Source organism: Dreissena polymorpha, chromosome 7, assembly GCF_020536995.1.
Source record: "Dreissena polymorpha isolate Duluth1 chromosome 7, UMN_Dpol_1.0, whole genome shotgun sequence".
NCBI lineage: Eukaryota > Metazoa > Mollusca > Bivalvia > Myida > Dreissenidae > Dreissena > Dreissena polymorpha.
This window is the reverse complement of record NC_068361.1, coordinates 71,936,736-72,008,824: the sequence shown is the minus strand read 5'-3', so window position 1 is coordinate 72,008,824 and position 72,089 is coordinate 71,936,736. Positions and strand designations below refer to the sequence as shown.

Here is a 72,089-nt window from a genome sequence, read left to right as displayed (position 1 = left end):
TGACAGTACATGACATGAAAAAATGACTCTTATTGTATTGTATTTGTTTACACATCTTAATCAAACATTTTGTAAAAAACTGACCAACATTTTTTTTAATCTTCACATGGTATTGAGATCTTATTTTTGTACAACTCATCAGATCATTGGGATCACTTTTTGTCCGTCGTGCGTCGTCCGTCGTCGGTCGGCAACATTTTGCCTTATTAACACTCTAGAGACCAATTGTGTGTCCGATCTTCATGAAGCTTGGTCCAAAAATTTGTCCCAATGATATCTTGGTTGAGTTTTCAACTGGGTCACGTAAAATCAAACACTTGATCACTTTTGGTTGGAGAACATGGCCGCCAGGTGGCGTGGCAGTTTTTCTTAAATGGTAATACCTTATTAACACTCTAGAAGTCACATTTATGGTATAATATTAATGGTCAGACCATTTATTCTTATGATAGCTCGACTGAGTTTGAAAATGGTTTCGGTCCGTTTAAAAATATGGCCGCCAGGGGGGCTGGGGGCTTTTATGGCTTAAGTAAAACCTTGTGAACACGTAAGGAGTTACATGTATTGTCCAATCTTCATGAAACTTGGTCAGAATATGTGTTCTAATGATAACTCAGTTCTAAAATGTTTACGGTTCGTTGAAAAACATGGCCACCAGGTGGCCATGTTTATCAACGAACCGTTAACATCATAGTGCATCATCATCATCAGCAGCAGCAATATCCTCATTACAGCTAGAGTATTAACAAGGTTTTACTACAGTCATATAAGGAAAACTTCTCCTTGGTGCACAATGATGCTGCTGCTGATGATGATGATCCTGCTGCTGCTGCTGCTGATGATGATGATTATGATGATGATGATTATGATGATGATGATGATGACGATGATGATGATGATGCTGATGATGATAAAAAACAAAACTGTTACATATGAATCTTATTTGACCTTCATTCACTGTTTCTACTCTCAAATAAACTCATTTATACCTGTGCTTGTATAGTTGCTGCTGCAATAGTGTTGATTGATGCCTTCTCGAGTAGCCATGTGATGATTGTGTAACAGGCTTACAGTTCCCTGGAAATGTGAACCAATTGACTGTGCTCTCACATCAAAGACCTTTGTCATGATGTCATATGGACACCATTAATAAAATCGACTTCTTATACAGCTTGCAGTCATTCAGTAATTTGTGAGTGATTATGTTTTATTGGCGTCGCAATGTATATATTTTTGTTGTCAGAATATCTTGCATAGTGGTGATTTTTTTGTGAAAATTAGTGTAAATAAGTACTGCATTTGTGCCTATTACATTTGCTACAACATGTATTGCCAATAATGCAAAGCTAATTCTGTTAATTAATAACTGATCACAGGGACTGGGCAAATACGCGAATCGGTGAAACATTCTGGATTTGTATAAAAACAAAACTTCTTTTTCCACTTTCATCGCAACCACCTAGTTACTAATAAAGGCGCTATAGAGCGCGAAGCGCGACACGTATTATTAATTGTAATATTGAGTCTTAAAAAAGGAAGCAGCCGCTTATCAATGAGGAGCACCATCACAGCACCCCAGTCTCATTACTATCAAGTCCTCCTACAGGTTTTTTAAGAACCACATATAGAAGGCCGTAGGCCTGACCCGTATCTTGCCAGTGGTATGGGCCCTTTGGTATGGACATTTAATCCCGCTCACTATCCAGCGTTTACATTTAAACCGACTATTAATAGCTTCTTAATATCTTTGTTAGAAGGTGATTTTTCAAGCGGTTCCGTAGTATATTGGTTACACGCTCGCTTCACATGTTAGAGGCCCAAGGTTCGATCCCCAGTAGAATCGAATTATTTTATTTGTGTTCTATGTTAACTTTTTGTTTTGATGTAGACATTTTAGTTTAAATAAATATGCTGTTTTATTGTAACCATTTTTTGTTTTTATTATGCCCATGAACTATATGTGTGAGAGGTTGGCGGGGGGTGGGGGTTTCGTAAACACATTTAAAACGTTTACAGTGTTTTTATACACAACGCCTATCGTAAATGAGCAACGTAAGAATAAGTTCAGAATCATTTCCCCTTGAAGTTGAGAAACATATAAAATTACGCTTACAAGATGAAGCAGATTTTTTAAAACGTACACACATCTGTTTCATTAATTGGGGGTTACAACACAAAATCATAGATAATGGTTATTTGGGGCTTATAACACAACATCATAGATAATGGTTATTTGGGGGCTTATAACACAAAATCATAGATAATGGTTATACCAGTATATTTTTGTATTTTGTTTAAAATAATCGCCTAATATATAAAAGTTACAGTAGAAAAAAATCGTTTCATGTAACTTCATTGAGTGCCTTTTACACTGAAACACCCGACGCCCTTTGATGCGTTGCATTTATACTTATCTTGTTGTTGTTTCAAATGGAATTATCAATGTAATGTGAGTCTGAAAAATGTTCTGGTAGTTTCAAAAAACTGTGTCCAAAATGTGACAAATTGGGTATTAAAAAGCAATTTATAATATTTTTAACATTTTTAAGAAACACAAGAACTGTTTGGTTAAATAGCTAAGTTGTTTTAGAAGTTGTTTTTGCAAAAATAATGTATTAATGCTACACAGTGTGTGTGCATTAAATTCCAAATATTTGACAGTTGTTTAAATATGATAATTTTTCATATTTGTTGTGTGTGTCTATTTTTACTATGAGAAATATTAAGTGTCAGATATTTGGTACCTTAAAAGAGATCATTGTTGTATTTCTAGTAGATATTCTCATACTCATTTACATCCTTACAACTGACTTTGATTTATGATACCAATTCAACATATTGAATTAATAATACAAAAACTATTTCCTTAACACTAAATCTATTGAAAAAAATGCAGCTTTTTGGTATCTAAAGGTGTTCTTGCAAACAAAGTTGTAACTAGGTAGTCAGCCTTTATAACATCTTAAGATGCTGAGATGTCTCATGATTTGAAAGTTTGACTACAATTTGTGAAAAAAATGAACTTCCGTTTTATTTTGAAGAGTATGCTAATGTATGTCCTCATATTACCTTTGTCCAAGATAATCCTTTGTCTAAATGGGAAACAAATGTCTATCTAAAAACAAACATTTGTAAAGATCTTAACTGATAAAAATAAAAATTACTAAATACATCCCTACAGCGGTGATTGCATGTTTTCTTTGCCTGCATGGTTGTTTTTTCTTAATAAACTAAATCTTTCTGAAAATAACACGAAACTATTAATAATCTAAATCAAGATAAGATTTTTGTTTGTACAATGTTTACTCTCAACCTTCCAGATATGCAAAGTGAAGAGAGAATAGTCAATGTTAAAAATTAAAGTAACAATATAAAGTATAACACTCAATCCGCCTTAAGTACGATATTAACACACTATTTTTTGAGAACAAAATTAATAAATATGAAATCTGAAATATTTGTTATGTTCGTTTATTTTATGAATCCATTGTATATGTGTGACTAAAATTCAATTTTTTATAAGTACATCTGTGATAATTAACTTAAAATTAGTGTTTTAATTAAACCAGTAAAAGAAGTAGTATGTAATTTTCCGGACAAGACTCTTGATTTCATAATTTTAATACAAACCAATAAACTCTAATCATATTCAATTTCCGTTTATTTTTTAGCAAGAGTGCAAATATGTGTGCGTATACGTTTATTTTAACATTTTTTTAACAAAGTTTTTTATTGAGTTTACATGTGAAATGTCAATTATATAACAGAAAGTTAAACATGGTGTTATTACAACTTGTTTAACTTTAAGAAAATTAAACAATGAAAAGAAATCATTAAAAAAACAAGATAATACATTCATTTTATCAAAGTAGAGTTAAATAAACCGTACAAAATTTATTGATATAACATATTGTTATTACGACATTATTTTAAATTTTCCTGAGGAATCGTAAATGGTTAAGAAGTATTCCGTAAATTTCTATGCATCATTAAACTCAAAAAATGCATATGAACATTTTAACAAACAATTTGTTCCCACATTATTTATATCTCTGTGAAAAAAAGAGTATTCCATTATGTGTTGATTTTAAAACTGTAGCAACTTATAAAAGTATGTAAAAGCTAATAAAATGTTCACTTTTATAACTATTACAATTGGAATATTGTAAACACAAATTATTTGAAATGATAACTGCATAGACTGATTAAACAGCATATTCTTTTTAACGAAAACATTTGTACAAAAAATCTTAACAGTAACTGTGTGAGCAAGGCTTACAACAATCATAAACCATATGTAAACTGTTGTGTCCCGTAAAATGGCTATTGTGTTCGAACTTTTTTTTCTAACATATACGCAAGTACGTTTTCGTCAACACTAAAGATCCGTTATGTTCTTCCTGTAGGTTTAGGAGATTCAAGTACTTTAAAGATATTGTTTCTATTTAGCCATATCTTATCAGCGTTTCTTGGCCATCTGAAGCCACCCTTAACTTAACCGCATTCTTCCATACAATTAACTTCCATCTCGTTGCCCTTGTCATCTATTTATGTAATTTGACCTATGTAACGTTCCTTATTATACAAAACAACTGCATACTCATTTTCTTTGAGATTCTCATTAATGATCTGGTATATAAAAATTCAGAGTTTTTTTCATTGTCATCAAGTGTTTCCATTTAAACAGTTGTCTCTTGGTCAGCATCTTTATCTTTAATGTTCACTTGCATATCACTGTTTTGAATTTCTCGTATTGGTTTTGTTAGGTTTTGTTCTTACCATAGGCATCGGCTATTTTTAACAAAACATTTTTCCTTAAAACAGTTAGCACACAAAAAAGTTGTTTGTCTTAAATAAATAAATATATATGTATATATATATATATATATATATATATATAGATATATATATATATATATATATATATATATATATATATATATATATATATATTATATATATATATCTATATATATTATATATATTCTATATATCTATATATATATCTCTATATCTATACTATATATATATATCTATATACCATAAATAAATGAATAAATAAATAAATAAATAATAAATAAAAAAATAAAGATAAGATTATTTTTGTACAATATTTACTCTTTACCATCCAGATATGTAAAGTGAAGAGAGCATAGTCATGTTAAAAATTAAAAAAACAATATTAAGTATAATGCTTACTAATTACATGATTATACATGTATGCATTGCTGGCACCATTGTTTTGAAAACAAGAGTGAACTATGCTGGTTACACGTTTATCTCCTCGCTGACATGGCTTATTCCACAACAGCATAAAGTGTTTTCCATCCTGAAAAATAAAACATTATTTCTAAAAGTACACAATTCTGTGTTTTTAATAAAAAATTCTCCAACGTTTGCGTAAGATAGAATTGTGTTGTTAATTTTGTATTTAATTTATATGATCAATAGCATAACAAGAACTAAGAACATATTAGGTAAAAAGCAGAGTGCTTATTTTATCGTACCTGCTAATTATGAGCACACCTTTTGGTGTTGGCACTTTGCCTTATCTGTATTTTATGCTTTGGATCTGATTGGACAAATACCGCTATATCACGGGAGTTTTTAATGCAATCGACAAGGTATTGCCCCTTAAAAAATTTGCAAACTATATTTGTGTGGTTTGTGAAAAAAAAAATACATGACAAAGAAACAATTCCCAGCACAAGTATTGAAGCTTCCTACAATATTTCAATATGCATACAACGTATCAGCAGACAACATTCAATTGTCTTTAACTAGAAACTTTCGGTCATGTCTGACCAACAAATGATTTTAGTTCGCAGCTGACACAATATAACCACAGGATTTTGTAGTTGGCTGTGTATGTGTATAGTGGTTTTAGACAGTTTTCCTTTCTACTTTCTATGTTTTAATAAATCATTGATAATCACTGATAATAAATAATTTCAGTGTGATCAAGAACACAACCGCAATTAGACATTTTAACATTAAAATATATATGCTAATTAACGTCATCAAATAGGTGGAACACATTGATGACACAAAGATTTGCAACACATGGTTTGATTTCATAACCCCATGCAGTTAACAGCCTGTCATCAATTAGCTATTAAAGTTATGCATCTGCAAATACATAGCTTGCAAATAGAATATAATCTACTTTGAGAAAATCTTTGCACTAAACTTTATCAACGAAATGAAAATACAGTTAATGTCATTATGAAAACAACAAATGATCAAATGAGATGCGTTTTCGATTTTGACAACGTTAAGTTGTAACAGAAAGATTCATTATCTGAAATCGTCATTATGAGAGCCAAAACGGCTCATTCACACACCATTATTGTATTAGTCCAGTTGACAAATGACGTCACGCGAACCTGCTATGTTTGGACTCCGCCCTCTGGTTGGCAAAGCGCGGTGTATTCATATAAGCGCAAATAGAATAAGTTGACATAATCATAGATTACAATAATAATAAATCAAACAAATTAATATTAGTTTACATAATGATGTATGCTGAAAACATAAGTGTAAAAGAAAATGCATTTATAAATGATTATACCTTTGTTATTAATTGTTTTTATTTACAATGAAATACGTACAGAACACGATGTTCGTTCTCGGTATAATGTAGTTACCAGAAAATATCCACACATCTTTGTGACCCTCTTTCTATAAAAAAAAACCTTAAACATCAAACAAATTTCAGAATAAATATTAAGTTAATTTACAAAAACAAAAAGGATGAAAAAATAGATGGATTAAATGCACAAAACATATAATAGCTGACTGCAACGGCATTTATCTAGGAAATCTAACGCTGATACACTAAAAATAAACTTTCATTAGTTATTTCATTGTTTTGCTCTGATTGTTTGCATCAATCTTTAACTCGATGAGCATTTGTATTTCGGTTGTTAATTACACCTTTCTTCAGCACAAAGCGATTTTCTTGTTTAGATCAAGGACTTATACTGTCTAGTATAGTATAGCTCCCTGTTTTATCAGATTTTGACCAGACTAACTATCAACATAGTGTCATAAACCACATGTGGTAGTCGAAAGTCTGTTCATTAACTTCAATGTATGATACCAACATGTTCTCTATTGGTAGTAGTATTTAGAAGTCATTTGGTTGCGTAATTAAACGCCATATACTTAACTGTTCTCGAATAAGATATGTAACATATCGTAAAAAATAAGTCATTTGTCCAAAATATATTATCAGAAACTACACACAGAAAAGATACTAGTCCGTCGTATTTATAAAAAAAATGTTTTCTATAATAATAACATTAACTTCAAAACATTTAACGTATTTAGCGAGTTCCGATTCATAAAAACTCCGTCATTAAGTGCAAAGAGTCTATGTCACTGCAATGTACCGACGACATTATACAAACAAGCACTTACTTTTGACCTAAGTTTTAACGAAAAATATAAACAATATAGAATTCTGATATAGAGTCCTATTTATGCATCACTCATATTAACTTGTAAAAAGATTACACTTTTTAATTGGCATCAAGCGCTGATTTGTTTTTCCATTGTATGTTAATATTCATCAATATTGTAATTCAATATAAAGAAGTGAAACTCAAGCTTCTGGAGCAGTATTGCATTCGCATTATAAACAATTAGTTGTTCCTTTATTTAAGGCAAGTGACAAATTCCCAAAACAGTACGTAACAGCACAATACGAAATAACATACACACATAGAAGAATAAATCTGGAGTCACCGCCTTGGAACGGTCAATGCAAAGCATTGGGGGTTTAAACCGGTTTAAGAGCGCTCAACCTCACACTTGACCCAGCAATATTCATGATACATATAAGTGTTAATAAAATTTAATCTCATAGCATTACACTCAAATTAAACAATCATAAAAGGTAATTAAAACGCATTCAATTTAATACCATTTAATTACTCAATGGAAGGAAGGACACCAGAGCAAAAGAATTACAACTCTTTGAGGAATGATGAAATAAAATTACGAACAAGTATCAACTATATCCCTTCTTTATAGAAACATATTTAAGAATATAGCATTTAATAGTTAACATTTCAGATAACCATCGTACAAATGCATGTAACATATGAATAATTCAATATAAACGAAAATGAACAGGGCATGTTAATACTGTCATGTTACTTGCTTTTTGAATCATTCTCACGTTTTATTGGCCTTTGTTGTATTGTTGATTCAATGCACCTTGTACAGTTTCGATCGCTCATGAAGAATAAAGCACACTGGCATGCCTAAACAATTGTTAAATATAATGTCGGCGTTTCGTTATCAGACCGGCTTTACTCTAATGATTATTATTAACTCGTATTTTTATTATGCAATTAAATGTATCAATATACTTTATTGGTACTATTTATTATATGTTATAAATATGATTTAAGTGTTGTAATGTTTAATACTACCTTCTTATCGATTTTTTGACTAAACACATGTCTGTACCGATATGATTTGCGCTACTGTAGCCAGTGCTTTTGCCAACCAGTGAGTGCGCATGAGCGGAAAATCCCGAATTTAAACAATAACATTCATTCATTTTTCAGGAAATTCTTATCCCACAAAAACATTTTGCAGTTTGTTGGAGGAAAACGACTAAAAATCTATGACAAAAAAAACTTGACAAAGGGAAATTCATCCAAAAAAAAGATATTTTAATTTGTGCCCTACTGTTTTGATTTTCATATACTTTTTGGTTAATGTACACCATTAAAATCAAAAGAAAACAAAAGAAAGTAGTCATTTCAAATACTTAATAAACACTGATGATTATACAAGAAAAAAAGCTTATGGGTCTAAATCTCGTTCCCAACCATGCTTTAAATAGAACATCAAAAGTTTAGTATTAATTATGCATTTCTAACACCCCAAAAAATACATTCAAACATCACAAATACGATAATAACTACGATAATAACGGACATCGATCACGGTCTTTGTTTTCATATCGTCTACATTTTCCAACTTTCAAGCGTCTGCGTTGCAGTGAGATCTCGGATATTAAACTTTTTAATTGTAAGAGGTAATCGCTGACAGTTTGTGTGTAAACAAATATTTATCAATGAACAAATACTGATAGATCTGCGGTGTAACTCAGAGTGTATTTACTACTGCCTGCTCGTACATATTTAGTTTTCATAATCTTTTAAATGCCTCGGATAAAATACCACCAGACTCAATCGTGATACATCGACTATCTCAGGAATCCTCCGCAAGATTCATGCGATAAATCGTCTGCTGACCAGAGTGGTTTTTGTGCTCAACATGTTTTAAGCATATGTAAAATTCTATTTATAAGTAACAAATGAAATTTAACATAACGAAAGGCCTCATCAACAGAGTTATGTAAAATGTTTACCTCTCACTGACGTAAATGATGGACTATTTTAATTACGTAAAGGATACTCTTCCGCGGAACTCTTTATCGGCGCGTATTCGAGATGAGTGTTAGCAATTGTATCTCAAAGAAAATACTGAACAGTTACAACAGTTTGCGTTCTATCCTCGATGTTTTGAAGCTATCGTATCTCAAAGAAAATACTTAACAGATAGAAAAGTTTGGATTAAATCCCCGATTTATGAGAGATTTGTTGAACGGTAGTTAACGGGATCACTAACTAAATAAATTAACTGGTTTATACTCATTTCGTGTTATCGGATAAGTTATGTGATACATAAGTTCTCAAGTCAAACTGTTGTGATCAGTTTTTGTCCTATGTCATGTGTCATCATCTTTGATCGTGTTACCACTCAGACTCTAGAGGCCAAAGTAATCGTCCAATCTTTATGAAATTTTCTTAGAATGTTTATAAGGAGAGCATCTAAGGCCAACTATGAATTTTGGGACTGCGCATTCAAAAACTAGTTCACCAGATCAAATCTTAGAAAACCTAGTAACCACTCGAGAAACCACATCTATGGTTCAATCCTAGTGAAAATTTGTAATAATGTCTGTCTTAACAATATCTAGGCCCAACTCGAATTACACGAGTAAGTCATATGTTATAAGATCAAACCTAAAAAATGTGTCACTTATCTAGAGGTTAAATTAATGACGTAATCTTAATTAAACAATTTAGTTTGAGATTTTCTAGACTGAGTACAAAGCCGGGATACATGCGTCCACATCGAATCTTATGTAATCATTGTATTAACTCGTGACACCACATGTTTTACGTTATTTGGATGAAACATGTTCAGTATGTTAATATTGTCAATTTAGGCTATTAATCTGGGTCACGTACGTCAAAAGACTACGTCACTATGTCAAATCCCGTCAATACGTATTCACTTTATAGGCCACATTTATGATAGTCCAGTCGATTTGTGCAGATTTTCACCAGAATTCTTAACAATATCAGATATGGACCCACTCTAAAAAACTCCATATAGGGGTATGACGGCCATTTTAAAACGGCGGCCGTCAAATTTCCAAAAAATATATTTAACAATTCATAAAAAAAATTGGCGTATCAATTGACCTGAAATCTTGTATTTACCATGCAAATGACTTTATCAATGTTATCAAAAACCAAATTAAAAATAAATATGATCACATTAAATGGCGGCCATCTTGAAATATGAAATTCTAGCCACATTTGTCAAAATCAATGAAAAATATTATATTAAACTGTTTGAACAATCACTGCAAACATTATAACAATACCAAGTGATTGGTATTATTTGAATAGTTTTTTTAAACAAATTTGGGTTAATTAGGAGTTCACAATCCGTAAACAACACAGATCACATGTACATGATCAAATAAACATGTATTGTCAAGTCCAAAGTAAAAGTAATTGTATTCATTCCCATCATATTGCCCTCCATATTTACATAGAGCTATGCGGCTCAAAGCTGCTTTAACACACTTTCAACGTCATCGGAAGCCATTTTCACTTTTGCATCCCCATCTGATGAGTTCAGCACAAGACTCGGAAGCTTGCTGTAAGGTTGTCCAGAAAGGTTCCCACATTTCATCTTTGTTGCGCTTCCAACCCCAGGAGCTAGGTGGTTGGGGCTCTTGTTGTTTTTAAAGTAACTGTCCGTAGCAAAATACTGCCTTGTAAGCCGCTCTCTTGATGTGTTGGTGTAACGCGGCAGAGCTTGTTGTGATATTGTCGTTTGCACGCCCTTTTCGAGTAAAAAGATCTTGTTTTGCCTCATCTACGGTTATGCACTCTGTTATCTGGCTTATTACTTAATGTTTCGAAATCTGTAGTCACTTCATCAAAGACGGACCATGTTTCCCATGCAGTCTTCTTTCCACAATTAGAAAAGTATGACACTTGGTCACAGCCGCTGAAAGAGGGTCCCAAATTGGCAGCAATTTCATGAACTGGTATGTATCTTGGATTTTTACAACTTCCATTCGGTTGCGTTAAATGTCGATTAATGTTCTGCTAGATAGGTAAGTAACTCCGTCTTATTGTCATCAATGCGAAGAAAGGATTCTCAGTTTGTTGTTCCTGGAATGGCTGAATCTGCTTGAACACGTCTTCTTATTCCTTTTCCACGCTTGCAACGAGTTGAAGCTTTCAAACTGTCTTGGCGATATTCATCCGATACAACATCAACTTTGCTACACGTCTTCAATTGGTTATTAATAGAAGGTAGAAAAAGTTTTTGGCATAATCTTCGAACGTCTTGCAGAATCCTGGCTTCAGCATATTTACAATTACAGCTCCGTCTAAAATCAAAGCTTCTATCTCAGGACTTTCAGTTTGTGATGAGATGATTTTCTCTAGAGGCACTAACAAATCTGACTTTGAACCGAGTCTCAACTTCAACTGTCCGAATTGTGAAAGAGAAGGTAGATACGCTTGATTCTCATAACGAAAGAATTCGTCAAGATTAACGTCACGAACCTGACAAAAGACAAACAACTGAGAAAATAACGAACACTTTTGTTTCAGTGAAATAATTTGCTGTTTTTGGCACCAGAATTCCGTCCATTCCCATAATACCAGAATAAGTAATTAAGGTGCTTTCTCTGTACCAAAGGTTAAAGGAAATAGAAAGAAGTCCTTCAGTTACTTGGGTTGCACATTGTGGAATAAACTACCATCTTTTATAACCCAGATGACAGTATTGTCCAGATTTAAATCTGTAATAAAACAACATCTTTTAAATTTAGGTTGTAGTAACCTTCAAATTTTTAATCCATCCAAATTCAATCTGTGATATGACGATCATAATTGATACATTTTTATCCCATTTTCACCGCGACATTGACGGTATAACACGTTGTGGGATATACTTGCTTGTATTCAACACTGTGGAATATACCTGTCGCGTGCACGGACTACTTTTCAAATGACGTCATGCGATATGCGCTAAAATTAGGTCGATATTGTTTGGTTCATTGATCGAATTTTAAGGTCACCCATTAGAAGAAAATGTGCATATTTTGCAGAAAAACATATATCTGACATATTCACCAAAAGAAATGTTGAAATAAAATATGAAATTACACGATTTTTGTTTTGTTATTTTTTTATTTATAACAAAGTCGACAAAACTTAAGCTTCAAAATTATACGACCTTCAACCTTTAAAACTAGTGATATGACATAATTTTTCGCCATCCGTATAATGAATCAGCTGATTGATGGCGTCATAAAATGACATACTTATTGCGTCATTTTCCCCATTTTTTTGACGATTTATTATAAACGCGACTTATTTCACATTTTTTCTACATGTACTGTATGTCGACATATCTGAATTGTCAATTGATCACATTTTCCTTATTTCGTGTAATGTGCATTGTTTATAACCAAAGCATATACTTTTGACATTTAACTTAAATATTAAGAATGTACAACAAGCCATACACATATCGCACAGTTCATGAATAATCTGCTGTTTGCTTTCCTATTTAATTCACGTTAGGCATAAAGCTGTGTTAAGTATAAGATGGTAAAAATAGCACCACACTGGAATTGGGAACGTCCCATTTTGTACACGGGTATTTTCTACTTATTTATCTGTTGTGTACTGGAATGTTTTCCATTCTTTGTGTATTTATATATTAAATTATTTTCTCGTACAATAAGGGCATTTACCATAGATAAATAAAACATTGTGCAAGTTTAAACATAATTATGTTTGTATGCAGAAATCTGCAAATGCAACCGAGTTTACCAACGGCTATTATTAGATAAACTGCTCCGGTTCATTTGAACAGCAGTAATGTAGAGTACATGACGTAGCGTGTGACGAAGAAGAAAGTTTATCGCGTTCATAAACTCATTTGAATAAAGTGATAGAATGGCATAAGGGTCTTTATTTAACTATGCTAAAATAATTATTAAAGACCCTAGATGCAAAATCGTCAATTATTGAGTTAAATGGATTATTAGATGGATTTTAAAGGATAATTAAAGGTAAGATACTAGTTCTTACGTGTTTTGATTTTTGTTTGTACTTTTGTCGTTCCCTGTTCTCGGGGAAATGATTTTAACATGGGCGCCATTGATGCATCGGATCACACACGGCATACCCATAACATTATATAAAAAACACGTTCTGCGCGTCCTTAAATTCGTCGTCCGAAGTCGGAAAACGTATTGCCCTGTATATTTTGTCAAATAAAGTGTCAGTCGCTGCAATTGTCTGTTTACTCGTCAAAATTGTCAAGGTCTTCGATAGCTAAAGAAACTTCAGCGTACAGTTTATTTAGTATTGAAAGACCTGTACAAAGTCGCGCCAGTCAAAAATCATAAAAAGCGACATTTAAAGTTATGGTAGCCAGAACTAGGTCGTCGATGGTGTACATGTATGTTGACATCGACAGCATTTTGTCAGGAGCAATCGCCGCCATATTGGATTTGATCATTTTCTTTCGAAAATAAAATGAATTATAGTAAAGTAAAATCTTCTTTTCGCGGTCGTAATGTGTTAAAATTCGCATACTGCGTAAAATTGAATTTAGGCATATGGTGATATTTTTTACTTGTTTTACAGTTTGTGTGTGAATTTTTTAAAGACTATTTTGCGTACCAGAACAAATACATGTATATCACTACGCATGGTTACATGTGTTAGATTTTAAGCGCTTTTATGACTGAATTAAAATTATTGTTAAGGTTATTAGATCTATTTATGTTAAATGTCACGTTGAAAAAATCAAATGGGATAAATAGAATACTAGGATTAGCGTTGAATACAGAGAAGTTTATGTTGCTCGGCTCGAACACCGAAAGCGCTCGCCAAGGCTCGCGCTTCCGGCGTTCTAAGCCTCGCAACATAAACTTCTCTGTATTCAACGCTAACCTAGTATTCTCTATGTATTCATTGATCTGAATCTCAGTATTATATTTCATGTATTTATTATTATTAACATAGTATTTAGTATTCATTTGTTACTAGTGCCTCTCTATGTCGTGCCACCAACAACAAGGACCACAATGGAATTTAGGGATATTGCTCTTTTTTGTGTAATCCTTGGTGTTAGTGTGTATGCCATAGTGCATTCTATGCATGTACTTTTTTATATTTCACAGTGCATGCTATGCATGTACTTTTCAATTATATTTCATATTGTTTTATGTACATGATGTTTCAATGCATTGTGTGTATGTATTCTATCTCCGAAATAAATCTATTAATCTATCTATATTTTGCGACAACCTTGGATTCTTGACGACTGAATAGATGTTTGTTTTGTTTTATGGGGTCAGTGGTTTAGTTCGATTGTCCAATCTGTCCCGTTTATATTTCGGGTATTGATTCTTCGCAATTTGTTCAATATTTCGTTTTGTATTTGCAACCTTTGGATCAGCAATGTCACGCTTACCTAGGACTAAAAGATCCTCACATTCTTCCAAGAATAGATTACCCATTTCCTCAAGAGAAGTTTACATCGCTTTGACTTGTTTAAAAAATTAATTATGTTTACTTTCTACTTGTTTATGGTATTATATGTCCGGCTCTTTAGTTTGTTCTTGCTTGATACGTTCTTGCGAAATTGCAAACTCATTGACCACACGAGCCATTTATGGACCACATACCATCCATCGTAGAAGTTGATATGCATTCTCTGTAACCCCTTTAACTCCACCTTCTCCCTTCACTAATTTGTTGTTTTGCTCATGAGCATGGTCGAAAGCTATTGCAGGAAAGACGTGGTGAGTTTTTTGTACAACAAATTCTGACAATTCTTGAATTATGATGCTATACTTGGTGCTACGCCGTCCAATACTATCATATCTCTCACATGAATAGGGAGGCAACGAACGTAATTTGGTGGTCCAAAGCGAAGAACCAGGTAATTAACATGGTTAAAAAAATTTTTTTACAGCTCAAACTTTCCCTCTCGTAGAGACCTTACAAAGATATGAACTATCAGTTCAAACTTCAATGTAAGTGACCAGAAATTGAACACTGGACTTTCCATTTCTCTTCTTTCTTTTCACTCCTCAAAACGGAGACTATTGACCCCTATATCATCGACACTGTCTAAGAATTGAGTATAGGCTATATGCATTAAAATATGTAATTAGCAAGCAGTTATCTAGTGCGCATGTCGGCTTCTAGTTGTGATGTAATGACTTAAGGAATGAGTCTGCGGTACCGGCAGATGCAACATTAGACTGACTTAACGCATTCACCCAGCCACTATCGTGTAGCCAATCCCCAATCGTTCTCAAAGCAGCAATCTCTATGTAAATACAACCAAACATCACTACAATAAGATTATCTCCGTATCTCTCAGGCCAATTCCATTGAATGTTTTTGGCTAGGGCATAAAGTGGCTGATCACATGCCATAACAGGTATTTGTCCTGGATTAAGAAAATTGACACAGGCTTTGATAATGGTCATTGAGTGCCGAAGTATTGCAGCAGACTTTGCCTCTTCCTGAAACAAGGGTAATACGGAAAGTATGTCCGAAGGAATGGCCTTAACCAAATGACTCTGAGATAAATGTGCATGGCAGGCAGGCCATGTCATTGTATCCTTGTCTCTATCATCACCTAGTTCGATCACCTGGCGTACATGATCGAGTCACATTTAAATTAGCAATTAAGCATACATATCAGCATTAATGTGTTCAGAAAAAAAATCTTAAGTTTGATGGTAGATCCAGAATTGCATTATCAAAGCGATGGTAAGTGCTACATAGATATAAAATGTATGTTTGTATTCTTGTGCGAAGTGGCTATTAAGCAAGTATGTTAAGTTATATGCACTAATGTAATTTTTATACTATATGCTATTATATAAATTATAAGCTCTACTCATAAGATATACATATACTCTAAGTCTTGTGCATCACTGAAATGGTCTGAATGGATCATCAATGGTCCTTCCAAAAGCGGTACAGCAGCCTGCTTCTTCGGGTGGTACTATTGAGTATCTTTCTGGTTATGGTTTTATTTTGTCTCTTTTCAGGTTTTCATTGATAAAGATCCCTTCTCTGTCAGTACCTAGGTTATCAATTTCTGCTTGTTGAAATAGAGAGAATGCTGTTCCATGCAATGATTCTTTAGCTGTAGTGGAGCTTGGATTGCGGTCAATAGTATCAACTGCTCCTGTTGTTAAAATATTGCTACGAAGTTTCGCGGGACACACAACATCATCAGTTTGAAATCTGTCACAAATAGAATTTCCCATAGCTGTCGATATATTCAAAACTCAATCATATGATATGCTAAACTGAAAAGTTTATCAACCAGATCCTTTGTTCTTGTTTCTGCGTAGATAACCATTCCTACGTATATTGGCAATAGAGGCTCTCTATCTGAAGAATGGTAAATTGCATCTGCGTCTTTTCGACGACGTATTGCACATTTAAACTGTAATAGCTAAGAAATGGTTAGTATTGATTGCGATTCGGCAACATTACTAGAATGAGTCTCAATGCTGGGCCCTCTTAGGATCATTATAACTGATGAAAGTAAAGTTTGTGCAACTGATTCTTGTTGGCAGCGTTCATTAAATGTTCAAACTGATCTGTGTATTTCGTAGACAACGTTTTAATGTCATTGACAATTGGAATTGTTGAAAGACTCTATTAACGTGGCTTACATCATTTAGAAAGACCATTTTTGCTTTGTTTAAAGTCTCCCAGTTATTTACACAATCATGTGCTGGAATGACAGACGTTGCGAAGGAAGTTGCTAAGACGTCGCGTTAATAACTGCAGAACATTTTAGTCTGACAACCATTATGTATATGTACATGTGTTGAGTTGAAAAATGATTAACAAAGATAATGTTTTAGGATATACATTAAAAGAAATATGTAAGCGTTTGTAATTTTAATGAAAAAAGATTACCTACTATTAATAAAATATAATTTTATAAATGTATTTTCTTTTGTTTGCCATTTCAAGAAACGTACTTTTCAAAATGGCCGCTTTTTCATATTGTCGTCGTATCTTTTGCCAATTAAAGAAATTTATTGATTGGGGTTAGTATTAGAAATGTGTAAACCAAATTTTATTGAAATAGATAAAAAAATGTATTTGTTAAGATTTGTTGAAGATTTTTTATGAACAAAATATGGCCGATATTTTTAAATGGCTGCCAAAATCCGCCATTTTGATTTTTCAGAAGGGTCGATATCCAAAATTAAGTGTTATAACCTTAACTACATTTCTGCCAAGTTTCATGCTTTTATTATTTTCACACAAATCGACTTGACTATGAATAAATCTTGCTAAAACATTAGCACAATGATTATCTTGACAATATCTATAAAACGGCTTTGATCTGGAACACATGCATTAAAAAGGCCATCAGGTAACGACCCAATCTCGACCAAACTTAGTAAGAATGTTTATCTTTACAATATCTATCCGAACTCTGAATCAGGGTCACATGCGCTTAGGGACTAGATCACCAGGTCAAATCTTTATAAAAAAAAATCTCATCACTCTAGGGGAAACATTTTTTCTCATGAAACGCAGTCAAAATGTGTATCTTAACTATATTTAGGCAAAACTTGAATCTTAGTCAGGTTCATCCACAAACAATGTCAGCAGGTCAATTAAAACAAAACGTTTAACCACCCCCAACTAGAGGCAATATTTAATTTAAGACTCAGTCGTGATAAAATTATGAAACTTAGTCAGATTGTTTACCTTGACAATGTAAACGCCATGTTCCAAGTCGGGTAACATATTAAACAACGAGTTCAAGTCTTCCATAAAAATGTCCATGAATTTAGGTGAACGTTTAGCGTTCTTTATACACACAAGGAAGTTAAGTAATGGGTACTCTATTCAACTGGTAAAAATATGAGGAAAAAGTGTTTTAGAAATTATACACATGTTTGTATGCTATATGCTTGACCTAGTAAAGTTTTGACAAAATAACATGCAATTGGTATCTTGCCTACAATGAAAGATTATCAGGTGGTGATATGAATTTTTCTCCGGATAAAGGTTTCTGGAGTAGAATTTTTTGTCAAATGCTTGTGGTATGTTAGATATCGCTGTTTAGATCGTTCAGTGTATGTGCGTGTGTGAATGCACAAGTCCATAGTATACTATGTTCGCATTATTTGAATGTAATTATGATCCCAAATTTATTCTTAAACGATTTATAAATTTCGTTATCATGCCCATTTTCGTTCGAATCAACATAGGGGTTGTATTGGCGATTGTAGTAATGACCACTTCTTTCCTATTATACCATTTATTGTTTACGGCGTGGTTTAACTGGTTGTTAATTCCTACTCATTTTTACTCCGATCTGCAATTATCAACACTTTCTATTCAGTGTTACTAAATGTTTTATTAAATGTATGTATGTAACGTTGTTTACAAGTATGCATGTGTTTGTACATGACGTGTTTAGTATTAAATTAAAATCTAGTTTGTGTATTTCAGAATTCGCCTTCAAGTGATCCAAATATTTCAGGCTGACAAACCAAGTGTAGAGACTAGAGCTAAGAATGACGTGTCAATCACGGGAGACATTAAAAGATTGTTTGGGCAGCGTAAGTAGAAAATGTTGCTTTTAAAATTATGCTTCTGACACAATTCCTTCTGTAGTTGCGTACGTGTACTTATGAATGTTTTTCACACATAGGCTCTCGTATAATCACACCAAAACTCAAAATGTTTTGTATACACTCTGCATTGTTAAGCAAAGATTATTTTAGTTGTCCTGATTTTGCTCTTTAAATATATGCTTCACTCAACTGTAAACTGTTACATGTATTACATAAATACATAAAATAACAACATATATGTAAAAGAAATTCGGCTCTTTGGATCATACTTGTAAACATCGTGGCATTTTCATTTCATTATACAAATGTTATCAACATTGGGAGACGGTATATAATCCTTCAGAGTTATATAACTAAGATTAATGGACAAAACCAGAAGTCATTTCGCTGCAACTACCGTATTGACCTATGGACCACGTTAATCCGTTACTTAACTTAGTTACGAACTATTACTTCATCATGCTTTTAAAACATATAACTTGCTTGGCATTACTATTAATCTTTATATTGCGTGATAGCTACCATAATGGTTGGTGTCAAAGAATTAAATCGGTAGATACTCAGCTGTTTCCAGTTTGGTAACCTTAGATTTGTTTGAAAATCTCATAGTTCTTTGGGGGCGTTGGAGAGTTCGGGTGTAAATTTTTTTAATGTGGTCGGGTTCATTCGTGTATATGGATGGTGATTTGTGTTTTTTTTAGTGTAATGAGTGGGTTTGATTGGGTGTTGCTTGTTGTTGTTGAGTGTTTTGGTTGTTTGCGTTGGAATGGTTGTGTGTAAATGCTTGTTGGTGTTTGCAAATACGTGCGAATGTGTATCTTCCTTTTCCTTTATATTCACAATGCAACAACAGTCTTAAAAATAATTCTTTATGTAACTTTCATAAAAACAGCACTTTGTTAACTTTTCAGTGAAGTGTTGTTTTATGTAATGCGTTCGAAAATTACATTTCGAGCACTAGTTACAAAGATGTCATTTGCATTGTTCACTTAAAAAATTTGTCTTGTTCAGGTGACGTTCTTATTGAACAGACCGTAACGATTTTATTTCCATGAGGGAGTGTTTGTTTAATGATATTTTCCCCTTATCCTATGATAAAATCTCTCTTTAGCACTCAATACAACAGTGTGCAACGGAAAGTAACCAGTGCATTTTAAATTCCTCACAATTATTCTCACCTTAAGTGATTTTTTCAAGCAAATGATCGCTATAATTTATACTGTTTTAGAAGATAACCAAAGGATCATTCCTGCAAATATAGTTTCATCAAAATTTGCCTATTTGTGAAAAGGCAAATGTATTAAAAAGAAAGTGTGCATGTTTGCCTAAGGACGACACACACATGTCGATGTCGTTGCTAATGTTGTGCATGACGAACTACGATTAGCTATGATAACACAGAGTCTCTAATAGTTATACTTCTTATGTTTTTGCTCTGAGATAATTTTGCTGGCAGAATGGTTAATTTAAAGTCTAAACTGATTATATTTGTAAGTGACACTCTATACTCAGATGTGCTACGGGCCGATATTAGAAAGCCCCATAAAATTTATGTTTCACATGCATTTTCTGAAAAGCATATGTGAATATAATCATTTTATGGATTATAATTACGAATATTATGTATGTTAAATTTTTTATATGCTTAGAGCTCACCTAAGCACAACGTGCTCATTGTGAGTTTTGGTGATCAGTTTTTGTCCGTCGTTCGTCGTTCATTGTGCGTCCTCAAAATGCACATTTTTGACACTCTAGAAGACACATTTTTGACACTTAAGATGCCTCATTTATTTCCAATTTTTATCAATCTTGGTAAGAAAAAGTCCAATATACATTTAACTTGGTCAGGAGATGTGTAAATATATTATCTTTCTCGAGATAGAGAGTGGGTTAAAGCTGGGTCACTAAGTCAAATTAAATAAAAAGCGTCTTAACGTTTTAGATGTCGCATGTATTGTTCAATCGTCATGAAACTTGGTCACACGATTGGTTTCTAATGATATATCAGCTTACTTCGAAAGTAGTTTCGTTTTGTTATGAAACAAGCCGCCAAGGGCCGGGGGAGTTTTCCTTAAATGGCTATAGATAAACATTGTTTTCACTCTAGGTTTCACAGTTTTAGGTCAATCTGTATGACACTTGGTCAAAACATGTGTTCTACTGATATCTGGCTCGAGTGTGAGAATTATTCCAGTTGTCGATAAACATGGCTTGGGGAGAGGCAGTTTTTATGGTATCACCATAGTGAAACCTTGTAAGCGCTCTAGAGTGCACATTTTACTCCAATCATATTTAACATGGGACTGTTGTTGTTATTATAGCTCGGTCGAGTTCAGCTGTTTGAAAAAGGTTCCCATACATTGCAATAAAATTTGCCAGTGGTCGTGGAAGTTTACCCTATACGGCTTCATTGAAACCTTGTTAACAGTCTAGCAGTTACATGTTTGGTCCAACGTTAATGAAACTTGGGCAGAACATTTGTTCTAATAATGTCTTAACTGTGTTCGAACATTATTTCGGTCCATTTAGAAACATGACCTCCAGGTCGAAGGGCAGTTTTTGTAAAATTGCTTAATTAAAACCTTGTAACACTCTATGAGTCACATTTGTAGTATAATCGTCATGACACATGGTCAGAACATTTGTTCTCATGATAAATCAGCCGAGTTCGAAACTTGTTTTGATCAAAATATTTGTTTTTATAATAGCTCCGCCGGCCATGTTCGAAAATTGTTGTTTTTTGTCGACATATATGGCATCTAGGGGACAGGGCAGTTTTCGTTATATGGCTTTAGTGCTTTCTTGTGAACACTCTAGAAATCACACGTTTAGTCCAATTTCATAAATCTTGTTCGCTGCATGTGGTTTGCAGTGTTCATTTTAAAGCCTTTAATACATTGTAAAAGTCACATTTTGTGTCCAATCTGTTTGAAACTTGGTCTGAGAATGTAGGTTCTTCGGTCAATTCAGTTAAACTTTTTATACACTGGTAACATTTGTTTTAATAACATCTCTGCCGAGCTCGAATATTAAAAGGTACTTTGATTATTTTAAACTCTGACTTCTGAGAATATTTTAGTTGTTAATAACTATATTGAATGATGCTAAAATTGTATATGTGAAACAACGCCGTATTATCGACAAACCCGGTTCGTGCAACATAAGCACGTATAACGCCTGCATTTTATGAATCGTTTACAGAATGTTTCCAAACCCAAAGTAATGCACTGACGAGCTAATCAAGTACCGTGTATTCGGGAAATATATATGAGCAAGCTTCCTTACACTTGCCGTACTCCGAAGATTTACACAAAAATCTTACGAAGATTGCACACACACATATATATATATATATATAAGTCTTTAATTATTTATTGATTTATTTATTTATTTATACAAAAACTCATGTTCGTCCATAAAAATACCAAAATTTAAACAAATTCTCAATACATCATTATAAGACATTGAATAGTTTTAAATTTTACTTATTCATATATTTAGCACAATTTTTCAAAATTAAATTGTAATTTTATTATTACTTTTACTGCTATGTATAGTAGATATGTTCCCAGTGAGTGTCGGCGAGGCGGTTAATGCAAAGCGGCGTAAAGCGCAATATGCAGCTTTGTGGTGGAAACACTACACAAATGCACATGCTTAAAGCGCTTATTTTCTTCCGTTGCGATAATCCTTAGGCCTTGTTTTGACTGAGCAATTATCAACAATTTGTTGTTTATAACGATCCTTTTAGTTGCAAATGCCTTCAATGTACCGCAGTTACCGTGATGTTGACGTCACGATGTAAACAAGTGTAACGGACTGAGAATTTTAGAGAAGATTTTTTTTACAAATTGTTTATTTTACCTGAACTTTAAGACAATTTATTGTCACACACACATTTTATATTACTGATTTTAGTCATTTGTGTAGGTAAAACCCAGATACGGTTTGTGTAAAAAGTGAAATTGTAGTTGGAAAGGACAAATTTGAAAATCCGACATCTTGTTTTTCACGAGTGAAAACAAATAAATATAAAAATAACATTTGCATTACGAGCGCGTTTGTTTATGCAGCACCTATCGATAATACGAGCGTTGATACTTTAAACAAACAATCTTTTTAAGTTTTAAATCGTCGATTGTACACATTTTATACTGATTTTACTATAATATCTGTCTAGCTCTTTGCATTAAGAGTTACTTGGTCAGAGTGTTAATTGGTACAATGGTTGGGAATGGTAAGGATGGCATGGCAGTCCAACGAACAAGATGGGCACAGCAAGGGTTGGCGATTGGTAAGGTACCTGAAGTACCCGGCTCCTCTGGAAGTCAGACCGTACAAGCACAAAAGGTAACCGAATATCAGCTCCGAATGGATAAGAGTCTAGCAAAAAAAACTATCTGCAGCTAGACGTTCAAAACATTTGGACTTCGAAATTAAGAACGGCAATGTTGTAATCGTCGCTGATCTGGCTACCTTCGAACTGCTTAAGGAAGCTGCTCTGTATTTCTATAAAAATGATACATCAGTCAAAGATGATACAGTTATCCAATCGACAGTCGATCAGAAAAATAGTTCAGTTTCATATGCCATAAAATATAAATTCTACACTATTTACATTTATTCAACTACAAGTAAATTCATGGTAAATGGACAGAATACACAGTTGTTTGTAGGGCAGCACCTTTCAGCGATACAGAACATTGTAAGGCATGCTTCTGTGAATGGACAACCTGTAAACCTAGACAGTGTGAATCAACTGTTGGCAGAAAGTATCCAGAGTGCACTGCTCAACTCTACAATAGCAACTGAACAATCAAGTAAGGCAAAAACGTCTATTTCTTCAAAAAAACTCAATGAATACTAGGGCGAAGAGTACTGAAAGTAAACCTACCAATAGTGATGAACCTGAGGTTAAATGTTTAAAGTGTAATAGAACTCTAAAAACTGGTGTTGAATGTACAGTTAATCATAAGAATGAATCTCATTGGATACATTATGGATGCTTGAATTTGAATGACACTGAACTTGAACTTGTTAAAAACCAACCTGAAGATGCTCCATTCACATGTACATTGTGTGCCAAGCATGATAATACAAGGACTCTACCTGTAAAAATAACGGCAAACCGTTCTACGTTAAACATTCCTGCTCTACCAAATATACCCGTCTCAAATGCATTTGCCATTCTTACCGAGGAACAGATTAACACTGAACCTGTTCTTTACACTGAACAATGCTATATCTGTTGTAAGGACATGCAACAGGATCAAATTGTCTGTGAAACTTGTCAAGGTATTTGTCATCATGATTGTGTTGTGTTTAACACTGACAATATTACAGCTTCCTGCTTGGCATGTGTAGGGAAAAATCAGCAGCTAAATCTGGCAGGAGAGCAGTCTGTCGATAGCAACCTGCAGTTACAGGGGAACCAGCTGGTTAGTACAGACACAGGTGTGGTTGCTATCCAAGACGAAAAACGAGCTCTACTAAAAGGTTTGAATGAAAAAGACAAAGAGATAAGGAAATTGCAAAATGATTTAAAGTTAAAAGATAAAGAACTATCAGAAGCATACAAGCATAAGCCAAAAACTGACATATATATTAAAAAACATGAAGCTAAATGTGAAGAACAAGAAAGGACAATTAAAACTCTATTGAATAATATTGAGTTCTTGGAAAACAAAGTTGAATCCCTTGAGAAAACTGCTAAATATTCGAACCACCCAACACAGTCGAATGGTACATCCGAAAACAATGAGCTTGCAGCTTCAATTCACAGTCAAGTGACAAGTCTAGTTCTAAAAAAAGTGAGTCAAGAATTGGAAAGCTTTGGTTCACAGTGGCTTGCATCAAGTAACACCGCTAATAAATCTAGTACACAAACACAACCAATTACCACAAGCATTAAGAAACAGCAGACTGCTCAAGAAACTATTCCAAACCAAAAATTGAATGAAAATACAGTATACTCCAATGTTATGAAAAATGCTAACACTACAGATCAAAGAGATGGGCGAACTCATACTTGTGTGCCTCAGTCAACAGGCAGTGTGACGAAGGTTGAAGGTAACGTCATTCTCCCTGAAGGATTCGTGGCATTTCCAAAGAACCAGCTCCACGCTGTGATGCAGGGACGACCTATACTAAAGTCTCGTTCGTACAAACCTCCAAGCAACACTCAGTATAACACAAACAGTAACAAGAGTAATTCACGTCTGACACTGTCCAAGACAGTTAAGCATAACATTAGCAACTACTGCAATATAATAACTGAACCACAAAACAGAACTGTAAAAGTCGATAAAGTTATTCAACAGGACTTAAAGCTGAAATCTAGTAACACTGACCCGGATATTGAAACTATCGAACCATCTAATACTGACAAAAGTGAACAACCTGATAGCCAACCTGCTGAACTGTCCGATGCAAACAAACCTATTGTAAGCCAAACGATTAACCTAACAAAAGGGCAAGCAATAGACAAGAATCATTTTTTAGCCGAGCGCCAGAATTTCAACCAAAGAAGATAGCACAAAACGAAGAAACTAACTCAGACACTATAAATATGGTCGCATACAACTGCAAGAATGTTAAAACTAGTGTTACATGCATCAATGAACTATTTAAAACTGCTCAACTCGTATTGTTATCTGAAACATGGCTTTAGGAATATGAACTTTATCTCTTGAATGAAATAGGAAGTAATATCTGCTCAGCAGGAAAATGCAGTGATCTCTACAATCCAGTACCTCCTGGACAACGTAACAGGGGCCACGCTGGCGTAGCAGTGTTATGGAGGAAAGAAATTAATCACCTCATAACAGAGCTACCCGACGGAAATGAGAGACTCCAGTGTTTGGAGCTAGCGTTAGAACATACAAAATATCTGAAAGTAGCTGCATATCTCCCAACGACAGGTGGACTTGAAACTGAAACATAATTTCTAGAATGTGTTGACATCTTAAGAGAAATAATTCTTCAATATCAAAACTCGCATGACATCATTATAGGAGGTGACCTGAACGTTGATTTGTCGGTGAACGATCCAGTTCTAAAACGAACAGTTTACATCAAACATATGATAGACGAACTGAATTTAAAATATGACTGCAGTGGAAAAACTTTCATAAACTCTCTTGGCAGGGAAGTAAGTGAACTAGATTACTTTCTTGTGAAACTCAGAAATGCAAACAGTAAGTCCATGGGAAAAATTGTGTTGAACCAACTCGACTCTAATGTATCTGATCACCACCCAGTTCAAATATCGGTTAAAGTTAATAAACTAATTCTTTTGAAAAACAAAGTTCAAAAATCTGTAAAAAAGTTTAAAGTTACATGGGACAAAATCAATCAGGAATCATTTGCAGAAGACATGAGAAAAGGTTTATTAATGCTTAAACCAAATGAACTTAAAGAAAATCAGAATATCGAAGTTTTTGCTCAAAACATAATGTCTGTTATGAAAGACACTATGAATCTGCATTGAACTGAAATAAAACATATGAACTCCAAACCTAAACTAAAAGTCTGGACGCAAGACATTGGAATCGCTCTTCGAGACAAGCGTGAAGCGTATAAGAAATGGGCTACCGAAGGCAAACCGCAAGATCCAAATAGTCAGTTACTCTCTAACGTCAAAACCACAAAGAGACTCTTTCGTAGTTCAATCCGCTGTGAGCAAGCCAGAAGAACAATGCAAGACCGTGACAAAATTTTTAACTCTAGAGCCCAAGATCCTAAGACATTTCATAAACTTATCCAACGGGGGTTCACTGCCAAAACCTCACCACTTCACGCAGCGTTGATAGTTGAAGAGGTTTCCCGCGAGTATAAAGATAAGGGAGAGGACATTGACCTTGTTTTCCTTGAAGCAAAAGCCGCTTTCGATGTTGTGGATCATTATCACCTACTACGCAGGTTATACCACTCTGGCGTTAATGATAGACATTGGACAATTTTTAAAAGTATTCATATGCAGTCGACTAGTGTTGTGAAATGGGCAAATTCAAGATCAGACCCCTTTGAGGTTCTACAGGGTGTGAGACAAGGAGGGATCACCAGTACTGACCTATACAAAATTTACATCAACCCTCTGCTGAAACGTTTAGAGATGGCGGAAGAAGGATGTGTTATAGGTGATGTTAGGTGCAACACTAGTGCATGTGCAGATGATGTTACATTGAATTCTGAAAAACCAGGAGAAACATCAGTTCTTATAAGCATGGCCGAAACGTTTGCCAACTACGAAAGATATATTTTACAGCCTAAAAAGACGGAGGCTCTCAAAGTGGTTACAAGTTCTAGAAAAGAAATAGTTGAAGAAGATTTTGAAATATATGGAAATAAAATTACAAACGCTGATATTTGTACTCATCTAGGTTTTAAACGTTCTCACACTATCAGCTCTACAGCGGAACAAAATGTTGATAACAATATTCAAAAAGCACGAAGAACAGTATATAGATTTATGTCGTCAGGTTTCTATGGTGCTGGTGGTTTGGACGTCCCATCAATTCTACATATTTTGAAAATGCATATCATTCCCATTCTGTTATATGGACTAAAAATTATTTTACCTAAAAAGACACAAATTGATAAGCTCGAAATTTTTCAAAAACGAATACTAAAGCAACTACAGTGAAAACTCTCTTTACGACCACCTCGGTATTCCGACCAACTCGCTAAGTCGACCACCATTTTTCAGTCCCGATTTGTTCCTTCTATATTTCAATGGTCGTTACACTCACTAATCCGACCAACCCGCTAATCCGCTATTACGACCACTTTAATCAGTACCAATTATCGATATTGTTCTTAATTGACACCCGCCAAACGACCAGTAATTTTCACACCTTACTTGATCTGATGTTGTGGTACTATCGGGCTTGTGTACGAAGCCATTCTGACCCAATTAACCACAATTAACGACAACGGTTTTTGGCATCGATTTGCGACACAGGTGTTAGATTTTCGGCACTTGTTATAATTTTTAACCCTTGATTGACAATTAGCTATTATTATTATTGAGTCTTTGATGGGTAAATTGTTAGTTGTTTGGTACACACTTTAAAGATTTATTACGGCGAATAATTTAACAGTTAGGATATTTGAGTAACACGGTTTTGTTCGTGATGGATATAAAAACCGACTTTTATACCATATCGTTATTCAAAATGGATAAGCGAAAACGGAAAGAGTTGTGTTTAAAAGAAAAGATTGATTTGATCAACGCAAGTGATGGGAAATCTCAACGACGATTTATTCGGCATTGGAAAGACTCGGGTTCAAGCTATTCTAAAAAGAAAATCTCGACTTTTATTCGACAAAATGCTAAGCAGACGACAATTGACTCATTCGTTAAGTAAACATCAAGGATCTTGATGAAAAGTACATATACATGTATTTACACTTCTTTAATGAACAACTTGAAATACTATCTTTGTACAATGTATAAATACAATGTATAAACGGATGACTGTTATATTGTATGCAAACAGATAAAAGTTCAGTGAATATTTACGTTGTTGTAATTATATGTCCATCAAATTCATGAAAACTCAGAATTAAGACCACCTCGCTATTAAGACCACTTTTGAAAAGTCCCACAAGTGGTCTTAATAGCGAGTTTTCACTGTACTTGTGTTACCTAGTAGTACACCTGACATTGCAATCTACTCAATAAGTGGATTCCAGTAAAAATCCAAATACACAAGAGAGCTTTAATCATGTATAACAATGTGTGTCTACAAAGTGAAAGTGCAGTGGAACGTCGTATAGCTGTTAGACAGTTGACTATAAAGAGCAACAAGAGCGCTAGTTGGTTTGTAGACATCCGTAAGTTATTCTGGCTGTATGAACTTGGCGATCCAGAAGATTTGCTCGAGTCTCCAACAGAGAAGGAACACTGGAAGAGAACAGTTAACAGGACAATAGACAATATATGGTTACAACAGACACTTGCTGAATCAAAAACAATGAAAATTTTGCAAAATCTTAACATGAACATGGTTAAGCCAAGAAAACCACACCCTCTTCTACAACAACAGGCGGTCTCTACATACGATGCGAACCGGCAATTACTCAAACTCAAGTTCATGTGTGGCAAGTACATTTTGCAGAGTGACCGGGCATCCTTTAGTAAAAACAAGGTAGATGACACATGCAGAGTGTGCTACAAGTCTCCTGAGACACTTCAACACATGGTCCTTGAATGTTCGGGCTTGTCTGCGGTACGAGATCCTATCCTCCGTGACATAGAGAGTGAGATCGAAAAATCCTTCCCATGTCTGTGGAAATCGTACACACAAGATCAGAAAGTAACTGCTCTCATTGATTGTACTGTTCTTTACAAAAAGCACAAACTTTCCAAAGTAGAATGCCGGAGACTTCACAAAATTGATTTTCAATGCCGGCGTCTATTTTTTACATTGCATACGAAACGCTTTAAAATTTTCGAGTTGTCGAAAGGTGCTGCATCCGCGCGTCCGCTTAATACAATTTCAAAGAGTGTTTGTTCTGGGAATAGTGCTGGGAATTTACTGATAACTAAAAAGCCTGACGGGTGCTACAACTCGGTTGATCCACTAGGATAGTCAAGACTTTGAAGAAGAAGAAGAAGAAGGAGATGAGTTTTGACGATACTGGTAAGATAACTTATCATAAGGATACCTTTAGGCATTTGTCTAAAACTCACTTCTGATCAGTTCATGTTCATCACATATTATACCAATATGCCTTTCCAACGTTAATTACTAATGTAAGATACATAAAATGAATGAGCGATGGGGGTCAGCTGGGAATGTGACCCCTCCCAATGATAGATGAAGCAATCACTCAATGCGTTTTCATTCACCATTGTGACAATCCAGATAAATTAAACAATAAAGGCTATATGCCTAGATAAGCCAATGTTTATTATGTTTGTATCGTGTTAATTTCAGCTTCAACAACACATGTTTGCCAGTTCGTAACTATCACAATTTTGTACATAATGACACGAAACGTAATAAATACGGACCAATGCAGCTTTACGGATGTGGAGATTGCAAGGAAGATCATTTAATATGTCCAAACGGCTAGAAATTATAATTGTTAAAACTATATTTTAACAAGTTACAAGTGTATTCACTGGGCAATTCGATTTCACCCAAAATTAAAAGCAATACCTTAATGAACATAGTGCAACTATGATTTAAAACATTAATCTGATAAATAATGTCAACAGTGTTAAGAAAGCTAATTCATAAAATGTCTATGTGAAATAATTGGATCATTGCTTACATTTTTTGCCATAAATATTGCATACACCATACATCGATTTCCTTATCCAAAAGATCAAATAAAGACATATAAAATGAATTTAAGATTATTGAAAATAATACTGTTGGCAATGATAAAAAGGTGAAGAAAAAACACATTATGATATAAAATATTTGCCGCAGCAATTAGAAATATCATCATACAATTGTCACCATCTACAATACTACCAACATTTGTACAAAATGATAACGCAATAATAGTTATATGCACACACTCTTCTTGTGCCCTCCAGAGTCGAGCTGTCTTTCTTGTACTTACCATTGCCATTGCCCGAAACATATAGCCAATACTGAGTGGTTACGTTAAGACAGTTGCCATACTTGCCAGACTTAAACCGATGGTCTCCCCGAGACAGGTTTAACACTTTTTAAGTCCAACATATAGCATCAATGAGTGGCCTCTCTATGACAGGTTTCAACTTTTAAGACAGCAATAAATGAGTGGTCACCCACAGACATGTTCAAAACTTTTAAGACCTATTTAAAGCGTTAATGAGTGTCTCTCTTTGACAGACTTTAACTTTTAATAAATGGTCACCTAACGACATGTTCGATACTCTTTAGACCTACTTAAAGCGTTAATGAATTGTCTTTCTAAGACAGACTTCAACTTTTAAGACATGTACAGCAATAATTAATGGTCACCCAAAAACATGTTTAATACTTTTAAGACCTACTTAAAGCGCTAATTAACATCTCGCCCTGACGAGTTTCGCTCCGCCCACTTAGTCACGTGGCTAAGCTGTTAGAAAACCTAGACAAGGTAACACCGAATTGGCTTCTTTGCTTATATATTGCCTATAGATTACGCGATATTCCAGATGATTTTTATGGACATTTTTTACTCCCTAGAACACTTGAAAAGGGTGTTTGTGTCATATATTTATTATGCAAATGAAAAAACAAAGTTTATAAAGAACATTAGCTACATGTATGTATCTATAACCGGTATTCTGGTACTTTAAACACGCTCCCAAACGCTTGCGCGCTTAATGAAATCTAACCTGTTACTACGTGTAATGGTGGTATTATTAATAAAGTAACACCTCTACACTGCGTTTTACCCATTTTAATTACGAAAATAACGAAACAGCTTATCCACATGAATTTGACTCGGATATCGCTTTATAACTAGACATTCGCTTAAGTTTTACGTGCTTTTTTACGCCGAGCGGGTACCAAAATCCCCCATGTTATTACGTACGAAATTGATATTTATAATATTAAACATTGCTAATGGGACATAAATCAATTATAATAATTGAAAATGCAGAAAAAAAAAACGGTGGCATCGATACTTGTTTATTAAAATAGTAACATGAAATAATTCTCACTAGTTTCTGATATAAAAAGCGATTTATAACGTTGATTTCGTTAAGTTACGCAAATACAAATATTCCCTATTAGTTTACATATACACGTTCATACTTACTATTGCTTATATGACATTTTTAGTTTCTGAAATAAATTCATTTTGTATAAGGCGGATTTTGGTAATTTTGGTCATTCTACACATTGAAGCTTCCACTCGCACTTGTCAAGACCACATATCCGCGTTGGAAATTGTATAAATTAAATTACTCTAACAAATATATCTAAATACCGACTTTCCGAGTTATATAAACCTTCACACCGTTTCTTTATATTTCATTCCCTGTTGTTTCAAACAAAATAAACAAAACTCGTTGAATAAATGAGAACTATGCATTCGGCTTGTCTAGAAAATGGCGGACAGGTCGTTAGCAACCGGCGCTTACGATTTATCGAACGCTGATTGGTCGATCGATATTTAGATAAGAATCTGATTGGCAGTTGGCGAGATGTCAATAAGTTGTCTTTCTAAGACAGACTTACACTTTTAAGACATATACAGCAATAATTAATGGTCATCCAAAGACAGGTTCAATACTGTTAAGACCAAATTCAAGCGTTAATGAATTGTCTCTCTAAGACATGTGTCAACTTTCAAGACATATACAGCAATAATTGTTGTCTTCGTTCGACAAGTTTAATCCGTTTAAGACCAACTGCCATGAGATGATGCAGTTTTCCTGGTATAAAATGATATTTTCGGTCAAAAAAGTGGACCAACCCTATTTTTCCTATCCAATATCTTCGTTTGGCCTTATGTTCAAACTTGGGCAGAACATGCGTTCGAATTATGGCACTGTCATGAAGATAACAAACGCTTTGTCAGAAGTCAAATTTAGTACACACAGTTAATTAAAACCGTGTAATACAACTAAACTACAGTAACAATAAAATAAGTGTATCAATGACCCAGATCAATAACATAATTTTTTATTAATCATTTTATCTGAAATAAATTGTGCTATTATTCTTTCCTTCTCTTTCTCCCATCTGCAAATAATTTTAACAAACACACTGCATAGCATTCCTTACATTTGTTTTAAAAGCAGGACCTTTTGGCTGATTGTATTGTTTTTCGGTCATATTCCAGAAAGCTAAAATCATAGTTTTTCCAAATTTAGTCCTTAAAATTCAATTCATAATTTTACTTTAAGATGCGTTAAATAGAGCTGTTTAGTGTAGACATAAAGAGTTAAGAAAATGTTATATTATAATAACTGATATGTTCATGATTGATTTTTTTTGTTTTATGTAAGTGTTATCAATAACTATTCAAATGTAATGAATGAATCAGTAAAACATTTTTTTAATGTAAAGTACATTTACGCTAACATTCCAAAATCGACAAATATAGTTTTTTTCCTTAAATGTTGACACATGAACTGCTAAATGAAATGCTGCCCGAAGCCAATCTCACGTACGCTCGTAAATGTTCTGATATCGTGGCCGGAAATTCACATGGATTATATTTTTACACACAAAAATAAACAATGAGCATTTTGTATATCATTAAAACTGTTACCAGATCACATTAAGCGTTGATATTTCGGCTATTGCAATAAGAAACATAACGTTTTTTTATGTGGTAACTTTATTTGTTTAACTATAGTACAAAATGATCGTATAATTTGAGTGTTTATAGGCTGTTAAGTGCACTTAAACATAAACCTCACGCCATCATTATTCAAATTAAATGGCAACTAAAGAAAATTTAACTACAATTAATTACATAGCAATTACATTACAATTTAATTGCTATGTAATAACTTAGTTGTTATATACAGACCAGAGCAAGAGAATCGTTATTTTGTTTAAGTACTATGACATGAAACTTAAATGAGTATCAAATTCATCTCGTTATTTTTTTAAACCTAAAGAGAAATATCATCATTTAGGTTTAACAATCAGACCATCGTCGTGTTGTACTATATGTTTAGCTGATGAAGGTGAAATATTATACAGGTACAGATTGTGATACAGATTATTTATCCGTGAACAGTGTTGAATTTGCGTCCTTATTTGAACTTTGCCTTAATAAAGCAGGAATGTTCATTTAATCTCTATTTGAAAAAATATGATTTTTATCTTTGTCTTAGTGCCACCGTGTGTAAGTGTCTTGTTACAATTATGAATACGGTGCTTACTTTAAACTCAGCAAACGTTGAAAAAATTAACAGTTTTTCCGCATCATTTATACCAGGTTGAGGTAGTGATAATTGCGTACGATTGTTCAAATAATGCCTCTGAAGTCAAGAATGGCCCTGTTGGGTTAGTTATAAGTAGACATAAGGTATATAAGGGAAATTTCAACTAGTTTCTTCTAAACTGAATGTTTTGACAAGCCTATCAGAATGATCCGTGTAAGACTCTTCTTACAAACTGTTAATTTGCTTCTTTTGTTTTATTATGGATGATATATCAAATTATATAGACAATAACAGGTTACATGTACTGTCCCATCGTTTTGTAATATATCATGCGATGCTTAGATCAATATAACGGCGATGTGACAGTAACCTGTTTTTCTTTTTATCATACCACACTTTCCTAAAAATCTGCAAAACAATCCATTTTTTCATATTCAAAATGTACGCTCACACGGCTTTTTTACATTGACATACATGTAGCAACGGCGTTCGAAATGACGACACGAATAATCGCTTATTTTAAACATCGTGTAGAGAAAGTTATTTGCACTACGACTGGGAAGAGAACATCCGCTTTAATTATAAACGTCGTGAATTGGAGATCAGGAATGGACTGCAACGACAAATTTAAGTTTAAAGAACACACTCTACCGAACAGTTTGGAGACGCCATTTTGGAGATGTGTATTGAAATTGACATTTTGATGATGGTGTGTTAAATCGTTTGTTTAAACAGTTGAGGATTAGCATACAGTTATCATTTGTCTTGACTTTGTGTGCATCACTTGCGAGCGCAATGACTATATCGATATTTAAGATTTATTGTCGCATTGATGACGTCATTCAATATATGTAGTGCAGGCTGTGGTGATTTTTTTTAAATTAACGTTTTTGTGATATATGACTTTCAACTAGAATAAAATATGTACATTCTTGGTATCAAATTGTTTGATTGTTGAACCTGATTCGTGTTGATTGAAATAGTTGACTTTATTGCAAATCCCACGTAACTCCAAACATTGACTGATATAAGAGCTTCCTGTTGACTATGATATTAAAAAATATATCAGGCAACGTAAACTCGGGCCGATATCAATGCGGCGGTATGCTAAAATGCTTATTTCTTCAGTTCTGTCAAACTTTTTTAATGTTCATGCTATTCATACACGTGAAGTGAAATTTCAGCTGCACCACAGCAGGAGATAAACCCCCTTTTAAACAAGCGGTCCTATATTTATGGCAAGTCACCAATTGCAAAACAATTGCATACACAATGATTGCACTAGAAAACGAACATACATAGGTGACAAACACATGTACATAATTTACGCATATCCATGAACAAAAATGGGGTCATCGCCTTGAAACGGTCAATGCAAACAAACTGATGATTTTAATTAATTTTGCCCATAATAATAAAATAAACAGTTCAGTGCACATAGACATTAATCTCTTCGCATCACACTTTTAATTCAATTGCAATAAAAGATGATACATTTCAATTAAACTACTATTTAATCACTCAGTTGTTTTGTACAGACCAGAGCATAAAAACTATAGCTTTCAGGTACTATGCAGTAACTTAAAATATAATACATTAGATCTCGTTATCATTGAAAAGCTTAGGAGGCATAGAATCATGTAGTTTTTACATTCAGATCATCGTCGTGTTTTCATCTGATGAAGATGGAAGTAATTATGAAGATACTATTATGAATAAAGCGCTATATTTAATTTCAGCATAAGTTGATAACATACATAGTTTGTCCTCATCGTATTACTTATACCAGCATGAGCTAGTGATCCTTTCCAACGTTTGTTCAAATGATGACCCTGGGGTTTAAAATGAGAGTGCTGGGTATGTCATATGTTTACATAAAGGCATGCATAGAAAACTTCAAACAACGTATTTTCCAAAATTGAATGACATATATTGACAAACCTGACAGAATGATCCTTGGGGGAATCTTCTTGCAAGTTGTTTAAGTGTTTCTGGTCCGTTGTATTATTTGGTCAAAATGGTTTTTAAAAGTTAACACTTGCTCAAACGTATTAAATTAAAGACTGTCTGACTTTCTCGGTTTAAATGAACAATTTAAATCGTAAAACATTATCCATATATATAAGTATCATATACCATAGCTTATTTTAAAGTGACACAGTGTTACAGAATCGAACTAAATGAAAGCAAGTTAAGTAAAATATGGTTATGCATTGGTGGATTGTAAGGTTCATAAGATTTTGAATATACTACTTACACAGTCCAACCTGACGTTGCGGTCCCTCGCAGAACCGTCAGGCTAAATAACCACCCACCCACTACCCAGTCCCGACCAATCTCAGTCTTTATTACTCCTGAGTTAAACCGTCACAAACGGCCAGAATATTTTCAGTTTTTTTCCGAATTTTTGTAATATTCGGCATCATTCCCAATATCAAAACGTATTTGTATTTCCCAAATGGTTGTCTTAATTCCAAATTGAAGGTTTAAAAAATAAAGACATTAAAAAATAAAATAATGTGCAATATATGGTTCATGTCCTTATTCAGTTCTATCAAGTGAACCTTAGCTAATATAGTATTGAAAATACTTTTATTACCAATTGTAAAGTAATTGTTAGCAAAAAATCAACAATTTGACAAATTTTAGTTAAAACGACGCCATTCCCAATCTGACGGGCCCCGACCAAAGTCCCTAAATTGTGAAAAAAAATCTGCCGATAGCATATACGGACACATTCCACCAACAACCACAAAATTGCTTTCCGATATTAAGTTATGCCTTTTCTTATGTTTGCATGGTATGATAACGGATATGATGACACAATAAAAAACAAATACACAATATCAATAAACAATACCATAATAAATGTCGAAAAATGCAAAGGATTTATACACATACATCTTATCAAACAATAGGTGATTGTTTAAAAGAGAGGTTATATGACTTCGTGTCATTGTTTCTTCAATCCATAATTATAGCATTAACTAAAAAGATAACACCACTGGAAAAAATCCTTAGAATCCAAATAATCTAGACCCCGTTCAGTTGTGTCAGGAAAAAGAACTTCAGCCTAAATGTTTATACTACTGACATATTTAGCTCAAGCTATTAATCAATAATTAAGATGCGGATGTGAAAAAACAATAGTAGTAGTTACGTCGATGTTTATTCGTTATGTGTCATTTTGTGATTTAAAATAGTCAAAATCATTTAATAATAGTGGTAGATGTATCTTATCATAGCACGATATACAATAAGACCATCATTGTAGTTTGATCACGTGACAAATGTCTCATTCCAATGTTTTTAATTTACATTGACCCCGCGATCAGAATTTACAACACGACTTTCGTCTTCCTCAGTACTTCATTTGTTCAAATAATTAAGTCTGACCAGCTTACTGTTGTTTATTATGGATGATCTATCCAATTATGATGCATATTTTAGTAAGTTCTGCATTAAAATGTATGGTTTGGTAATATTAATGTTAACTGTTAGTTTAAACGTATGTATTTCAAACAAGAATGCATTTACACATGAAACATACAACAATTGCATACAAACAAGTTTGATTTGGATTAGAACGGAAGACTTCGTCTTTTATAGTTCTTCTCCAAAAGGGTTATATTAAATTACATGTTTTCAAGCGAACATTATTGGTTTGCTTATACATATAACAACAATGAAATTATTTTGATAAAGAGATATAGTAGTTATTAGAGAAAAGAAGAACAGATTGAGAAGAAATGTTTAAGATAGATACATGTATAAATTGACAGCGATAGTTCAAAAAAGTATAGTATAAACACTCTACATACATGTCGGTAGAGACTTAGAAAATATGTTCTAGAGAAGTTCTGTAGCAAAAAACTATTTTGAAAATCGTTTGCTATCGATAATATATTTGTGTACTGCCTCAGCGATATTGGTATTAGTTTGATAATTCAGAATGCTGTCTCCATATAAGATCGTTTGGACAGAGGGGACGGAATAAATAGATATAGTGTTCAAAAGTTCTGCGCGGATATTAATATAAAGCTGGCATTCAAGGAAATAATGAAATGATGATTCTCTTTGACCGCAGTGACATAGAGGCGATGCAACTACGTTACGCCTGAATAGATGTTCATTAAGCGCACCACGTTACTCCTGAATAGATGTTTATTAAGCGCACCACAATTAGTTCTAATGCTTGTGTGTAAAATTTGAGAGCGTTTCTTTCCATAGGAAAACAATGGATTTTGAATTGGTCGATCACTATTAATGCGTTTTTTAAATGAATGAATCGATTCAGCATCTCTTAACTCTTCTGGAAGACAATTCCAATCGGAACCTGTAGATGGTAGAAATGAATGTGAATAAGATGCGGTTCGAGCATAACTGGACTGGAAATGAGACGCATTTCTAAGAGGGTATTGGCTAGATGCTCCGACTGTGTCAGAAAGAAGTGGCTGTAAATAGTAAGGTGCTTTTCTAAACTGCATTTTGTACATTAATACTAACTTATGTTTTCGTCGTCTTTGACTGAGAGTTTCCCAACCTTTCTCATTATAAAGATCTTCCAGTTACACTAATCGAGTACAACCAGTTGATATACGAGCTGCTTCTGTTTGAATTTTCTCTAATTCATCATTGTCATATTGGGTACAATTGTCAAAAATAACATTTGAATACTCAAGTATTGGTCGTACGAATGCAAAATATATAGTTTCAAGAGATGTCCTATCAAGCATTGATTTGAGACTACGCATTATATTAATACGCTTCCATGCTTTTTCTTTAATGAACGTTATAAGATCATGCCAAGTACAGTCATTTGACAAATATACTCCTAAATGTTTGTGGATATTAACTATAGGTATGTCAACGTCCCCAATTGAAAGCGGAGGATGATGCGGTTTATTAATTTTACGAGATATAAGCATTGATTCTGATTTGGAGGGATTAAAATGTACTAGCCATTGATCAGCCCATCGTGAAATTTTATCTGTGTCTGATTGCAAAACAGCTGAAGTGTGATCCGGCGAGTTAACAATCATAAACAGACTTGTATCATCGGCAAATATGTTTATTTGGGCTTGTATATCAGCTCCTATGTCATTGATGTAAACAAGAAATAGAAGGGGACCTAATATAGACCCCTGTGGAACACAAGCGATAATTTCTGCAGGAGTTGATTCTGCTCCTGGTAGAATGACTTTCTGTTTACAATTGGAAAGATAATTGGATATAAATGCTAATAAATCTCCCCGAATGCCTGCTGCTTGAAGTTTGAACAAAAGACCCTCATGCCAAACTTTGTCAAATGCTTTACTTATATCGAAAAATACAACTCTGACTCCAAGACCATATTCTAGAGCTTTGCAAAATGTATCATAAATATAGGTTAACTGATTAACTGTCGAATCGCCAGACACGAAGACAGATTGAGTCCGTGTAAAGAAGGAACTAGAACGTAGGGAATTAAAATCATGTTTGTAGATTATTTGTTCAAAGACCTTTTCGATAGTATTAAGCAAGGATGTAGGACGATAGTTCGAAACAAGAGCTGGATCAACCTTTTTGAAGACCGGACACACGTTTGCAATTTTCCAGCATGAAGGCATTTTACGAGCAGAAAGACATGATCTGAACAGTTCACATAGGGGAGAGCTAAGTTGATACATTGCTTCCCTGAGGAAACGATTATCGATTCCATCAGGTCCGGAAGCTTTTCCTACCTTTAAACATTTAATTGCGTCGATGACTTCTTCCTGAGTAATATCAATTGAATTTAAGCTGTTATTGTTATCGGTGTAATGCATAGGAAGATCATAATTTTGTATATCGATTGATGATTGATTTGCAAAATATGAATTAATGAGTTCAGCTTTGCATGTGTCATTTGCCTCAAACGTGTTCGAATGTTCATCGTATAGGGGTGGAATTGATTGATGTGTGTTTGTAGAAATGAAAGTGCGCAATGTTTTCCAACAGTCCTTAGCACATAGCTCAGAAGACTTCAATTTATTGGCCATATTCTTAAAGTTATCAAATTTAGAATTTCGCAAGAGTAGGACAACTTCATTTCTAGCATGTCTAAAATTGACCAGTGAAGATCGGTATTAACCTTTTGGGCTTTTCTATAAAATCGTTTTCGGTGTCGATTTTTTTTCTTAATTTGATTATTCATCCATGGTAAATCACGTGGACGTATACATATGTTTTTGTTTGGGATGCACGACTTCACTTTTTGTAAAATAGCATTAGTAATATTATCAGCATATAAATCAATATCATCACATTTTAAAAGATGCCATTGTGTATCAGTAAAAAGACTACGTAACCTATCGTAATCCCCAATATCATAACGCCAAATATGCCGATAAAAAGTTTTTGTTAAGGGTTTTTGGAATTTCAAAATTCCAAAGATAGGACAATGATACCTTATATTTTGGTCCAGAAAAGGTTCTCCAATTCCAGAAAATATGATATTGTTCTGGTTACTTGCAAAAATTAAGTCAATTATGGAAGATGTTTGCTCTGTGTGGTGAGTGGGCTCATGTATAAGTTGTGTAAGGCTAAATTGTTGACTAAGGTTTTCTACTTTTGATAATGCTACTGGTGTGAGGAGATTCAGGTTAAAGTCACTTGTAATAATAACATCGTTTATACATGTATCACAAGCTAACCCAAAAGAGTCTTAATTGCTCTCATATACGCTGAATCTGCACTTGGCGGCCTATTTTACTCCAAAAAGGATTTATTTATTTTTGCTAAGAATAACTTCAATCCATATACATTCAATATGATTCAATTCAAGATCACTTCTTCTTTTAAAAGCAATATTTTCATTTACATATATTATAACACCTCCATGTGAATCAAGGGGGCGGTCTTTGCGGATTGGCAGATGGAATCCATTGAACATGATGTCACTAGATAATACTGAGTCATTTAACCAGGTTTCAGAAAATGCAATTATGTCAAACTCATGAAGACCAGTGTTAAGTATGTCTTATTTATGCACCAAGCTTTGGACATTGTAATGTACAAAAGATAAGTGATTCGTCGCTGAAAGATTACAAGTAGGTGAAGAACTATCTGTATCTGTGTGTATCGATGATTCGGAAAATGAGGGTCCTGGGTTTGGATGGATATCACCTGAGTTAACAAGATACAAGCTAACCAAAGAAGTGTTCCAACAAACTTGAAGCAATAAAGGAGCTTTATAAGAAGTTGAATATCATCATATATGTGCGTTCCTAACAGGAAATGCCTTCGCGGATGTTCCACAGTAGTTGATGCATTAATCGAATTATATACGCTAGTACGCAAAGAAAACAAACTTAATACATTTAGCCATATTTGGAAGACATACAATAGGTGAAGCAGTAGCGAAATTCTTACAGGCGTCATGTTTGTACTCATGACAGCGTTTCCAAACATGTGTTTACTCTTAAACATTATGAATTGTTCCAATACGGACGAGATGAGACTGAAACGCTGACATAATTCGTTTCATAATACAACCCGTAAAGCCATATAATGGTACGCATATTTCTGCTGTTTGGTTACAACGTTTGCAACAGAACTGGAAATAAGGAAGTGATAGATCACAGAGGAGAAAGGAAAAGAGAGCAGGGAAGAGGCATAGGGTGAAGCAAAATGTTATGTTTGAAGAAAACATATTGTCAAATAAAAAATTAGAAGTAGTGTTGGGAGTATTATTAGTCTAAACACTTTCATATACCTAGATTAAGTAAATTGAACATGGACAGTAATCTGTTTGGACTTTAATCTAACTTTTAAGATTAAACTTATACTGGTACAATACAGTTAGCACGAAGTGGTTGAGCGAGTCTGATCATAATGGTTACTTCAGATTTGGATGAAATCTACTTTTTGAAGTAATCAAGAATAATAACAAGAGCACCGCCTTGCGGATGCAGACCGCTCATCTATTTTCTTTTTAAAGGTCAAGGGACTCTCATTTTCAATCACAAAGTAGGGAGGGGTGGAGTGAAGAGGGGTGCATTGTGTGGGGGTGTGGACATTTATTACATTATCTTCCAAAAGTGCAAAAAAAGGAAAAAAAAAAAAATCGGGGGTGGGGGGTGGGGGATTCTTGGGTGCGATGGTTGGACGGTATTTCAAACATAAAATAATAAAAATAAATATTTGTGTTTTTGAACCGTTTCAAAAAAAATTGGGGCGGGGGGGAGGTGGGGGGGGGTATAGTGTGAGGGTGTGGTGGTCATTTGTGAGATGATCCTAAAAAAAAAATAAGGGGGGGGATTCGGGGGGGGGGCACGGGCGATGGTTTGGGTGGAGTCTATTGTGGTATGTCAGGTAAGAGTAGTTTTGTCAAAGTATCAATCAAATCTAATCATAAATAAAAAATTATGGCAATTTTAGCAAAATTTAATAATTTGACCTTGAGAGTCAAGGTCATTCAAAGGTCAAGGTAAAATTCAACTTGCCAGGTACAGTAACCTCATAATAGCATGAAAGTATTTGAAGTTTGAAAGCAATATCCTTGATACTTTAGAAGTAAAGTAGATCGAAACACAAAATTTAACCATATATTCAAAGTTACTAAGTCAAAAAAGGGCCATAATTCAGTAAAAATGACAACCAGAGTTATGCAACTTGTCCTTTTACTGTACCCTTATGATAGTTTGCGAGTGTTCCAAGTATGAAAGCAATATCTATGATACTTTAGGGGTAAAGTGGACCAAAACACAAAACTTAACCAAACTTTCAATTTTCTAAGTATAAAGGGCCCATAATTCCGTCCAAATGCCAGTCAGAGTTACATAACTTTGCCTGCACAGTCTTCTTACGATAGTTAATAAGTGTTGCAAGTATGAAAGCAATAGCTTTGATACTGTAGGAATAAAGTGGACCTAAACACAAAACATAACCAAATTTTCAATTTTCTAAGTATAAAAAGGGCACATAATTCTGTCAAAATGCCAGTCAGAGTTACATTACTTTGCCTGCACAGTCCCCTTATGATAGTTAGTAAGTGTTGCCAGTATGAAAGCAATAGCTTTGATACTTAAGGAATAAAATGGACCTAAACACAAAACTTAACCAACATTTTCAATTTTCTAAGTATAAAAAGGGCACATAATTCTGTCAAAATGCATGCCAGAGTTATCTAACTTTGCCTGCCCAGTCCCCTCATGATAGTAAGTAAGTGTACCAAGTTTGAATGCAATAGCATTGATACTTTCTAAAAAAAGTGGACCTAAACGCAAAACTTAACCAAAATTTTCACTTTTCTAAGTATAAAAAGGGCACATAATTCAGTCAAAATGCACGCCAGAGTTATCTAACTTTGCCTGCCCAGTCCCCTCATGATAGTAAGTAAGTGTACCAAGTTTGAATGCAATAGCATTGATACTTTCTGAGAAAAGTGGACCTAAACGCAAAACTTAACCGGACGCCGACGCCGACGCAGACGCCGACGCCGACGCCGACGCCAATGTGATGACAATAGCTCATAATTTTTTTTCAAAAAATAGATGAGCTAAAAATTAAGTCTTGATTAGGTAAAAACAATGCACATGAGTAAATATAAAGGGAATGTTGTAATATAGGCTTACATTTCCTTAGTGTATATCTTACAAATATCAAATCGCATACATTTGATAGATAACCATCATAACACAATATTATTAATTGGCAAGCCACATTTACACTTGTTCACACACACACACATATATATATATATATATATATATATATATATATATATATATATATTCATTCTTACACATTTAGATAAAGTAAATTGAACGTAGAAAGTAATCTGTTGGACAGTAATCTTACTTTGAAGATTAAACTTATACTGGTACAATAACGTTTAAAGATTTTTTAAGGACAGCACGAAGTGGTTGAGCAAGTATGATAATAAAGGGTTACTTCAAATTTGGATGTTATCTACTTTTTGAAGTAGAAAAGAAACATATAAATTCAGTATTGATTAAGTAAACAGCACGAAGTGGTTGAGCGAATATGATAATAAAGGGTAACTTCAAATTTGGATGTAATCTACTGTTTGAAGTTAAAAAATAATAATAGAAATTCAGTCTTGATAAAGTAAACAATACTAGTTTTAGCACATGTAAAGGTTGATCGCACTCACAAGATCCTCGTGCAACGCAAAGTGACTGCGCTAGATAAAATGTAAACTGATCAAAAAAAAGAAGAGGAGGAGCGTTTCGTGACTAATTTCTCAATGTGTACATGTCCAAATCTGATTCAGAGCTGATTCTTTTTATTTTTGATATGCCGTTTTCTGTTATTTTTATCAGAATGTTTCCATCAGCAGACCAAGCACCATCGATTTTCTTTGATTTAGCAAGACCGCGAGCAATAAACAGCAGCTGTGCACGATATTGAGTTAAATCTTCATTTATGAACACACGATCATATTCATCGCTCGTTTTAAGGTCCCGTCGAAGGGAGTATAATTTCTGCTAGGCACGATAGCTGATAAACTTTACTATGATTGGTCGTGTTTTATTTACTGCAGATTTCCCTGTTCTGTGCGAACGATCAATTCCTCCTATGGCAACATCAGCTCCCAAGGATTTGCACACGTTTAGAACAAGAGTGTCCGTATTCTCACGAGCTTGATTGCCTTGATTGCCTTCAGGAATGCCAAATATACGCACGCTGTTTCGTCTGCTGTATTGTTCGCTGGCATCTTGCGAATTTTCAATGTCCACCATACGATCACGCAGCATCCTGTTCTCATTTCGAAGTGTTTGGTTTTCGCTTTCCAAGATGTCAATCCGTTTCGTGAGTCAACCCTCCTTTTCATTTCGACAGCCAATGACTTTTGATTATCCTGTAATGTTTGGGAAATAGCCATCAATGTGTCTTTATCGAGAACGACATTGTCAACATTTTCATTGCCAGCCATGCTTTCAACTGAATAGTTAAATTCGCAATTGGAATTGTTTGACGTGCGATTTTTCTTCTGTTCACCGCCTTGTTCAGGAGTTGACAAGAGGGAAATAGTCATCTTTGTCTTAGTTGTAATATTTAGAGTTGAGGTTTCAAAACTCATGTTTGGTATGACTATTTTAACTTTGGAAAGTATACATCGAATAACCGATGTGCGTGACGTTAGTAACAGTACAAAAAGTTGCACATGTATCACGTAAAAGTTTAGATTTTGCTTCTAAAAATAGATCATAACAAAGAATATCGACTCACAATTTTCATTCGTGAATAACATCCAAACTTCCAACGTTTTGACAACAGTTTCCCACTAGATCATTGTAAGTATCTTTATGTCACACACACATCCCAGCACTACTTTTGAAAGAAAGTCAAAACATTAGGAAAAAGTGAAATAAACACAGACGAAATTTTAAAGCGACCAATATGTCCGCCACCGGAAACCAGATGTTAACTGTTGAACAACTTTAAAATCGTGGTAGATTTGCACTGTTTTTTTTCCATGACTTGATGTCGCACACATAAAGGACATATTCAAAAGCGATATTTTATGTTATGATTGCCAGAATTGCCGTAGCATTTTACTACCCAGTTCCTTACGGTTAAGTTGGTTATTTCTAAGTTTGGTAAATAACCAATAACTTAACTATATGAAATCAGATCTGGTTATTTACCAAGTGAACTTATAGACACTCCAACTATATTACATGTATAGCAATTACTGAATATATATTTTTATATTTCTATTTCATAAAGTGCATGTTATAAAAATTGTGATCAATGATTGATGGTTTTAACATGTAATTTCTATTGTTTCATTCTTAAACTGTTGTTCGACATTGGCAATTCCATATTCGTCTGCTTCTTTCGCACACATGCAAATACGTGGTCATGTACGTAGATGGAAATACTCGGTTTTCGTACATGCTTGGCGTATTACTTTTTACTCTGGCTACCGTTTTAAACACGATGGTCATATCTCCTCTCTCTTAAACTCTCTAAAAATCTTTTTAAAGCAGCAACATATTTCTAAGCACGAAACTTTGACAAAATTGTTTATAACCAACATTTTACCGATTACAATACCATTCATATCATATAAGTTTACAAATAGATATAGTGTAACCAGTACGTTTCTGGGTTAATGCTTTTTTATGTGCAAAAATGATATCTAACTGAATGTAGCTTTTACTAAATATTATTTCTTTGTCTTTGTTCTTTTACTCAGACGTTCACTTATGAATATAATTAAATGATACAATTCATTTAATGTGTATAAATATATGTTTGTGTTTCAAATATTTGCGTGACATTTGTTTAATATTTAATGTTAACTTTGTTATTTGACAGTCAAGACAAGCTTGTATAATTCAAACATTGTTATCTACAACAGCAAATATTTAACATTCACAAATTTCTCTGAAGTAGGAAATGCTGTAGAAGACACTCTACACTCAGACGGGTGTTTCAAAGGCGGTGCAAAACATATATTTCGTACAGAACGTGCTCATGATTACACTATGGCTACAGCTAATGCGCAGATGCAAACAATAAGAATAGATGACGTACCAATATATGAAATGACCCACATACCTAGAGGTATATTATTTATTTCTTTGAAATGTTATCGTGGACTTAATGAATGAATGAAACTGTTACTTTGCATTGTTTTACCGACTTAAACATTATTTTATACAATCAGTTGGTTAATGCGCAGGTTTGTTATCTGTTGTTACAGGCAACGTACCGGCTATTCATAGAGAATATATCGGCTTGTTAAACTTGAGTTTTACTTTGATTACATTTTAATTATAAAATGGATACCGTGCAATCGGCAAAACGGTTCGAAAGGAAAACGGTTCATTTTTATGGAGATGGAGTTGAAAAAAATTACCAGGTGTAATATAACTGCAATGACTATTAATTACCAAATACTCATTACTATGATTGGCTATTTTTTCGTGAGCGAGCTATTATTTCGAGTGAAAACAACCCAACTCAGGCTAAATTTTCTAGTTTCTTTACATTGAACATAATTTAAGAAAAAACTAAATTGTTATGTGAGTCTTAGAAATCAGTACTCATAAATTATATCACATCGAAAAATCGAATTATTAATCATGTGAACAACATGAAGAATGTTACACTAAACAAGTTTTGTAATAATTCAAATATGTTTAATGAATGCAAAATATAATTCAAGTTTGTATTTCTTCTGTACGTTTTGTAAAACCTTAAAAATTGAACAAAATACTTTGATACTTTTTCATGCAAGTCTACATACTTACAAGTATATGTGGTATCAACACTAAACTTACTGCATGTATTACGTTTTTTGCATGCTACGGTGGCGTTTGATAATATGTCTAATTTGGCAATATTTGTAATAATTGATTGTAATGTTGTTATGAGTGTAATATGGTTCCCCTGTATTAATTTAAGTTGACAGTATGTCAGTCAATAATACAATTGTTCTAAATTTACGGAAAAAGTATGTTTGTCATAAACAATATGCCTGTTCACGCGAGCTTGTATTCGTTGTTAATATCCACAACACTTATATATTTTTTGGCTACATTAAAATGGTACGATAATGTATTTTCAATGGCATATATCGAAAAACGAGTAAGTCACAAAAAACTCTTTAACAGGGAACATGCCCTTTAATTTTAACAACAATATATCCAACTACATAATTTTCTTCCATTAAGGTCTGCATGATTGTGTATTAAAAGTATTTGAGTATACCCGTCACTATATTTGTTGGCATTAAACTCTGTCTAAAATATGGTATTCATAAGTTCTGTAATATCTGTTCATCCGTGTTATAAATAATCTGCCAAAACATGACGATGCCTTGTAAATGAAGGGTTTGGAAATCACATGTGATATTTACAAGTAGTACAAACCTTACATAATCAGGAGTTTAAACAAGAAAGTCTGCCTCGTTGTTTTTTTTGTCTTTTTATTTATGTCAGTTTAAATCATATTTCAAGAACACACCACATAAACTGACTGCATAAGAGATACCTTTTTCAGGTTTATGTATAATAATCAACATCCAGGAGTTCCCTGGCACGAAGATGCAGCCTCGCGTTGGCTCGGAAAAAGATAGAGGTAAACGCAGGTGTATCTATTGCGGTTATTACGTTTACCATCATGCTATACTATTGGTTGCGACAAACAAGTTGGATTAACGGATACTTTTATGTTAAGGTTGTCTTACTAACTAACTTACAAGGTTAGGTTAAGGCAAGGTTACGAAACAACAATATTTAAAGTAAAGACTTAGATAATAGATCAGTCAATTAATTAACTTTTTTAAATTTACTATTTGACGGGAGAAAATGTTAATACCCCCGAAATAAGCCCATGATTTCTATTATATTTTACAGAATGAACATACGTTATTTAAATCATATATCGATAGTACTTCAGATTTTATTGGAAAATAAAGCGCTAATCGACATCGATTTTTGTTATTATATATTATTATCTGATACGTATTTGCGGAATATAAGTGTTACTTTTTTAACCATATCAACGGGCTGTATTAAACATTAAACGGAATATATTACGTTCGAGCGTCATGTCATCAAAATTATGTGGCGGTAGATAAAATAGGTTTTTACGATTTGAAACGGAAGTAAGCTAAAATGAAATACCGTATGGATTATAGTAAAACTATTAGTGCGTGTATGCTTCTATTATTGTTTGTATGATACAATTAATGTGTGTGTGTTCCATTTCAAGACAACCTAAAAAAAACATTTACGTGGCTGGACTTCGATGTTAAATGCTACGACAATCTGAGTGGGCGCGCAATGATTCGGATGCTTGAATATGTCGCGAAAAAAATCGATCATACCAATTATGACTGTTTTGTGTGTTGTATCCTGACACATGGAGAGCTAAACCACCTGTGTGGAAGCGATGGAGAACCTATTCCATTAAAGAAACTTACCAACAACTTTAACATCGACAGGTATATTTATTCGGATGGGTGCAATCATAATTAAATAATATCCTTTAATTTGATTAAGTTGTAAACTTTTTTGTTATTTAATTTGATTTGTGAGTCAATCAGGTCATTTTAAATTACACTTAAATGCGTTGTAAATGGCTTTTGGCCAAGTATAAGGTTTGGGGCTCGTTACAACCGGTTCAAACCCTTTACGATTTGACTTTACCGTTGCAGTGTATTTGCCTGTATAAAAAGGTCAAAATAATTTATTTTGTGTGTACTACATACAAGTTTCATATTTGAAAAAATATCAATAAGATGTTCAAAAATTCGGGTTTAGTGTAAATTGTTTAAATACAAGCTGACAGCATATATGCAATGGCTTTTATTTGATAAAATAAAAATAAATCTACACAAATAAAATGTAATTGACAAAGGTACACCTGGCATTGACAATCCCAAGCACTGACTAGAAATAACATGTGTACCCTTTTTACTGAGATGTAAGGAGATTGTTTTCACAATAGTTTGGAGAAAACAGGAAGCGGTCACATGATAGTGAAACGGTTGCTACTCTACTTCTGTTTCTGGAGATGAAATTAAATCAAAATCAGTTTGTCTCGATTGTATGAAAATGTTAACATATGAAAGAATTTAAAATGGCATATCTTTAAAGCGAAATTATACTATTTTGTTAAATATTTATTAATTTATATAACAAGTGTAAAAACTTATTAAACATATATTTCAATATAAATTAAAATAAAAGTTAAGAAGAACATGTGTCGAAAAATGCGAAAAACGTCAGATATTTAATTCTGAAATCGAAAAAAGCTGTACAGCCGAATTCGCCAGCATGTAAATCATGCATGTACGATGTGAATCTAAATTTAGTTCAACGGTTCTTTTTTAAATTCCCGCAATGATATCTTTTCATACGACACACAAACACTTACTAAAAAGACGAATGATTCGGTTATTGTAGGAAAATATGTACGAAATATCTTCGTCAAAATCGGCTCGGGGCGCTAAATTGTCTTTGCTGCATTTTTTGAAATTCGTCTTCAATGTATATTTTTTCTTGCCTATATGGTGTTATTGTAACATATTTTATTGATATATTACAATTTAACACATATAAAATAATCTCGCTTTAAGACTGAAAAAGAGTTGCAAAGAGATAAGATAAAAGTGGGTAGTGAGACCCATATGTTAAAGCAAATAGTTGTTTGCGTAAAAGTTCCATTTCAATATGTATTGCCTTCATATATTTCATTTTTACCGTGAACGGTTTTCCATAGACAATCTGTAAACCTTGACGTTGTTTTCATCCATTACAATCCCATTTCGCGTCTATGGTCACATACTGTTAGGACTTAAGGTTGATTACCACCTTTCTCTTCCAGTGTGTATTTGTATACACTTATCTTTTTATCTTTCTTTCGAGTTGTTAAGTCGATGTTGCTTACTTCATTTGATTCCTATCCGTAGGGTTCAAATCTAACCACCGACTGTGGTCCACATCGCAATTGAGAACGAATGCACAAGGTTGCGATTTGAATTAGGCGTATATTAAGAGATTTGTTTTGACACACGTTTGCCATGTTAGTTTTTTCTTATAAAAACTTCCCATATATCCATTTAAACGTTGCGTTTCACCGTTAGGCAGATTGTGTTTATATATTATTATCGGAATGACAGAATAAACACAACCGAGCTGTTCTTGGAATAATTAGTGAAAATAATGGTGTGCTTTTACACGCGAGTCAATCATTAAAAACACCGGTGGTTAGCCTGTGGCTATGATATTAATAAGTTAAAACATCATTTTGAAATAAAAGTAATCGAATTATAACGAAAAACCAACTTCTCTGAAAAATCACTATCAAATATATCACACGGTATTCAACTCGCGTGACTAACTCGTCATCGATCAGACCCGATTCAAGCATGACATATTTAGGAGTGAAGAAAACCCTTTGCGTTAGACCCATGAAATCAATCGTGTGTTTCAAATGTCGGTCAGTTTCAATGTATGTAAACAAAGGTTTCAAACGGCGCTGGACAGATAGTGTTGATGCATAATGTAACGGCAAGTACGGTACTAATGGTTGTTCATACGTTTTATTGAATTATGTTGCCGCGGTCCAATAACTTTGCCGTGAAAATGTCCGTTACTACATGACGATTTCAGTCTTAGATCTGGTCAGATCGGTGACGGGTAGGTTACGCGAGTTGTGTATCGTGTTTTGTCTTAAAATTTGACCAAACATTTGTACAAATAAGTGCAAGATGTGTACATTTCCAGAAAGAAATTTATGTCTGCATAAATTCATGGAAATCGCTGCCCAATTGATGAAGTTATGGCTGTTCAAATCGATGCACCCCGTTTTCGGGTCATTTTGAGTTGAATACCTTTGTTATATATATATATATATATATATATATATATATATATATATATATATATATATATATATATATATATATATATATATATATATATATATAGTGAAACTTTTTTTCAGAGAAGTTTATTTTTCGTTATAATTTGATTATTTGTTTATTCAAAATGATGTTTTCACTAATTAATATCATAACAACACGCTAACCACCTGTGATTAAAAAGTACAAGCAGTAAATGGACGTTGCGAAAACATTACCAAGCAACAACATCTTCGTCATCAAGCATTATATTGACGTCGGCGATTCAGGTGCAACTCCGAAATAAACTATGAAGTCTTTTTTTCGAGAAAGACGTCTTTTGCGTAGGCCTTTTATTGTAAAATTGTTTACACAAACCAAATTTGCATGACTTAAGGTAATCTCAGGTAAATAAAGCAGCAACATGGCTGGACCGACAAAAATGATATAGCGAGTTTTTTGTTTATAAATCCGCTAAATATAGTGTTGTTAAAAAAATAGGGTCTAAACATTGTCTATATTGTTTGTAATTCATGAAACGTAGACAATCGTTGTCTGAAAATGTAAAGGTTTACCTTACATAATGAACTTGGATCCATATCTTCAATTGTAAACTGAGGGTCAAATATGTCTGATTCAGAGCTTGGTATTCAATGACGCCTTCAGCCAGTATATGGTATTGACATTTCGAACGTTCATGTACTGACAACTTCTTGCAACCAATCACAGTTATAGATTAAGTGATATTGGACTGTCATATAATGGCAACACATGTGTGGTTAATAAGTCATTTTGAAATATATAAATGCTATATGTTTGCGCACTTCATAGCCTGAATTAAACACGTTGGCACAAAGCAGTATCATAATCTGTCTCGATGGATCGTTCAACATCACACATAAACATTAGCAGGACTTTTACGTTTAATCCATCAAGGTTTAAGACAAATCACCACAGTTGCCGAAAGGTAAACGCAGCGGTAAATATCACATGTCAGTGATAATTAACACTTGATGTGCAATAAATTTGTTAAAAAGTGCATAATAGGTGATCCAAATCTTACCTAACACATTTTATACTTTTTCAAACATTGTGAGACTAGTGTCTTGTAATGTAAAAAAAATGAGTCATTTGCCATAAAAAAAAAACAATCAGACAAAAATCCCTCTCCTGATAATATTCCTGGTGTTATCTTATTCATACATATTCAACAAAAGTGTTCTGAAATGTGTCGAATCTGTGATTATATATTATTCCGATGGTGAAAACATTTATGAAATCGTTTAAATAAGAAAAAAATAAGCATCGTTGAACGCATTTCTAACATTTTTTAATAAATAAGTTAGTTCCTAAATAGCATACTGTTGTAACAGGCATAATATTATCTTTTCTGTGTGTAAAGCATTGTTGTCATAACGTGACTCAGTATGAAGGAGAGCACTGAATGAAATGATGGATATACATTTTGTACAAACATTTAGGTCTTTTGTGTGTATTTAAAAATCAAATTAGACGAGTACAACATGGTTTTTAAATGTAAATACAAGTCAATTCAACTTCTGGGAGGGCATCTCGGGACAACACATCTAAGCATGATAAACAGACAGTTGTTAATTCATACAAAATATAAAAATGTAAGTAACGTAAATGTTACACAATTCATTTTTATGAATTTAGTGGGAAGAGTTTAGAAAACAAAATATGTTTTATGACGTGTATTGACACAATTCATACACATTTTGACATGTAAAATGAATTTTAAATGGATGACCAAAACAAAAATGGGGCCTAAATGATGCTATATGCAGATAATGCTGATTATAATTATTCTCCTCGACATACTGACATAGAAAACACGCTGATATTGGTATCTAATCTGTAATCTAGACAATCTGGAATTCTGGAACAAAGAATTAAGATAATGAGGTTCAATAAAGGGTAACTTCGAATACTACAATTATAGTATTGTTTTTGTTGTTGTTCTTTATTACCATAGTTAACTAGTTGCCAATATAAGAGACACCATAGCCGTATGTGGTATTTATTTGTATCAAGTTGACGTAGTAAATTGTGTTTCATGCTTTATATAGAAACTTTGTCGTCAATAAATTTAAAATGTTTTATTTTTTATTCACTTAGTTGCCCAGGTCTAGCAGGAAAGCCCAAGCTGTTCTTACTGCAAGCCTGTCAGGATGAACCCCTTGTGGAGGGCGAGAAGCTACAAGTTGACTCTTCGAAGGCTTCAGAGGTGCGTATGTTTATAATCAAAACGTTATTTTATAGACATGACATTATGTTTCAATAAATTGAATATGTATACTCGCGCTATGTTTGATATGCAATGGTTTGTTCCTGGGAATAGAGAATACATAGTAGATGACGGGATGAGGAAAAATATGGCGATTCGTTCAAATTAAAAAGCTTAAGCGAGCCACATTTGTGCTTTTGTGCTACACCGGATAGTTTTGTTTCAATTTTAGAACAGACCATATATTTTTTTTTATCATGTTTTCTAATAATTATGTTTTAATAATATTAGATAAATATATGATATGTTTCGACTGCCCTACTTAACTCGACTTGCATGTTTGCGCACTGCATAAACATAATAGATTTTCATTCACAACCTTAATCAAAACGATACGGAATGATGCTTTTATATTAATATAATGATGTGTTCGAAAATGTTTCTGCGTTAAATTTACGCAGTTTGGTGGCTTGTCAGCTCACTCAGTTTAGAAACAAGATCACATATGTGGTGGAAAAGTTTTATTATGCCGCTAGTGCATAAGTACGTTGGTGACGCTGACATTATATTTTAAATGTCATCGGATACCCCATCCGATAACGCTTTTGAACTCAGCCCATCAATAACATTTGTTTAACTCTTCCTACATGGAGTAAATCAATCAAATCTGTAGCGTTCGATATTTGTTTAGTGCCGATCATTCTGAGAACTTATTATGTGTAGCGTGGAATGTTACTAATGTCGTTAAAAATTTAAACAAACTAAGCATTTCATATTTTTTTAGAAAATTAATCAACAAGAACTATTTTTTTTTCGAAAATAAAATCTAATCATTTTTTAAGTATATACACAAATGGAACTATGGATAGAATGAGCATTAATCAATGGAATAAAATGAAACAAATACAAATGTGTGCCGCCACCAAATCTGCTGCAAACGAACACAAATAAAGACAGTAGTGATAAACATTTTACTTATCATAAATAGGCTTCAAACGTTTTAATTAAAAAATCATGCCAAATTTGATCAAGAGGAGAATTTAGAACAAATATTCCCATAACATCTTTTCTAAATTTATATACAAAATAATATAACTAATTCTTTACAAATGCATATGATTTACTACAAAACCAAACATGTGAATCTCATACGCAATGAATTAAGATTGACAAAGTTAAATACTTAATACTCAATTGCGATGCTTTGTTTATACTTTCTATGCCTAATCATACATGAACATTTCATTATTAAGTGTCTCGGATCAAAATTAAACATAAATATGGTTCTGTCTCTACATATGTTACCAAACAGAATTGTTTCTGTTGCACGGGTAGTCAACCTGACAAAACATTAAGAAACCTGTATAAAACATCTTAAAAAACTAATTGCACAACTGCTTTAGTAATACAATTCTAGATCTATAAAGTATCATTAGACTATTAATTTGAATAAAGATCTATAACATTTATAGATAAAATAATAGTATAAACAAACAAAAACTACTCTAAATAAGAGATGTGTTTGTCAAAAACACAATGTCCCCTTCTCCTCGCTTTGAAGCCATATATTTTACCTTTGACCTTGAAGGATGACCTTGACCATTTACCACTCAAAATATGCAACTCCATGTGACACACATGCATGCCAAATATCAAGTTGCTACTGACTGACGGACAGACAGACAGACGAACAGGACTGACGGACAGTTAAAAAACTATATGCCGCCATTCGGGGGCATAAAAATAAATTAGTCGAAGGTTGATGTGAAGCTGTGCCAGAATGCAGAGGGAACATATCTAGAATTGTTTGAGTGGAACAGAAAGACCGGTGCATCTGAACATGCTTAAAATGTTCCATTAAGAATTTGGGCAAATGCTTGTGACCCATCAGAATGTGTGGTCGCAACTATTTGCAATTAAAATAAAATAACAATATTATTATATAATAACAACAAATTCAACATGAGATAAAATATCAAAATAGAGATTATTTAAAATACTTTTAAAGCATAACTTGAACAAATTGTTATCACAAAAATGATCATGTATAAACTGACAATAAACAATTTTAGATAACAAAATTACTAAGAATTTATTTAAACTTAAAACATTTTTATTTTAGACTCTGTTTTTATTCTCTTTAGGACATGGCCATTTTTGCATCAGTTCGATACGCAAATTGTTCACAAATAAAAAAGATTTGCGAGATTGTTTCCTTTACAATTTTGAGAGTCACGAATAATTTTTTTCACAATTTTGAACAGTGAGCAATTCATTTTTTCACAATTTTGAACAGTGCAAGGCTCATTTTTGAAACGAACTTAGGGGACCAAGGTCGCTTCACAAAGATGGAAAAAATATTAGAATATATATCCGAAAAAACAGCCCAATTGCTTATCGGAGCTTAACGGACCATACTACTTTCAACAAGCACACAGACAAATGACAGTTGGATCTCTTAGACTGACCGTTGGTTCATCAGCATGAGAATTGGTGTCAAAAAATAACAATAATAATAAAACATGTGTATTGGGGAATGTACATGTATAACAATGAACCACTCGGCCAGAAACATCTGGTGCAGAAACTGTGGTATTCAGGATGCTCTCCTACTGATATAATGTTGATCAGTGGTAAAAAGAACGTACAAAACATCATTAACCTCAGTAATATAGCTTTATAATATGTTCATTTATTTTATCAGTCACTCGAATGTCAAACAGCAATTTATTCCATCATGTCACCTAGAAAGTCCCAAACACGATGCAAAAACAAATTATCTTTGTTTCGTCTTACAAACAGCTTGCAAAGTCGCTGAATATTGCATAAATGCAGCTTCCTTAGGACGTTTCAGCAACTCGAAATCCACAAGCAGTCGCGTTCCGCACCGACTTTGACTTCGCACGTGGAGGCCTGTTCTTCTGGGAAACCGTTAATATCTCACAATTAAACGTATACTACGGAGATTAAGAAATATAAATCACTTTTATCACTACCAGTGTGCGCACTACGTTAAAATTCCTTTCTATTTTATTTTTGCCTTTATTGTTTCAATTTTCACACTACACTTTGGCTTTGTAAAGAGCCTTTAGATGGTACTTGGAAGTACATGTCGATTGTGTTTTTATAAAAAAAAATATAGTTATAGTGGTAATGTGAATTTATTTCAGAAATAGGTTTTTTTAAGTATCGATGTCCAACTTCATTTTTTATCGTAATAAATTATTTAAAATAAACTGTTATTGTTTGTTGTTTACTTTCGAACTATATTTTATGTGTACATATGCATAGACGCTAGCGGATGTAATCAGACAGCTTCTCATTTGCATAGTTTACTACCCTACATCAATACAATTCAGCGGTTGTTGATTTTCTTGTTTCCTTTTTCTCATTTGTTTTTAAATGTTGCATAATTAGTATATATATGGTTGGTGAAATTTTATGTCATGTTATATCAGACTCGTACGATATGGCGTGTGAAAAGATTCGGCAAGCCTCGCCTTTTCCTACGCCATATCAGCCTCGTCTGATGTCACATGACATATAAAGTCACAAATTATATATTCTCTATTTAACTGCATAATATTATCGGATAGTTGAAGCTGCGGGTTGAGAACAGAATATCGTACATCTAAATAAATGTGACTTAGGTACATTAATTTTTAAATTGTTGTTTTGAACGAAAATTACGTTAGGGTAACCCGTTGTGCAATTAACCCGTTTTGCAATAAATTTATTGAAAAACGGGTTGGAGTGTCTTATTGTAATTTGATTATTTACAACAACCCATTTTGCAATAAATCCGTTTTGCAATAAAATCATCGCACATTTATTCGCAATAATTTTGTTGCAAAACGGTTTGGAGTGTCTTTTTGCAACGTGAAAATTGTATAACAATCTGTTTGCAATACACCCGTTTTGCAATAAACTTTTGCACTAATGGGTGTTCTTAAATAGCGTGAACTACGATATATTTCTATTTAAATGACATCAAAATATTGGTAATTAAGGTTTCTTTGGCAAACATTTTATTGAACGCTGTTTTAGTCTGCATTTATCAATGTTATTTTTCACTTTATATAGTGATCAATAAGAAATATTATTAGATGAAGTATGTTTGTTTTTCAACGTAAGGACCATTTAATGTCTTTTGTCTGATAGAATATCATAACTACTATTCCACACTCATGTTCTGAATTATAAAAAAAATAAAACAACATGCAACAAACCACGTATTATTGTTTTAAAACTTTCTTTTCAAAAGGGTATAATCCGCTACCACTCTAACACACATTGTTTTCCTGTATGAAATTTAATATGTTGGTACGCAGTTGGTTATATAGTTTCATGGATTGGCGGAATGACAAGCTTGATTTTTTGTCTCTAATTAAAAAAGAACATTAAACACAAGGGTAAAACAATACGTTAGGCAATGTAGGCCCATACTAAAACAGACTTTTCAAAACCGGTGGATGGTAATTAAAAAAAACTGCTTCCCTAATTAATCTTTCTAGCGTTTAAATTAAAAAACAATGATCACTTCTTTACATTGACCGTTTGCCTGCGGTGACACCAAAATTTGTTTGAAAAAAGATCATAAATAATGTGTCTTAATTTGATGAGTCTGACGGGAGAAGTGTATTTACGCGTTTTGCTGACACTTGCCAGAAGTCCATGAATTAAATTAGATCTTTTTTTCTGTTAGCTTGTTTTGTTTTCTCTGAAAAAAAATAAACACTACTGTATGAATGTATACTTATATTAAATAGGTTGAAACGTTGCCAAATCATTCTGACTTCCTGATCGGCTACTGCACTGCTCCGGGTCACCCTGCCTACCGGGATTCAACAGGCTCGATTTACATCAAAACGCTGTGTGAACAGCTTATAAAGCGTGCTCACAGGTGAGTCTAATAATTTGGTTCTAAATGCATCTGCAGTTATGCTAACTATTCAAAATGGATATCCTTAGAGGCAATTCGTATTCCACAATTACTGTGAATTCAACATGTTTTTATTTTTATACTTCAATGCATATAATGTTAATTCTTTAATTCATTTATGGTGATTAATTTTAACTTATATCAGTCCAAATAGTACATAAGCTTTTAAAACGTCGAATTCAACGAGAAATTATAAATTTCATCGTGTTGTTTTTTAAAAGAATTGGCGTCACTAATATGAAAAAAGTGACATCTATTATAGAAAAAGGTATTTCTTAAGCAACACGTTCTATTTATATGTGTTAATGCAACAACATCGTATCTAAGAATCTATGTTTTATCACGGTATTACAAACAATAATATTTATAGCAATACTGAAAAAAGGATCAAGTGATATTGAATTTTGTTCGTTTAATTCTTCTGAAAATGTTTGGGTTCAACTGATATAATATTCCACGAGACGCTCCCTTATTTTTAATTTCACACATGCTTACAACTAACCCCGAAATTATATACCTTACATGTTCAGCAGCGACATTCTGAGGATTCTGACGATGGTTAACTTAGAAGTCTCTAAGTGGGTAGATACAATAGAAAATAAAAGAGTCAAACAGATGCCTGCTCCACAGTCCATGTTACGTAAGCTTTTGTTTCTGAAACCCAGCGAAAGCAAGACTTGACAATGTATAAAGACTCCTATTGAGATTCAACAAAGACTGTGGTGCTAGACCTTGCGAAATGTGTTTTTTGTGTAAAACCTTGTTGATGCCTATGGCTATATTATTAAGCTTAAGAATCCGTATTTCCTGCGGCAAACTGTAATTCGACTGTTTTATGTGATGTACAGAAGAACATCTCTTTTGTTTGTTTGTTTTTTTATATGTGTCCATTTATATAAATATACGTGTGTCTTTGATTAAAATTATAGTTGGACACTCAAGAACTAACATGTTATGTTTCTTTTTTTATTCATTTTGATGGTACATTGTTAAATTCATGTTGATATATGATACTCGCATGTAAGAACCTTGTTAAATATACACACTGTTAATACAGTAAAGAGCAATTGATTGGTAATACAATATAATGACAATTATTATTAAAAATAATTATGTTACATTACATATGGTGTGTTTGTGGTTTGGCTTGTTTTAAAAACGTTTTCGTTTCTTTGTATATCTGATGCTAAATGAAAACAAACACGGTGTATTATTTTCTTTAAATTTATTTTTTAAATTTGAATTTCGATGCTATGAGGTTAATCGTTATTTTCACGTGTGTGTGCGGGTGCGTGCGTGCGTGTGTGCGTGTGTGTGTATGTGTGTGTGGGTTTTAATTTAAGTCTAGGCCTAATTTTAGGTTACGCTAGTCAAGGCGATGACCTCAGTTTTAATCTTTTTTTGTAATTTTAAGGTTTGTGTTGTGTTGTTGTTTTTTGTGGTGTATTGTTGTATAGTCAATCGGTCACTTACTTAATATTATTACTCCCTTAATTGTCTTTGGAAACTCATGTTACCTATATAATGACCGAATAGAAGGAACGTCATTATTCAATTATATATATTAACAATTGAAATTTACCTCTACAATGACCTTCAATTATACATACGCAATGTACCATAGGTTTGTCTTTTGTACATATTTTAAACATCATACCTTTCCCGTTTTCGTTAACCTTCTTAAGGGACAAAGAAATGCGATTGGTTTAACCTGCATTCAACGTTTTTTCTGCATTTTGACCATTTGTTTATCAACTTAGCATCAGCGATGCTAAGAATTTTCTTCAGCTGACATCATAAGTATTTTAAAGGTGTATTGTATAAGCTTTCCACATGATTTCGCTTTCAGTTCTATTTTGAGGCGTAATCAAAATTTATATTATCAGAGCTATCATTTGTATTGTTTCATGAGTAATGCAGAATTGTTATTGTTTCATATTATGTGAAATATGCCCCAACGCTTATGTTACCATAGCGATGTTTGTTATTTATTCCTTTATCTGTTTTGTTTCATTTTAATAAGCTAACATAGTATGATATATATTGTAGTTGTAAAACGCACGAACCTAATACAAAATGTAAATTAATTTATTTCGGGGAAATGTTTTGTAGAAAGTCATTAAACTTTCGCATTTATGTTAATGTTTAGTTGTATTTTTTCTTTTAAATAATCAGAGAGTATTTTTTTATTTTCGGTAGGTGTGTCTTATGGAGTTTCGAGATGACCGTTTTGTTTGTGTATTCGTTTTTAATAGAAATGCACAATGTCAGTTTTAACATCCACATCGAGTTATTTCAAAACATGTTTTTATTTAAATTGTCTTTTTCAAGACAAGTAGATATATAGATTTTCTTAGTGATTGAATGATGTGCGGTGTGGGGATTGGTAACATATCCAATCAATATAATATCGTGGAATATTTAATGTTCAGTGATGTTAAGCAATTTTGAAAAAGGTCATTGGGTTAGAATGTTTTAGTTTTCCAAATGTGTGTTTTTTCTCTAGTTGGAAACACATGTTTTTATTTCCTTTATGATTAGTGTGTTTGTATACTGTTCAACTGTTTGATAACCGTAATTATTACTTTAAATTGAACGATACAGGGTGTGATAACATTATTTAGTATTGTACTCTTATCTTATGACATTTTCTCTGCAGTTTCATTTCATATGATTAACAAACATCTTTTGCAAAGCTGTACTTTTGATAAAGCTTGCTCAAAATTACGAATCGTATAATTTATTAATTTATTTTATATGTGTTATTCTCTTTTTTTTCCCAATTTTATTTTAATGAAAGCATCGGTTTTTTAATCATATTATTTTTATCTAAAAATTGTGTTCTCTTTTAATTATTCGGTTGGTGATAAGTTGTTCAAAATTAATATGGGGATTTCATTTTTTATCGGTTAACTTAAGGTTGCATGCTTCTTTTTAATTGTTTAATGGTAGTAATTTTCAACTTCATTTTGAAATGTTTCATTCAAATGCATGATGTTATATAACAATAATTTAGAGAAAACAGCTTAATTTTTCTTTTAATGAGAAATTTGTGTTTCACCCCTTAACTAATAGACGCCGGCACACAATCTTCTATCAAGAAGGAGTGCTGTATCAGAAGAAGAAGAAGACGTATGATGTGCGTCCTAGTTATATTATCAATTTATTCATAAATGTTGAATAAATAAATACAATGTCCATTCAGTATTCATATCAAAATGAACGTTTTTCAACCACGGTATGAACATATATTGCATTTGATTCTACTGCTAGTTTGTTTCTATTGTGTTAATCTTCTTTTCGTCCATTTTTATATTAAATATTATATTAAACCACGTTATTCCATACTGTATTTTTTCCTTTTATAGCAGTAATCTAAACACAGATATCATTTTCATACTTATTTGACCCCTGATATTTAGGTAATGCAATCTTTGACACAATCTAAACTAAGCGGCACTTGCCTGGGTATTGGTGTAATAATTAAGTCGAGGAAAAAGATAAACGTTCACAATCGATAACTTTCATGATATATAACAATACCACAGATAAAGTCCAGAAATTCATAAAACGAAAGGTACTTGTAAACTAACTTAACAATTCGTTAACAATATCGATGATATTGTTTAGAAAAGAACTTTAAAAATATCATGTATGCATTAATTATCAATCAGTTTTATGATTACGGTATCATACCAGTGAGGTCGTTGTTTAAACTCGAGCGTGCGATAGCTCATATAAACATAAAAGTTCAACTGGCTTAGTTAGTGAGTTTAACTCATTTATGAAATGAAGATTCTAAACTATAATTGTTGCTTAGTTGGAACGACCAGTGAAGAAATATCCGTGGGATAGATGATCACTATAATTAGAAGGAAGCAAATTTTCAGGACAGATAACTCTTACTGGAAGGGATACACACTGTCAGAGCAGCAGATTTTGCTTTGATTGTTCATATTTCATTGGATTCTTGTTATTTAATTCTATGATAAAAGGAAATATATCGAAATAGAAATTGTTGCACAAACAGCACAAAAGTAAACTAGGCTTCGCCTTCTTCATTATGCTGTGCATTTTTTATAAATAAGTTATTAATTGTGCGTTATTGCAATAATTTATTAAGATAACAGTAACATTATATTTATATGTGATTTAAATACAAATAATCAATGGTAAGCAATGGTAAATACGTCACGCTGCTTACAAATTAATAAAATTTGATATGTTTTATATAAGTTCATGTGACATGAGCATTGATCTTCGGGTCTGTCTAATTGATAACGCGTGATACTCAGTATCAGCATGCCCTTTACTCTTTCCAAGTCATTTCTATTGTCAGCAATGATGGATACTTTTAATGTACCGAACAAAGAAGTAACATATATGAGTGGTATATGTTGAGCCCGCTTGCGGGCAGATCGATATAGATGTCACATAGACTTCGTTAGTGCATTAATCAGTTCAAATTTTCCCGTGCATCAATATTCATCAAGAAATTTAATCATAAGTTATCACAAATGTTCACCTTTATATGGGATGGTGAGTCGAGAACAAATATAAAATAATAGAAACCTCAGATGCACTAGCAGGAGAAACAACTTTTTTTATAGTTTGTGTCCCATTATTTATTGGCAAATGTCAAGCAGTGAGGCACAACATAGATGCATGAGGCACGATACACGCGTACACAACAATCACACAAACAAATAAATAAAACTTTGGTGAGAAATACGCCCATTTTGAGCTATATGTGTGGTTTGAAATGCCATACAGCATCCCCCCTCCCCCTCTATGCTTTGCGTTGACGTTAACTTGAATCACAAAAGTTAAAGATATGTTCTGTGTTTATGTTTTATCTCGTGTTTAATGTTTTGTTCTTACCATTTCAAGTTTTCCGGAAATTAAAGACTAGATGGTGTTGACAAAAATGTCTCTCCAGAAACTGTTTCTGTCGTTACTTCAATATATGTAATAGAGCATAATATTAAGTGTTGCGTAAAACTCGTATACGTAACACCGTAGATACTAAAAAAATAAACAATATTTGCATTTATTGATTGTATGTCTATCGTTTTATATACATGTATAGGCCATATGCGTAAGACCGTGACAATACTACTGTACATCATCATTATCATTACCGTTATCACTACGTCCGTTATTATTCTCGAAAGTATCGGTCCTCCTGTATGAATTTTTATACAAAAACTTTATTTGGGTTACAAAATGAAAATGAAAATATAATAGGAAATACGGACAGGTTATGATTATTTTTCTTCGATAGATTTTTAAATTAAATAAAAAACGGTTTTACCAAACAGTAGAACTTGCTATCTTTGCTGGTGACGTAAAAAAACTCCAAGTGCAATTCTTAGAACCAGTCAACTATTGCACCTTGTTTTGAGACGTCATACTGATACAAATAAACTCTATATAGGTATTTTCTATTGCTTGCTGAAAGAAGAAAAAGGTCCGGTCAAATATGGTGTGGTCTGGTAAATGTGTATAGTTATCGGTCCTTATGTCTGTTAGATTTGATTGTCTTTCGTATGGGTTGCTCTTAGAATAAATCCACTTTTGTTGTATAAATCATTTGCTTGATTTGATTTTAAAGTGACCGTTAAATCAATAATACATACACATTTGCGATGAAACCATACTTAAATATGGTATAAGTATACTCAAGTGTAATACATTCGAAAGGGTATATGACGAAATTAAGAAACACAACGTTAAATATCCAATCACATCTGATTGGAATCATAAATTACCTTATGTCATTTACTTTTGCCGCAACCACTCCTGATTATAAGCCTTGTAAGTTTGCTATTTTACAAACCAAACATAAGTCATAACAAAACGGACAAATACACCATAACTATTGGTCAGGCATAATGTGGTCAATCAAAAGCATACACGTTGAAAGTGTTTTAGGGCGCAAAAACATCACTCTACTTTCGGACCTTTTCACATTAGACGATTCGAATCGATTGTATTACTGTCGGATACTCATATGACTAATTATTAAGCGATCAACTTAAGTTACCTAAAATGTTTTGTTCACAGTTTGGCTAAAGGACAATGTTAAAAAAATGTCGAAAATTAAAACAATAAAGAATGCATAACATTCAAACAAGCAAAATAAAACTGATTACTAAGAAACACGGTTTGATGTGTTAAATATTAAATATGTACAAATATATGTTCGTTTATGAAAATTCGTGATTCCAAGTTAAAAAAATGTATTTGCAGAATCTAAGGTGTTTATGTTTCTATTTTGCTAGTATCCCGTATAGCGTTCTATTATTTTGAGTGTGTAACGCTTCACACATCGATCAACTAATCGATCAACCAATTAAGAGATATACTGGATCGTTATCATAAAAACGTCTTTTCGTTCTACATTTCCTGAGACACCGGATGTGGAAAAATATATATTCATGAAAAAATACAAAAGTAATAAAGCGTGTTCAATACATATACATAATATAACATACATAAACATATTAAAATAACATTTAAATAAGGGTTTGATTTTTATTAGTCGAAATATTAATTAATCAAATACCCAACAGTGATAGTCATTAAAAGGGCTGGGCAAAACAGACCATCAAAATAGCTTTTATGTACACATTTCCTTCTTTTAATAGAACAACAAAAGTTTGATTCTCGTTCAAATAAAACATGTATACATGAACATGTGTTATTGCTGCTTTTAATTATGCCGCAAGTCAAATTTCGTGACTGGATGTGATTCTATTTGCATACTTTAGTTATATATGACTGCTATAACATCAATATTCGTGGAAAAAATCGTCTTCATTTACGATAAGCTATATTGGTTCACTGTAATTAATATAATAGTTCTGATCGTTGATGAAACTCAAGTATTCTCGCTTGCAATAAGAATTAGATACTCAAATTCTACTATTCACATTGATATTATTTGCGGTTTACATCGCAACATATCATATCGATGGCTAAATCATTTATTGCTTTGTAATGGAAACTTAATTACTTCCCTTAACTTTTATGAAGTGTTTAAAAGAAATGCACATTAGGCATGACCACCAATCGCTTCAGTGTGGTACCAGATTTTGTCTGTTGGAACCTGAACGTTTTCGTAATATTGATCGTGTGGGAAGCTGCTTGAGTACTGTTTGAGGCACTGTATTAAACTTTAAAGATCGTTTATCAACCTTTAATTGGATTGAGAACATATATTGGCATAGTAGAGACGATTTGCATGAATGAATATAAAGCACCATACAAGACAATATAGGACACATACAAACATCTGAGCTCACACACATATAGGTATTTGCCAACTGCTAATCAAAATTATGATCGCATGCAAAAGAGCGATTGTTATGTTTGCGAACCTTCAAAAGACACCGTTATACTGCTAGATTGTGTATGTTTGCGCCAAATAAACAGATACCGACAACATTTGACCGCCAATGATGCTGTTCCAACAAAATTTAAAACAAATTGTGTGTCAAGCACCAACATCAATTTATTATTCGTCGGCACATCAATCCAACTAATCATTTCCATAAATCATAAGATCCACCCATTTATCTGCCAAATACGATCGGTATGCCAAGTATAAATATCAATATATTTGTCTTGTTCTGAGAAAACTGGGCATAGTGCTTTCCGCTCAAACTAGATTTTCGGTAAAAATGGACATCCTTTAAACAAAAAATACCATTAAAGCGGAAAGTGTCGTCCCTGATTAGCCTGTGCGAACTACACAGGCTAATCTGGGACGACATTTTACGCGCATGCATTATGCACAGTTTTCACAGAACAAGACACATATTAATTGTATGGATATCCATTCATCAGTTTATCCATAATTTAACTCATTCATTTATCAATTTAAACCAGTATATAAAACAATACCATTTATATCGATCGATCCATCCATCTATCCGAACACCGAGTCATCTAACAACCTACCCAGCCATCCTCTGATCCATACCTACATCAATATATCCATCCATCATTTTTTACATATATTCTTCCATTCGTATATCCAACCTGTCCAGCCAGGCATCCTTGGATTATTTTATTTTTTTCGCAATAATTTGTGTTTTTCTAACGGTATAAGACATGTATTCTTTTAATAACGATCTCTCCCGCAAAACCAAAATTTGAGACATATCCCCGCTATGGATATATTCGCACGGAAAATCAATACAACTAATACAGGCATTCTATACACTTGACTTTGGATGGAGTTATTGTTCTGAATGTTGGTATGATAATAGCTGAAAATGCAGACCTTGCTGGAGAATTCGTTTGGGACTAGTCGGAGAAAGGTCTATGCCACTGTTACTAAAAAACATCAAAACGGTTTATTCTAAAAAGCTTGAAAGATGGAGACATTTACCTAATTTTACTGAATATTTTTATGTTTGCATCATACATGTATAAGCTTGCGATTCAATATTTAAGATATAAATTAATTTAATCTTTAAAGCGGGTATATACGATTTTTATATGTGCTGAATTGTAAAATATTGATACAAATATGTTATAATAACACACAATATGCAAGAAAAATGATATATTTAAGACGAATTTCATAAAATACAGCTAATACAAATTAGCGCCCCGAGCCGATTGTGACGAAGATAATTCGTAATTATTTTCCTACAATAACCGATGCATTCGTCTTTTTAGTAAGTGTTCGTGTGTCGTATGAATCGATATCGCTGCAGGAATTTCAAATGAACCGTTAAACTAAATTTAGATTCACATCGTACATGCATGATATACATGTTGGCGAATTCGGCTGTACAGCCTTTTTCGATTTCAGAATTAAATATCTGGCTTATTCAGCATTTTTCGACACATGTTCTTCTTAACTTTTATTTTAGTTTATATTGAAATATATGTATAATAAGTTTTTTACACATTTTATATTAATTAATAAATATTTGACAAGATCGTATATACCCGCTTTAAATGTTGAAAATAAAATTGTGTTGCGTCAGAATATGTTTTTGTATTTTTTATGTTTTATTGTTAAAGCGGGTATATACGATTTTTATATGTGCTGAATTGTAAAATATTGATACAAATATGTTATAATAACACACAATATGCAAGAAAAATGATATATTTAAGACGAATTTCATAAAATACAGCTAATACAAATTAGCGCCCCGAGCCGATTGTGACGAAGATAATTCGTAATTATTTTCCTACAATAACCGATGCATTCGTCTTTTTAGTAAGTGTTCGTGTGTCGTATGAATCGATATCGCTGCAGGAATTTCAAATGAACCGTTAAACTAAATTTAGATTCACATCGTACATGCATGATATACATGTTGGCGAATTCGGCTGTACAGCCTTTTTCGATTTCAGAATTAAATATCTGGCTTATTCAGCATTTTTCGACACATGTTCTTCTTAACTTTTATTTTAGTTTATATTGAAATATATGTATAATAAGTTTTTTACACATTTTATATTAATTAATAAATATTTGACAAGATCGTATATACCCGCTTTAAGCTGGTCGACTTTGACGCTCATTTTGAGGTTATTTACCTTTTGTAAATATAAAGTTTTAAAACTGGTCCCAAAACTGTAAATCGTGAATTGAAAAAACCTTATCATTTCAATCGAGCTAGAATAAATAACCAAGTAAGCATTTACTTGTATTCTCCACTCATTCACAACCTGGCAATTTATTAACAACACTGTTTTATACATTTGAAATATCAAAAGTAATAGCCCAATTTATTATTTATAGCAAAGCTACTGCAAAAAAAGCTTTGTCAAGGAAGGAAAAATTATAATGGTATTGTATCGGTTGTTTAGACATGTAATTTTGTTATAGAATTTTGACGTTTTCTTTATTACTATTTCCGTCAGTACTACTTTTAGATTCAAATTTAATTCAAAATATTTGTAACCGTATGTTTTTAATTAAAACGCAGATATCGCTCAACTAATGAAAGCTTGAGTAGTATGGTCAATTTCGTTCAAACGTGTTGGCTTGAGACACCGGATATGAACTCTTGTAAACACGATCGGTCTTTTCTTTAATTTACCTGTGTTTCTCCCCTAGGCAGTTGGAAGGCAATATACAGTATTGCCCTGTTTTCTTATTTTGACTTTCTGTGAAACTACCGTGATATTGAATCCTAAATATTTCAAGGAAGTTGTATTTGTTTATTGTCTTCAATCCACATATAATTCACGAGCTTGTATTCCATAAATCTAAAGACCTACAATAGATATTAATAATGTAATACACCAATATATAATGGGTTTTTTTCAATAGATATGTGACATGTTATATATTGTATGTGGACCGACTGTCTCAGTTATCCAGACATTACCTTAACGGTGAAGTGAACGTACTACACAAAGCAAGTTGGATTGAATGTACTTAGGTCAGCAGTTCATAGCAGACATATCAATGTTTTAGGACACGGCGTCAAACAGTATGAAACCAAAAAAGAGATCGACAACATTTTATAGAAGCAATTACTATATGCTTCGGCAGCAATACTAATTGTAGGAAATATTCCGTAGGCAATATGCAGTCAACGGACACAGTATTTTGCAATCGGACAAGCTGCAAATTGATCAATTACCTGTTAAAAGTCTTATCAAACATTTAAAGGCTTCATACAATTTTATTGAAGTTGTATATTGTCTGGCATTGTCCGCAATTTACGAAGTTTGTGTAATCCCACTCAAATCTAATTTAGATATTAGATTTAATTACTTGACTTTAGATTGACCATTTTTGGTAGGCAAATATCAAACTTGCATTTCTTCAAAAAATACATCAAGGAATACTGAGCGCTCGATATAAATCCTTTATACTTTACAAACTGCGTGTTTTAAATTATATTAAACAAATCTAAAGTCGTCATTCGTATTTTGTAACTGTACAATATTTCGTGCGTTCTTTTATATATGAGGCCGGGCTCAGATGGATTCTCGGCAAATCTCTTCAATATTTTAAGGCTTGACTTTGTGGTAAAAAGCATAAATTATTCATGTTATATCTGGCCACTCTCAATAACTCGAATACAAAGATTTAAAAGGAGAGAAAGCATACACATTTGTTAATTGAATACAACATGCTTGTTCAACACAGTTTATAAACTAGTATTAGGAACAATACCTAACAGACTTAATTCAGTTCTGAACAAATTTGTACACAATGAGCAAACTTATTTTATTAAAGGCAGTTACCTACGGTATAATACCCGGTTATTTAGTTTAAACCTATTTATTTTCGCTCGATTGCATCGAACGCCTAAGGCTTATATAAACGCTCTCGAGTCCGCTTCCTCGGCCTAGAACCAGTACTTGGTGTCTTTGGGGAAGATCTAAAGAACGCTCCTACGGTGGGGATCGAACCCGTGGCCTCCCGGTCGCTAGGCAGACACCATAGCCATTACACCACAGCGACCTCCCCGGTTATTTCATGATATAATGAGCTATGCTGAGTGAAAACAAATCCCTTTCCTTCAGATTCTTATTCATTTCCAAATTAATTCGAAACATTATCATGCAGTTTTATTTAACAATTGGAAGATTTGTGTTTTACTATTTTTTCATAACTTCAGCGCTTTAAAAATAGTATGGACAATTCAATCCAATTGAAGAGACTTCATCTGTGACATGCTTTTCAGCAGGGAGATCCTATTGTATCTTATTTATTTTTAATTTATTTTTAATGATTAATTCATATATTCATTTATCTTTTGTGCCGGCATTCAAGCTATCCAAATAAGAAAATGTAATCAAGTAAAGAAAATACAAATTGACGATCAATAAAACAATATATCACAAGTTACCGATAATATATAATTATTAAAGGACGGGTCAGAATAATCATTGAATACGTCATTATCATTGTAAAACTCTTAAAAAATCATGTTTTCTGGATTGGTGTCTTACAGTAAAAACACATGATCCATAAAAACAAGGTTGAAAGTAGTGATAGGATGTACAGAATTTAAATGATTAGGTTTAAGTTTGGATTTTGATTTGCCTAAACCAATACAGCTAAATTATCATGACAAACTAGTTCAGATAGAAAACAGCATGGCACATCAGAAAATAGGAGATTTAATTTCCTTGGGTAGAATAGGTGTTGTGAAGACGTATGTGTATCTTTTCCACTGCCTGTAAATGTTATTTGTTATGATTTAAACGGTAAACAAGACACATGTGTGTAGTAGGGGCCTTCCAAAATCAAAGCAAGAATCATAACAAAAGATTTTGACGAAGGTCGGCTTAAATGGTGGACATAAATGCGTTAAAAAAATGTTTCAAATGATCATGAATAATACAAGTTGTTCAATTTAAATAATTAGTCAAACAGTTAGACAGTAAATAATTTTAACATATTAGGTAATGCAAGCAGTATGTACGAAATAACCAACGCTTTTTGCATGAATGTTTAAACAATATATTCTGACTTTGTACGAACGTATTAATATCGATTCTGTTCTCTTAGATATGCTTCTGTTTTCAACAACAGAATTTTTAAACCAACAACACTATATACTTTTTTGAAATATTGGAATTATAATGGATTTCAATAGATCAAAGATATTTTTTTTAAGTGAACAAATAGGACAAATTTTGTAATTGCATGAGCTACAAATCAAGACTTATCAGCCTGTATTTTGTGAACATTATAAATGTAAATAAAGATGTCTGCATATATTGCCTCAACGAAGAATGTAAATGAAGAACAATATAAAGTACATTCATGACACATTATGTCGACTTATATAAACATGTAGTTCTAAGATTATGCAATAAGTTATTGTATTATATGATATATAATATGTTTGCACATGCCGAACAAAATCGAATTAATACTTTGAAAATAATACCAAACAATTGAAAATGGCAATTCAAAAGTTTTTTTTGTAAGTATTATACATGTATATATAATCGATGGTAACAAAACATGATTATCCACAGAATATTAGGAACTAATTCACTCGCTATTTAAAATGGGCTTGTCGGATGGTTATAAATGCATTTTTTTGCAAAAAATGGTTGAAGAATCATTAACCATTTAAAGCCCATTAGCACTCAAAATCAAAAAATATTTCGTACAAATATTTCGAGAAATAAAGTTAACACTTTTAAAATCGATGTTCCTTTAGCAATAGCCAACATTTCAACGCTAGATGTGACATGATCACATATATTTAACAAGATACAAAATGTTTTTTTTGTTTTTTGCTAGACAATATATTCAATATATGTTCATGTACCAAGCTAGTGTTCGTGTGTCGTATGAATAGATACCGATGCGGGAAATCAACATGGAATAAGGTGTGCCACAAAAAATAATCAAAGCGCTGTAGGGACTGAAGGCCTGGGGCTAGGTTTAGTGTGACGTAAAATGCATTTACGATGTTTTGTCCGAATTTCTCCCTTTGTCCGAATTTAAACGGATTTACCCTAGCGGTTGAGTGCAGAAACTCAGAGACTGCAATAAAGGACAAAATTTCTGTATATACTACAGTGTACATAGACGTTGCAGGACAACACGATACTGGTTGTGGGAACGATAACCTTTTGTTCAACTCTACAGATCTGATAGAGGTTCGTCTACATAGGCGGTGAAGATATACAACAACAAGATGGCCGCAAAAAACTGTTATTGTTGGCGTCAAGTAAATACCTTTCAATAACCTAAAATAG

General features: G+C 33.2%; 1 protein-coding gene across 1 annotated transcript; it reads left to right on the top strand.

The window, feature by feature from the left end:
- Window positions 1–28,725: 28,725 nt before the first annotated feature.
- On the top strand, window positions 28,726–59,057 carry LOC127839820 (caspase-3-like). Its single transcript, XM_052368207.1, has 7 exons — window positions 28,726–29,297; window positions 29,588–29,643; window positions 47,838–47,915; window positions 48,552–48,783; window positions 53,326–53,434; window positions 58,204–58,337; window positions 58,907–59,057. Exons 1-7 carry the CDS (start codon window positions 28,726–28,728, stop codon window positions 59,055–59,057), a joined length of 1,332 nt encoding a protein of 443 aa, XP_052224167.1.
- Window positions 59,058–72,089: the final 13,032 nt, after the last annotated feature.

Excerpts from the sequence above, each read along its gene's own strand:
- LOC127839820 (XM_052368207.1), top strand. The coding sequence starts at position 28,726 with ATGTATAACAATGTGTGTCTACAAAGTGAAAGTGCAGTGGAACGTCGT. Across the intron at positions 47,916-48,551 it reads TGGCTCGGAAAAAGATAGAG|ACAACCTAAAAAAAACATTT; the intron begins GTAAACGCAGGT and ends TTCCATTTCAAG. Across the intron at positions 58,338-58,906 it reads CTTATAAAGCGTGCTCACAG|CAGCGACATTCTGAGGATTC; the intron begins GTGAGTCTAATA and ends TTACATGTTCAG.